This window comes from Helianthus annuus, chromosome 4 (assembly GCF_002127325.2).
Source record: "Helianthus annuus cultivar XRQ/B chromosome 4, HanXRQr2.0-SUNRISE, whole genome shotgun sequence".
NCBI classification, from domain to species: Eukaryota; Viridiplantae; Streptophyta; class Magnoliopsida; order Asterales; family Asteraceae; genus Helianthus; species Helianthus annuus.
Window position 1 is genome coordinate 181588229 of NC_035436.2, and position 72089 is coordinate 181660317.

At 36.3% G+C, this 72089-nt stretch overlaps 4 protein-coding genes across 8 annotated transcripts; 3 read left to right on the forward strand and 1 right to left on the reverse strand.

Moving 5' to 3' along the window:
- Positions 1-7628: 7628 nt before the first annotated feature.
- On the forward strand, positions 7629-8225 carry LOC110933946. Its single transcript, XM_022177146.1, has one exon. It carries the CDS (start codon positions 7629-7631, stop codon positions 8223-8225), a length of 597 nt encoding a protein of 198 aa, XP_022032838.1.
- A 3815-nt stretch (positions 8226-12040) lies between these two features.
- On the forward strand, positions 12041-19767 carry LOC110937374 (tobamovirus multiplication protein 1). Of its 2 annotated transcripts, none has more exons than XM_022179783.2 (13): positions 12041-12456; positions 13656-13706; positions 13927-13975; positions 14066-14152; positions 14250-14301; positions 16043-16208; positions 16980-17075; positions 18549-18609; positions 18690-18754; positions 18838-18912; positions 19031-19106; positions 19187-19353; positions 19507-19767. In XM_022179783.2, the coding sequence occupies exons 1-13, from the start codon at positions 12310-12312 to the stop codon at positions 19528-19530; spliced, it is 1116 nt and encodes a 371-aa protein (XP_022035475.1). In that variant the 5' UTR covers positions 12041-12309; the 3' UTR covers positions 19531-19767. The 2 variants fall into 2 exon arrangements, with proteins under 2 accessions (XP_022035475.1, XP_022035476.1); XM_022179784.2 differs by having other exon boundaries at positions 12042-12456; positions 13927-13960.
- A 25975-nt stretch (positions 19768-45742) lies between these two features.
- Positions 45743-50396, forward strand: LOC110937375 (transcription factor bHLH144). Of its 3 annotated transcripts, none has more exons than XM_022179787.2 (4): positions 45743-45995; positions 47824-47954; positions 48101-48246; positions 49252-50396. In XM_022179787.2, exon 4 carries the CDS (start codon positions 49578-49580, stop codon positions 50178-50180), a length of 603 nt encoding a protein of 200 aa, XP_022035479.1. In that variant the 5' UTR covers positions 45743-45995; positions 47824-47954; positions 48101-48246; positions 49252-49577; the 3' UTR covers positions 50181-50396. The 3 variants fall into 3 exon arrangements, with proteins under 3 accessions (XP_022035479.1, XP_022035477.1, XP_035844544.1); XM_022179785.2 differs by having other exon boundaries at positions 45743-45903; XM_035988651.1 differs by lacking the exon at positions 45743-45995 and adding an exon at positions 46073-46154.
- An 880-nt stretch (positions 50397-51276) lies between these two features.
- LOC110937377 (pentatricopeptide repeat-containing protein At4g04370) lies at positions 51277-55752 on the reverse strand. Of its 2 annotated transcripts, none has more exons than XM_035988652.1 (4): positions 55446-55752; positions 52555-54899; positions 52102-52162; positions 51277-51622 (listed from the first exon to the last, which is right to left on the reverse strand). In XM_035988652.1, exon 2 carries the CDS (start codon positions 54801-54803, stop codon positions 52563-52565), a length of 2241 nt encoding a protein of 746 aa, XP_035844545.1. In that variant the 5' UTR covers positions 54804-54899; positions 55446-55752; the 3' UTR covers positions 51277-51622; positions 52102-52162; positions 52555-52562. The 2 variants fall into 2 exon arrangements, with proteins under 2 accessions (XP_035844545.1, XP_022035480.1); XM_022179788.2 differs by having other exon boundaries at positions 52442-54899.
- Positions 55753-72089: the final 16337 nt, after the last annotated feature.

Sequence of the window (72089 nt, forward strand, 5' to 3'; positions counted from 1 at the left end):
GAAGTACAATAACTAAGTTATTAGGCATAGTTAAATGTCTAATAAATAAATAAAAGAATGAAGTTTGTGACAATTAAGATGATATGTTAAACTTGAGGGACTTAGGGTGCCAAAATGGAAACTCAAGTTATTAAAACAAAATATCACACAAACACAAGGTGTGTGTGCGTGGTGGGATCGTCCAGGAGAAAGAGCAGAGGGGTGTGAACCCTAGCTCTCAAGAACAACAACACGAATTCAACCCAATCAAAGCCAAAATCGAATGGAAAGCCTTGCATGGATGAAGATTTCTCATAATCTAACCCTAACAAACATATGGTAAGTTGTAATTTTGAGTTTGATGATTTTTGTATGAAGTGGCTTAGGATCAATCCACGAAATTTACTGAAATTAAGCATGAATATATGTTAGAAATCATTTGGAATGTGAATTATACAAGATTAGATGTTAATTGAGGTTTGAAGATGAAACCCACTTGGGTTAGTAGAAATGGCGACATAGGTATGTCACCCATGTCCAACCTTTGTTTTGATTCTTGATATAATATGTTGCATGTGACCAAATTGTTAGTTATATTGAACATGGTATGAAATTGAATTGTTATTGGTATTTTGGATGATTGAAAACAAGAACTAGGAAGAAAAGAATGAAGGTTACCTGTACATTATGTTTAGAAACTTGTACGCATGCCAAGTGTTCCATGAAATGACTAGGTGAATTTAGAAGGTGAAATAGTATGCAAGAAAGTGGTAATTAGATATGGAAGGTGATAAAGAGATGTTTGATAGTAAATTAACATGAAAATTGAGTTTAGATATAGTTCATTGCTAAGTACGGATTATGGTGCAAGTGTAGAATTATGGAGGTTTCTAGTATGGTGTATACATGTAAACAAGTGATCATGCGATTAAATGAGTATCTCACCATGAGTGTACCACATGCTGTTGAAATGATTAATGGAAGTCGAATGTGAATGGTAAATTAATATGGTTATTCTCCTGTATAATTTCATATGCTAACAAGAACGTGTGTGTAATGAAACGAAAGTATGTGTGAGTAAATATGTATGCGTGTATGATTATGTGATTATGTGGTTGTAAGTACATTTGCATCATAAGTATGAAATGTATATAGTGTCATATGTATAGCCTAATATGATGTAGCGAATATATGAGGTTAAGTCGGAAGTTTATACATTAAACCGTTGACTTTTGGAAGTCAACTGCACATAAGGGGCATAACTAGAATTTTGACACAATTATAAGATCTTGGAACGTCATATGGTATGTGTTAAATTAATATGCGTTTTATGCGTTAACATGATGGATTGTATGAGTTTGAAAAGATGTGATTTGGGCGTATGCCTTATGTTTATTAGACTTGACTATGGAAGCTAATTGCGAGTTATGCATTCGACATGATCATTTATATGTAAAATCATGTATACTAACAAGGATGTGATTGCGGTGACACGAAAGCATTAGGGATCATGTGGAAATGGACTCAAGCAAGAAAGACTAACGGGTCAAGAGGAGACAAGGAAGCGAATGCGAAAACGGATGCTCAAGGTAAGTGAATCCCAACCTTACCCTTTTGACTTAATATGTTTTGTTATTTGGTAATTTATTTAGAGTTATGTAAGAAAGTATGAAGTAAAGGTAGTGATAAGGTAAGTCTAATGGAAAATAGTCGAATGTGGTTAGGTAAGTTGGGAAGTGCATGATAAAGATCAAACGGGTCGAACATATATGCATGAATCGTGTAACGGTAATGTAATTTATAAAGTTTAAGGACCTCAAGGTATGAATTTTTAGTTAATTAGGTTGGGAAATGTTTCATGAACAATTAGAAACAAGTTTCAAGTGAAACGAATGCAAAACGAGCAAGTTATGCGAGTTTTGGTGTTAAAATGGAATGCTGATCTGGGCACCACCGCAGCTTACGGTGCCCACCGTAGCTTACAGTGGGTGCTGAAGCTTTTCTTCCACCGTAAGGCAGTGGATTATCACCGTATTGATTTTATGGCCACCGTAAGCTACGGTAGCCACCGTAGCTTACGGTGGAGGTCAGATGCAAAATATAAGGTTTATGCAATTATTCGTTTTTCTTCGAATTAGGACCCCCTGAACCCATTCCAAGCCCCGCTAAGCATCTATAATGTACCTCAACCCTACTAAATGGCTTGGTAAGCCACGGTTAAATATGGAACTCATTTTAAGATCCGAAATGTACTCGAAAGTCACTTAAAAAGTGTTTATGAAGTGTGAGTAAGAACGAGATGTATAAGCGAGTATACGGGGAAATGAATTAAGTATGTGGGCATGTATGTATAGATTTAATTTCATTCCAATAACTAAAACTTATAAGTAAAAGAAATGAATGGGAGTGGGTACGTATATACGCACCTGTCTGTTACATGGAGAACGGTTACTAGGACAAGTCAGTAAATCATATAGTTTACGGTTGTATGTAGGTATGTAAGTATGTAGGTGTGTATGTATGTAAGTAAGTAAGTATGTATGTATATATGTTTATATATATGGCTTAACATGTTTTGAATAGTCATGTATTAATGATGTGCCTTGAGAATGAAACAGGAATGCAGGTATGCAAGTATTGAGCTTTCAACGATTCGATGCTCGGTGTAGAAGATGAACCCAAAGGGATATCTTGTTGGGGTTTATATAAAATTATAGATTGCTAAGTGGTTATATATTTTATGTCTTTTTGCTAATGTTTAAGATGTCACCATTTACTAACATGTCAGTTGTGGATGATGACCGCAGGTTGCGTGGATGCCATTAATGTTACGTAAGATTATGCGGATAAAGAATCGAGATGAGTAGCTTGGATTGTATAAAGGGGTGATTATATAAATAGTATTCACATGTTATTCTTGTTACGTCATTATGTAAAAGTAATGTAACAATCCTTTTTGAATGATGTCTTAAAAGCCTTATAAGTATCATAAATTGATTTAATTAAAGAAATTTTAAGACTCGTATTTCCGCTGCGTTGTTTTCAAGATAAAACGTATATGGGTGTTACAGAAGTACATTATAGAAGACCTTCTGTTATGAGGCTTCCATTCCATCTACCTGGCCAACAACCTGTTGTTTTCGGCCCTGACGAGGATATTATCTATGTTCTAAACAAACCCTCTGTTAAATCTTCAATGTTTCTATCATGGATGGAACGTAATAAAGACCCAAATGACCCATTGGCCTTCAGTTCCCAATTTTTTATGTTTGGAAGCTTGACAAGCGAGTATGGGAACCCAGACAAGGGAAAAAAATCAATTGGCAGGATTCATTCCGTACCTCCGTTTCTAGGTGAAGCTTATTTTTTTGAGATTTCTTCTTAACAAGGTTAGAGGACCAACATCGTTTGACGACATTAAAACAGTTAATGGTAATGTTTACGATACATATAGAGATGCTTGCTACGCACTTAGTCTTTTAGATGACGACTCGGAGTATGTGGAGGCAATAAAAGAAGCAAATTTAACTGGAAGCGCTTCATATATTCGTAATTTATTTTCTACGATGCTATTATCCAGTAGTCTTTCTAGACCTGAGGTTGTTTGGGAAAGTTCGTGGAAATACATGGCAGACGATTTTGTTTATAGACTAGCCAAATACCATCGAGATACATGTACCTTTTCTTTACACTAAATTTTATTAGTTATATTTTCAAAAAAAATTATTTAATGTTTTCATTATTATTTAAATTAGGTTATCTTAATATGATGAAATGGTTTCCATATTCATAGCATGATGTTTTTTTCTTTCGTATTGCATAGCGGTATCACAAAGCACCAACTCAAGAACTATGCTTTGTGCGAAATTGAAAAGTTTTTATTGGGAAATAATTCATCTTTGCGAAGATTTGAAACAATGCCATACCCAGATATGTTGTCTTCAGGTATTTCAGATTGTCGTTTGATATACGAGGAGCAGGCCTATCGTAACACCCATACTCATTTAATATTAATATATATAATTAAAGTAAGCATTTTATAAGAAAATGCCACTTATAAAAAACTTTTACCCTACGAGTGTTTAAACATGTTTACAACATCCAAAACATAGTTAAAAGTGTTTACATAATCCACTTGTATGAAACATAACAAGATTAAATGCGGAAGCTTCATTAAGAGGTGTGTTTGGTTCTTGTTAATCGCTTGATCTTCATCCGGAATACCATCTACATCTTCTAATATCAAAACCATCAATAAAGTTAGTTTTGACAAGTTAAATACATGTTAAAACAGGTTTCATGAGTCAAAACAACAAAATTCAAACAAATTTCGTAAATTTAGGGCGTCGCCGTACGCAACGGGGCGTCGCGCGACGCCACGCCCCCATTTTGACAGAATGATCAATTGGCTGATGCTGCAGATGCCCAGCTCAAATTCTAACCATAATTTTAACTTTAAAACCTCATATCTTTCGATCTAGATGTCCGTTTTACGCGATTCTTTTTCCTACGCGTTCGTAATTTAATTCTCCATCTAATGGAGTTAAAACCCGATATTCAACTACTTTAAAAATTCAGATTTCAAGCTCTCGGCTTGAAATACCTTTTTAACACTTTTGACCCGTTTCATGATTCATTAAACCAACATGTTTATTATTCCAAAATTCTTATGAACATCATATTTCAATTGTTTCTTATGACACAAGATTTATATCACGGGTTATTACGCATCATTAACCCGTCTATAATTATGCACTTATTTTGACCCATTAAGGGTATTTAAGCGCTTTTACACACCAACCCCGCCCATTCATTTCTAGCGTTATATTTTCATACTACTTGTCAAACGAACTTCCATCACAACTACCCTTATGGTGGTTAATGAATATCAAATGATTATTCCGAATTTACCCCATTTCGGTTGTTATTTTACGACAAGAAGCTATTTTGAGGCATTTGATCCGAAAAGGATTTGTGCCTATGCTTCACACTAAACTAAGCTTTACTTTATCATAACACATGTTCCTAAACGACTCATAGGGGTCATTTGTCCGATTTACCCCTCAAGGGCGTTTTGGTCAGTTTTAGTCCCTCTTTTACGACGAAGGACCTTTACTACTTATTTGACCAAAATCGCATGTTTAACTAACAACTCATTTATGCGTACCTGGCTCGGGTCAACTTATTGACTCGTTTTAATACCTTGTCTTCATTTATTTGCTATTTCTTAGCATCGCTAAATTTAGAAGCCGTTTTAACCTGCGAGCATAAGACTCAACATACACTAATTAGTCGTTAATTGTCAAATGGTATCAATATTACCATTTGATCCATTTTACTCATTTTTTTTAGTTTAGGCTTACTTATAAAGTAGCCGTTCGAAAACTCATTTTATCTTAGTCTTTTCGTGACTAATTTACCGTTCCACCCCGTTTTACCATTACTATGGTTTTTAACACTTGTTTCACCGGTTCCGACCCGTATCATCTCACGGCGGTAACCATATTTCGAATATTATCTCTTATTGTATTTATAACTTATAGAATAGATATGTATTCTACAAAAAGGCATAAGTTTCACTTACCTCGCATCTAAGCCACACTTTTCTTTCCGTTCTTGCTCCGTTTAACCCGCTTCATCCACAAGCTCCCACCTAGCTTGTCAAGCGTCAAACTATCATCATAGTTCATGAGATGGTTAGTTTAGTCATTGTAGATCATGACTATTCCATCTTACGTATTTTCTATCAAAATTATCATTCGATTATATTAACGGTCGGTTTGACTTTTAAAAAGTCAAACGCCTATTAGTATATAAAATGCACATTCGAGTTTGTCACCCTCGAGTTTGTCAACTATTTTAGGCATTTCTCAATTATCCGGTAGGCGTTATCTCTTGGCCACCGTTTTAACCAAAGTTCTAACCAAATTTATTATATTCCAACACTTTAACTAATTTAGGCGATTATCATGACTAGTTTATTCATTTATTTTTTTCCAAGAACTAAGGGTTCCTCATATACGAGTGAAACCCATTTCGTCATGACACTAGCATTCATCCGAACACCTACTATTATCCAATTCTATCTATCAATTGGTAGTTAACATGATTTCAAACGTCCATATTCATGAAATAAATAACTAATTTCACTACAACATTCAAAACTCTTTTCGAATCATGTATAATTAACTACTCAAACTTGCAATTTGTTTAAGTAACTCGCTTCAACTATCAAATATGATGATTTCTAGCACAAACATATCATCATCCTCAATATTTAGCCCAAAAACCACTTAGCACATACAAGGAAATTCATCAAACTTCTAATTTTCAACACTAGTTCATCAAATTATTAACTAGGGTTGTTCCTAAACATAGATTTCATCACAACAACACTCATAGAATCATCATCCATCCCCGAATTTTGATTATGAGTGTTCATCATAATTTCAAAGTATCACGAAATAGCAAAATTCCACATACCTTGTGATCCCATGACTAGGTGATCATTTTTATGTGTTCATGCATCGATTTAGGGCTTGAATCAAGCTTCAATTTGTTGATTTTGCTGAAGTTAGGGTTTGAGCCCCATGAGAGCTCTCCTGGTCGATCTCACTCACGCACACACACACACACACACACTGTTTGTTGTGTTATATTATATTATATTTTTTTTGTTTATAAAACCATTTTCAAGTTACCTAGCTTTGGTCCCTTATGTTTGGTTGGTTATTAATTAGGTCACAACCTAATTATTTTTAACCATATTCCCACTTATTAACTAGGTTAAATATTCCTAGTTAACTTAGTGGGTTCGGGGAATTTATGACTAAGTTTATTTTAAGTCCCGTTAACCGGGGCCTTTTATAAACTTTACTTCCTTAGAAGCTTTTATTCACGTTTTATTTAATATTAGGTTTATTTATTTAAATCCTAATATTTACCGGGTTAATTGTTACCTGCTAACGGTACTTTACCCATCTTTTAGTATTAATGGGGTTTGATTACCAAACCCGTTTTCGGGGTGTTACACCTATGATACAACATACCTTGGAAATCTGTACGATAGTCAATTGACAATGTTAACTGACAAACAACGCTCTGTTTTTTAAGAAATTATGGCAGCAGTAAACAGTGATAACGGTCGGATATTTTTCCTTTATGGCTATAGTGGAACATGTAAAACATTTCTATGGAAGAAACTGTCTGCTGCAATTAGATCAAAAGGTCAAATCGTGTTAAATGTTGCTTCAAGTGGAATTGCATCGTTGTTGTTAGATGGAGGCAGGACTGCACATTCCAGGTTTAGCATACCTTTGAATCTTACTGAAGATTCAGTATGTAATATAAAACCAGAAAGTGATCTGTCTAAATTACTTCATGAGACGAAATTGATAATTTGGGATGAAGCACCTATGGTACAAAAACAGGCATTTGAAGTGCTACATAGAACATTGAATGACGTTTTCAACATTGACACATCTCTCAATTCAGATATCTGGTTTGGAGGTAAGGTTATTGTTTTTGGTGGCGATTTTAGATAAATATTACCTGTTGTTCCAAATGGTGGGAGACAAGAGATTGTTAATGCCTCCTTATGTTCGTCTTATCTGTGGAGTATATGTAAATTGCTAAGACTAACAAGAAACATGAGTTTAACGGTTGGAAGATCTACAGCTGATGTTGAAGAAATAAATAGTTATGCCAAATGGCTTTTGGATTTGGGTGAGGGTAACATTGGTGGTCCAAATGATGGAGAAGCAACTATTGAAATACCACTAGATCTTCTGATTACTGACGCATCTGATCCAATTGCAAGTTTAATTGATTTTGTTTATAAATCAATCTTGGAAAATGTAAACAACCATAATTATTTCAGTGAGCGGGCTATACTTGCACCTAAGAATGATGTTGTGCATGAGATTAATGACAGGTTGCTAGCAATGTTTCCTGGTGAAGAAAAAGAGTATCTTAGCTCTGACAGTCTTTGTCCGTCTGAAGATGTAAATTCTACACAACAAAGAATATACTCTCCGGATGTGCTCAATGGTCTTAAAATATCGGTCTTACCAAATCATAGGTTAATGCTTAAAGTTGGTGTTCCAGTAATGTTATTACGAAATATTTACCAACGGAATGGGTTGTGCAACGGTACAAGGCTACAAGTAAAAAAGTTGTACAACCGTGTAATAGAAGCCGAGATAATATCTGGTGCAAATATTGGTAGTTGCACATATATACCTTGAATAAACTTGATCCCTTCTGATAAAAAGGTTCCTTTTGCTTTTCAAAGGAGGCAATTTCCACTGGCCGTATGTTTTGCAATGACAATCAACAAAAGTCAAGGTCAGTCGCTTTCAAGAGTTGGTTTGTACCTCAAACAACCGGTCTTCTCTCATGGTCAATTGTATGTTGCCTTATCAAGGGTGAAAACAAGATATGGGGTCAAACTACTCATACTTGACAACAACGGAAAACCTACAGATAAAACAACTAATGTGCTGTATAAAGAGATTTTCAACGAATTGTGATTTGTGCATATTGATGGTTAATAACAGGTTTTGACCTGATCCGTTTCAACACGTGTATAAAGAGATTTTCAATGAATTGTGATTTGTGCATATTCATAACATTTTATGTAAACGATGATGATGATAAGATATTATCTTTAATCAACCCATGTAATACACGGGTTCTTAAGCTAGTTTATTAGATAAAAAGATTCTAGTCATGTTAATTTTTTGTTTCTTACTGTTTTCTAATGGAGTTAGGGTGTTAGGAGTGGTTAAACACTTGAGAGTGGCAAACTAAAAAATCGACCAATCAGAGTGCGCCACGTCAATCAGTGAAAAGTGTTTAAACTTTGGTGAAAAGTGTTGGCAATGGTTTAGACATTTGGTGAAGTGGTAAACTTTAAAAAAAAGGAAAAAGGTGTGATTGGTTGAGATTAGAATGGACCCCACCCCACACTACCCTCTCTCTCCTTCCTCCCTTCCCCGCGTCGGCATGCACTCACTGAATCAAACCCCATTTCGTCAAACCTTCATGCGGCAAAGGGCTCGGCATTGGTTGCCGATTGATGAAAGATCGGTGCCGGGTGGGTTTGTCGCCCCCACTCCGAACACCCTTAGTGAGTTTGCGTGTTCCTTATGCACTTAACATCGTTAGATCACATGGATGATACTAATAATGACGTGATCATTTTTTCTTGGAAATATAACTTTTTAAAGATTTATTCTTGAATGATTTTTTTAGTTTTATTAAACTATTTTTTAAAACATTTTTTTACGATGAACTTCATGTATAAGGTTACGACACTCTCCAAATAGGAGAGCCCTGAATTGCCCCACTCTGGTCAGACAATGTTGTTTTAACCGGGCTCACACTGGCTTCAAAGTTTGGCTTTTATGGGCGTTCCCCCGGGAAAGCATACCGCCGTTTGCCACTTGATAGTCGTTGTGCCACCACAAAAGCATAACTCTCTGATGTAACACACGATGGGATGAAAAACCGGTTAGGCTCGGGAATCAAACTGACAATCTCACACAAGACTTAGTTTAAATCATTCTTTACCGGTAATTTCACCGTTGTGCCTACGGGCATGTGGGTTACCAAGTTTTCCTTGGAATTGGTGATGGACTCGGGTTACTCTCGGAGCACTCCATTTAGTCCAGTGAGAGCCCTGAGAGTGTCCGGGATTGATTATGTTGGCCGTTAAAAAAAACATTGGTCATTTCATTTAATTAATCTTTTTGAAATACAACATTGAGTATTTTTCGAGGTATATTAACTCGTATATAATAACCAACATAATATAACCCAGTCGGTCAAAAGTTTTCCACACCACTAGAGTTAAAAAAAAAGGTTTCCTTTCCACTAATTGGTTTCCTTGTGAGAGGGTCTCAAGTTCAATCCCTATCAAGTGCAAATGTGGTAAATATAGGCAAATACCATTGGGAAGGATTCGAACTTGGAGAGAGGGTTTTAAGAGCTCGTCTCGCCCTAGCTGATCTGCGGTTACAAAAATATAATTGTTAAAAATATAGTTATTGATTAATGAATAATAATAATAACAATAACAATAACATCACTAGTATTATTGCTTATACTATTGTACGTAACAAAAATATAGAGTAAAGTGCAATTTTACACCCTGTGGTTAGGGGTGATTGGCACCCTTACCATCCCTAAGAAAATAATTGCAATTTTACCCCCACTGTTTGCTGTTATGTTGCAACCTTACCCCCCTCGGCCTCAAATTTATTGACTAATCTGTTGACTATAACTTGAAATGACTATCATGCCCTTTCATATTACCCCCTGTGTTTTTGAGCACTCTGTGATATTACCCCCTGCCACCACTGCCACCGCCATTCACCACCACAACCACCACTACCACCTCTAGCCACCACCACAACTTAATATCCCTTTCATAGATAACACCACCACTAATTCTGTCACCGGAAACATGCAACTCCGGTCATCTTCTCCAACGACTGCCACCTCCAGCCACCACCACAACCACCACTGCCACCTCCAGCCAAACCGAAACTGCTGCTGAGTCAGCTAAAATGGCCCTTAAAAATGAATCTTGTAATGGTTTTAAAAGAGTTTATGTTGATTGATTCAGATATAGTTTCAACTAATGAACTAATCATGAGTTGTTTTAACGGGTTAGCCGGAGACATCTATAGCGGATCTGCGTATGTGTCAGATGATAGTTGATATGAGTTAATTTGGATGGGAGGTCTGATTCTTAAACATATTAGATATAATAAATTTAAATACATATCTGTGCTCATGCCAATTGTGGTTTTGTACAAAGAATTTGAATGAATAGATGGTTCATATAGTAAAATTCTCACAAAATAAAGTTATTATGAGCCGTTCAATGAGCAAACAGCAACTAATGAAGTTATAAAGATGTTTGTTGACGATAGGATCTTGATCCTGTTACTTAACACACGTATGTTAAGTTTTGTGTTTTGAACTAATCGCTTGTGTGGGCCCCGTCAATTCCCTTGTGTTTCAAAGGGTCCTGATTGATTAAATCAACAACAGTGAGGGATTTCCCTCCTTATGTGAAATCTGGTATTTTTTCTACAGAAATTATTTTGTCTTTGTTTATGTGCTCCTAAATTGGTATCTTGGTTCTCTGCCAAAGGCTCCAAGACACTTTAAATGAATACCAAATACAAATACAAAGGGCAGATGCATATTGCTGGATGAGAACGACAACGTGGTTGGGCATGATACCAAATACAACGTGTTGGGTTTTAGGGGACCAAATGCATCAAGTGTGATGATGGGTTTGAGTTTATGAAGAAATTTGTGATTGAATTAAGGGTTTTTGGTGGTGGAATAAAACAGAGCATGTATGTGGGTTTAGCTGACTCAGCAACAGCTTCGGTTTGGCTGGAGGTGGCAGTGTGGTTGTGGTGGTGGCTGGAGGTGGCAGAGGTGGCAGTGGTGGCAGTCGTTGGAGAAGATGACCGGAGTTGCAGGTTTCCGGTGACGGAAGTAGTGGTGGTGTTATATATGAAAGGGATATTAAGTTGTGGTGGTGGTTGGAGGTGGCAGTGGTGGTTGTGGTGGTGAATGGCGGTGGCAGTGGTGGCAGGGGGTAATACCACAGAGTGCACAAAAACACAGGGGGTAATATGAAAGGGCATTATAGTCATTTCAAATTATAGTCAATAGATTAGTCAACAAATTTGAGGCCGGAGGGGGGGGGGTAAGGTTGCAACATAACAGCAAACAGTGGGGGGTAAAATTGCAATTATTTCTTTAGGGGGGGGGGGGTAAGGGTGCCAATCACCCCTAACCACAGGGTGTAAAATTGCAGTTTACTCAAAAATATATTAGTTATACAAATTTTTATGCACAATAAAAATTATATAATTTTTATTATACAATCGCATGTAATATACGTTAACATAGTCTAGTAATGTTATAAACTATTACATGAAAAGAACATTACTTTGATATCAACTTATGAAATTAGACAAGTATTACTCAAACAATGCAACTAAAAATGCTGAAATGGTTAACCACCACCAGACCCCCAAAAGTAGCAAAACCGATGAACCGGTTTGGGTATGAAAACCGGGTACGGACAGAGTCACATCCTGACACACGTGTAGAAATATAAGAAAGAGGCTACCTATAGAGACAGCTAAGTAATCGTATAAGGTCAAAATTATCTTGAACCAGATCCGCCATTGATACACACCTCCAAGCTTTCCCCTTTTCAAACCCTAAACACCCACACCCACATACCCATATCCATTTATCGATTAATTAACGGTGAAACATGTCCATTATGCGTGAATGAGATTCACACGTATGGGAGGCACGTGCTTGAGGAGTGAGATGATGGTGGTGGAGACTCCTGGTTGCTATTCAAAGGCCTTAGTGGGTGTCAATCTTGTTCTTGCTTTTATTGATGGTGGTATTGCTGTTCTTGCATTCTATCAGGTTCTCTTCTTCTGTTAACTAATTTATCTTTTTTTTTTTTTTTTTTTTTTTTTTTTTTTTTGAAATTGGTTTGATAATTGGATTAGTTTGTGGTTTGTATGATTGAGGTGTGAATTGGGTCTTGATTGGTTGTGCATTATATGTTTGAATTGAACCCTAGTTCTTGACACAAGATAAATGTGCATTTAACAATTTTAATAGATGTATCTTGTTTAAGAAGTTGTATACATGTCATGTGTCACACCCGAGTCTTTCGCTCGACTTGGTTGGATTTGCAGAGTCATTGCTTAGAATATATACTGTACTTGATACTGCAGAAGTCTGATAGGGGTGTGCGAAGTCGGTTAACCGAGGGTTCGGTTAATCGAAAAGTGTTAATGTAACCATAACTGATAGGCGGTTAACCGTGGTTCGGTTAATTGGAGTTATGGTTCGGTTATGGTTATTAAGGGATATATATTTTTTGTGTTTTTAGATAAGAATATGGTTGTATTCTTGTATATAGTTTATTAATGTTTTAAAAGATAAAACTATACAAGCTATTTTAGTTTACAGAGTATATATCGTATAACTTGGTTCGCAAGTAATTAAAAATCAATATAGGGACATAGATAATTAGTTGCTAATACAATAACTTAAAAAAAGGGACACGAATAAATAGAGACGAGAAATAAGAGGAAGATGAAAAACATCACTCTAATGCTTACTAAACATTTAACTTCAACTGTAAATATAAAAAAGAATCACAAATAAACATAAAAAACAAGGTTCTGTTCTGTTTGGTTATGTTCGGTTAAATTCGGGTAATAAAAATACCTTAACTATAACCGTAACCAAATGGTCAGTTAATCATATTCACCTAACCATAACCGTTCGGTTTGGACGGTTTCGGTCAGTTTCGTTAATTTTTTTCAGTTAACGGTTCGGTTTTCGGTTGTGGTTCGGTTTTTGCTCACCCCTAGCAGAAGAATATGCATTTCATTAAAAAGCAAATGATAAATCTTTTGCTACTATAAATCATGGAATATATGCTAAAATGGACCAGCTCGTAGAATATATCTAGGAATGCAGTTTCCCACACATGATAGTAGATTCTAGATTTTTGCTTGATATTCTTTGTGTTGGAATTGTAGACTCAAGTCCGACATGTTATTTTTGTTCAGTATTAATAACACTTGATATTTTGAACCTTGTGTCAGTTGATAAGAATTCATTCTAGGAATCCACAAAGGGGATGGACTCGCCAGAAAGTAAGTAGCATCGTCTTTGCTTTGTTAACGACAATCTTTGTTTCATGACTTAACATGAAAAGATACTGCTAAAGATGCCGAATATGTTGCACTTTACGGTTTTAGTTATTCAAATATCAACATATTAGGGGATAGTGAATATGGTGTTGTCAAACACCTAAGGGTATGTGTGTGTATATATGTTTAACTTCTACTAATTCATTCAAAATCCAAATTTCAGGTCTTCCATCTAATGATCGGTTCTTCCAGTACGGGTAGGATATTTGAAGGTTTTTTTTTTTTTTTTTTTTTTTTTTTTGAGACATTAAATTTTCTTTTGCTGTAAATGGAATTGGTTATATTCTTTTTCTCTTTGGCAGGTTATGGTATTTATTTTATATTAACTCTTGTCGCTGCTTGTAAGAACTGGATATGCTGGTCAAACTCTTGTGGTTTTGTTGTTATGGGTATACCTCTTTCTCTAGTCTCTTGGATGTTACATCAACCGAAAATCTTATAACATGGTCATGCACTTTGATAAATATAATTATTTTACTTTTGCAGCATTGCCCAAGATTCTGTTTCTTGCAGCATTTCTTCTTCTTCTATCTTTCTGGTACGTTTCATCTGGTTTCCGGAATTTCGTGAACATCTTAATGGATTTATGAGCCTTTTAATGTCTCGTTCTTTAATATTAATTTGAATTTCGGAATGCATGAAGAACAGATATTAGATGGTTATACATCATATACAACATGTTGCATATATGTTATACAGACGAAACTTATTACACTAATCTAAAAACAACCCTAGATAATAAGTAGAGTTAATTACTGTTTTCGTCCCTGAGGTTTGTCAAAAATAACGATTTCAGTCCATTAGTTTAAAAATTGCGATTTCAGTCCATTAGTTTCATTTTCGTAACCATTTCAGTCCACTAACTTAACTCCATCCATTTATGTTGTTAACTTTGAGTTAACTAACTAATTCAGGGACGGTTTGCGTCAGTTTTAGAAACACAGGGACTTAAGTGTAAACTCTAAAACATTAAAACAAAAAAAATAGTAAATTCCAAAAAATCAAAAAAATTCCAAAAAACCAAACAAATTCCAAAAAATTCTAAAAAATAATAAAAATTCTAAAAAATCATAAAAATTCTAAAAAATCCAAAAAATCCGTTTCGGCACAAACTGTTTCGAACCCGAACCGTTTCGAGCTGAACCGTCCGTACCGTTTCGACCCGAACCGTTTCGAGCCGAACCGTTTCGACCCGTACCGTTTCGAAGCCGAACCGTTTCGAGCTGAACCGTTTCAAACCGAACCGTTTCGACCCGTACCGTTTCGAAGCCGAACCGTTTCAAGCCGTACCGTTTCGAACCGAACCGTGCCGTTTCGAACCGAACCGTTTCGAGCTGAATCGTTTCGAACCGAACCGTGCCGTATCGAACCGAACCGTTTCGAGCTGAACCGTATCGAACCGTACCGTTTCGACCCGAACCGTTTCGAAGCCGAACCGTTTCGGTTCGATACGGCACGGTTCGATACGGCACGGTTCGCGTCGAAACGGTACAGCTTGAAACGGTTCGGTTCGAAACGGTTCGGTTTGATACGGCATGGTTCGGTTCGAAACGGTTCATCTCGAAACGGTTCGGTTCGAAATGGTACGGCTTGAAACGGTTCGGCTTCGAAACGGTACGGGTCGAAACGGTTCGGTTCGAAACGGTTCAGCTCGAAACGGTTCGGCTTCGAAACGGTACGGGTCGAAACGGTTCGCGTCGAAACGGTTCAGCTCGAAATGGTTCCGGTCGAAACGGTACGGACGGTTCAGCTCGAAACGGTTCGGGTCGAAACGGTACGTGTCGAAACGGTTCGCGTCGAAACGGTTCGGGTTCGAAACAGTTTGCGCCGAAACGGATTTTTTGGATTTTTTAGAATTTTTTAGAATTTTTTAGAATTTTTATGATTTTTTAGAATTTTTATTATTTTTTAGAATTTTTTGGAATTTGTTTGGTTTTTTGGAATTTTTTTGATTTTTTGGAATTTACTATTTTTTTTTTTAATGTTTTAGAGTTTACACTTAAGTCCCTGTCTTTCTAAAACTGACGCAAACCGTCCCTGAATTAGTTAGTTAACTCAAAGTTAACAAAATAAATGGATGGAGTTAAGTTAGTGGACTGAAATGGTTACGAAAATGAAACTAATGGACTGAAATCGCAATTTTTAAACTAATGGACTGAAATCGTTATTTTTGACAAACCTCAGGGACGAAAACAGTAATTAACTCTAATAAGTATTTCCTATGCAATAAATTTTAGTAGATGGTGCAAATTATAGGGTTGACCTTTACCATTTTATAGGGTTGACCTTTGCCATCAAGCAAATGATGAAGATGAGGATGATGGTAGTCCTCGCGCAGCTTTGATAGAGAAAGCAAATAAGCGTAATTTGAAAATTAACAGTCGAAGAAGATATTGCTCTTTTCGAGTGTTCCCTGTTGGCAGCCGTCAGCAAGCTGTGATATTGGTATGTTATTTTATTTATCTATATATTGGTATGTCCGTTTGTCTATATTTATCAGTGGTTTATTCATACACAATATTTAATTTGGTAGTACAAATGGCTTTGGAGTTGCAAAAAAATTACGGTTTATGAACGTTTTTCTGCAGCATTTCAATAGAATTTTTTATTAGATGTTTCGCAGTTCACACATTATAAATTCTAGTTGTTTACACACACATGTATATATTAATTATTTGGGTTATTGATATCAGAAAGAAAGAAAGGGTTTCAAGTTGGCAGTTTATGTCTATTATATATATATTTTTTAATAAATTTATATAGTTATAATAATAATTTTCGAAACTATGATAAAAATAACTAAATGACGTATGTAATGTTATAATTAAATAAATATCAAACAATAATAAATAATGTAAATTAGTTAATAAATAATAACGAAACGAGCCGAGCCGAGCCGAGCCCGAGATGAGCTCGAACTTGAAAAACTACCTACGTGCTCGAGCTTTAGAAACAGAGCTCGAGTTCATTTACATCCCTGATAATAGGCTTTTTTTGGCTCGCAAGCGGGCTCGAACTTGATAAGTGAAGCTAGGGCTCGGTTATTAAACAAGCTTTATTTTTAGGCTTGAGCTCGTTTAAGCTCGTCTCGATTTGAGCTCTTAACGAGCCGATATCGAGTAGCTCACGAGCGGCTTGGCTCGTTTACACCATAATGTTATGCATATGACCATATACCGATGATCTTGAAGTCTTCATTCATGATTCTTCTAACAGGTGACTCTGTTGATACTCGTGATAATGCTGGCATCAGCTGTGCTTATATGGATCGGCCTGGGAAAAAACCCTATTGATTCGGCAGTTGTGGCACGGGTACGAGTTATTGATATTCAGTATTATATTTTTCACTAATTTGTTTATTAGGTGGCTTGTTGGTTATATACTATGTTCACACCATGTTTAGCGGTCACTTCAACTCAATAAGGACTTTGGTTTTAAATATTAATAAAGTTTTACTAAACAATATAATATACTAGTTTACAATCCCTGTGTTTACACGGGGTGAATATCGAAAAAAATATAAATTATAAGTGTGTGTATAATCATCATCAGTCAAATGACGTATTACATAAAATGTGAAACAAAAAGAATTTACATTTTCAACTATCCAAATATATTTTCCAAAGTTTCCACCTCTTTTTCGAGTCGCTAAAATCTATCTTATCATATAAAGCTGTAAAACAATAACTCTAAAAAATAAAAATAATGATATTAAGATTGTAAGTGTTTTTAAAAATAGAATGTAAGTTATGCACTTGTGACAAATGAATTTTAATTAAATTCTACTATATATAATAATAATATAGTAAATACTTTGATATAGATAGTATTTTATAAATACGTTTAAAAATAATATACAATAAAATCGAACATTTTTTCTCTTTAATATAAGTGCCCTATTGATATACCTTTTATATATATTTTTTTTAAAAAGTATAATCACACTTTGCCAATAATTATGTTGTTATATATTTTAAAAAAAATCAGTATACCAATTTACCCCTCCATCCTTCTAGATCTTTACTAAATTTTAAGTATTTACTAATTGTTGTTTAATTAATTTTAGCCATTAAATTGGTGTAATTAAGAGTCAAAATCGTTTCCTACGTTTATTAGGTTAAGACATTTTTTTTTTCATTTTACATCTAAACCTGAAAACCGAATAACCCGAATCGAGCTAACACGGACCCGAGCAACCGGAACCTTAAATAAGTCGGTTATCGGTCACTTTTTTCATGTCAAAAACCCGAACAACCCGAACCAAAAAGACCTTAAAACCCGGGGGAAAATAGAAGAACACCCCTAATCGTTGTCCGAAACATACATCTATATTCAATTCAATTTATAACAAAAAAAAATGGAAAACTATTTCTGGTCTTTTTCAAACATACATCTACATTTAATATATGATTTGAAAAAATGAAAAAGTATTTCTAGTCTTTTCGCAAATATTTTACAATATATAGTGTGTTGATTTACCAATTGTTTGAGGAATTTTATTTCTCGGTATTTTCATATTTCGGACTGAAGAATTATTTAATGCAATATTTTAATTTTTATTTAAATTCCTAATATTTTTATTTTTTAAAATCCTTTATTATAATATATAAAAATAAGGATAAAGATAAAGATAAGTGATATCTATATATTAGTTATTAATATTAAATAAAAATATTAAATAAATTTTATAAGATTGAAGGAGAGAATGACATGTGGCATTATTTGAAGTCTTTTATTATAAGTTAGATGTGTGTATGCGTGTGTGTAACCTTGCATATCTTGCAGGTATATGTAGATACTTTTGCTGTTGCAATGCTTTTACTAGGGGGCGCGTTAGCATGCTATGGTACTTTATATTAAGTTTTTTTTTTTTTTTTTTTTTGGAATTATCAGCTTTGAAGTGATTTTCATTTATATTACAAACAGGATATGTATTGGTCTCAAAAATGAGTAAAGTGCGATCTGAGAGGACGTCTTCCGAAATGTGGAAGGTATTTTTTCAATCCTAGAATAATTCCCAATATATGACATCATAATTAATTTCATCTTTTCTTAATTTCTTTTTTTTTGGCAGGTTGCTGGACTTGCCATTGTTTCTGTTATTTGTTTTACCTCAAGTTCGGTTGTTGCTTTTTTCACAAATATACCAGTATGTACTTTTTTGCTTACCTTACTTGTTTTACCTCAAGTTCGGTTTTTTGCTTTGTCATTGGGTTCATGTTTCTCAAGGTTTCTCTTCCGGGCCGGGCCCATGTCAATTTTTGTAGGTGCTGTATCATTGTGATTGGCGGAGCATTAGAGGGATCTATGTCTCTCTTCTACTGATTGTATACTATTTTATAGGTAAACAATGACACATTTTTTTCTTAAAAAAAAACCTAAATTTAGTTGAAATATAGTGGAATAACAGCATGTTTATCCAGGTTCATCTGTACCTTCAGCTTTTGTATTATGGATAATGAGAGAACTGCCGCCTTCGGTTGCGATAAACGTACCCGAAGAATCAAGAACACTCGCTTTTGTCAGTGACTATTCACCTGCGACAGAACCCCAGCAGCATTGGACTACGATTGCCACTGCACAGAATCAGGTTCGTTCAAATGCTTCATTTGTCGGTTAACTTCTTTCGGGCCTCGGTCCAAACCGTTGAAAGTGACCAACTGAACCGCACTGGTCCTATATATGTATTCGTATTTATAGATTAATTTTTAATATTTTTGTAACATATATTTTGTAACCGCAGGTATCAAGGGCGAGTCCTATATGACTGCAGTTCAGCAAATACAATTAACCACGCTAAGCGATAAAGCTGCATCTTTTGGCATCAAGAATGCAGCCCATAATTGTTATGATTTTGCTAGTTTTAGGCTTCTGTATATAGCAGCAATCTCATGTTTTTTTTTTTTTTTTTTTTTAAATCTGTTTTTTTTTTCTATTTTTCTTTTAAGCTTAGTATTTGAATGTTTGACAGCTTCAGTATTGCGTATTGCCTCCATCATTTAGATCTTAGATTGTTGATTTAAATAAGAAAAAAGTTAGTTGTCTATTTGGACCGTTTTAGTATTACAGATTACCGAATTTAATCTGGACATGTTTTGATCTGTTTTCCAACCTGTCGTCCAACTCGCTCATATAACCTAAGTTATCTACTCGTGTGATACACGGGTTGAACAATTTAAGTTTATTAAACATAGGATAGGTGTCTGAAAACATAATGAACCGTTTCTTAAATGAGACGACATCATCATTGTCACTATTAATGAACAACTTGCATCATATGAGTTAGAAACAATCCGTTTCCCGAAAGAAAAAAATGACAATAATAAAGATCAAAACATCAAATGTAAAAAAAACTTCAAATCTAGTAAGATATATAAAAGTAAATTTATATTAAAATCACGTGCACTTCTTTCATTTTTTGATGGTTCGTATGTGTTCATCTCCTCTACATACTTGTACAAAGTGATACCCACCTCTTTATCCCTCCCTCTGATACAAAGCCGTCTTCGAAAACTCTCGAAAAAATTTAGGCATCAGGCGACAAAAAGATTGGTCCAAAACTATGGTTAATAGGAAATGAATTAAAAAAATAAAACCTTAGTGGGGGAGCTAAGAATTGAACTTGAGACCTTTATATTATCTTTGATATAGTTTTTTCCATTACACCATTAACCCTTTTTTTTTGCATAAATGCATAATAATGGATGAATATACTAAATATATAATTTGATAAACATATAAAAGCATATAAAGACTTTTTGGGCCTTTTAAAAATTTGGGTCTCGGGCGTCAACACGGGTTGGCCGGCCCAAGAGCCGGCCCTGCTGAGATATATCAAAGTTAGTAAAATATTTAAAAAGTTTAACTGAAATGTCAAACTTGATTAAAAAAAAACCCACTCTAAATCTTTTAGTTTTAGGTTCATTCTTTTGCCGTTCTCTATGTTGTAACTGGTCACAACATAACCAATCACATCTTACAAGTATACAAAAAAATTGTTGGTTTTAAAATCTTAACACCCTAAATATCGAAAGTTTTTAAAAGATTACCAAAGATCACGCGTAATGGTTAATGCTATATAAGAGACATTTTTCACCACATTAGCATAAATCAAATGTGAATATATGTCATCCTAGTTTGAAATAATCAACGCACCTCACTCCTCCAAAATCCAAATAAGTGAACACACTTTGACCCTAGAAATAATACAATTATGACCACATATCAAGGGGATACTTATATGACACCACAAATTAAGTCACCATTAATTGCAAATTATTCTTAGTCAACAAGATTTGTAACCATTGCATAATTTTCTCTCTAGAAGATTTGTAACCATTGCATAATTCTTTCCATAGAATCAAGCTCTTGTAATTATTGTATTCACTCTTGTAAATAATGAGAATAGCATCTTGATTCAATACAAACTTCTATTGTTTATATGGTATCAAGAGCCTAAAAGCTCCCTTGAGCCATCTCCGATCCAAAACTCGACAGACACCTTCTGTCCGCTTCCCTTTTCTTTCTTTCGATTCAGCATGGCCAAACCAATCATCCACAATCGTCAACCCACTACTTATGACAATCGCCCAACACGCAACCCAAATCCACCTACAACCCGAAACCAATGGCCATCTAGAACTACCAATACCAACACTCGCTCGACTCGCAACAACACCTATTGCTATTATTGTAACATTCCCGGACATGACACCAAAGATTGTCGCAAACTTAGTCGCTTTCTACGAGAACACAATATCTCGCCTCAAAATAACAACACCCCGGTGGTTAACTACACCACCCCTCACCCAACGACTACAACCCCATCTTGGATGTGGGACACCGGTGCGTCCAACAACACCGCGGACAACAACCAACAATTTCCCGTTCTTTCCGAATATGGAGGACCCGATAAGATCGTGCTAGGTGATGGTAAAACTCTCCCTATAACTCATATTGCTCAAACAACTATTCCAACAAAATCTCACCCACTTCTTTTAAATAACATTTTAATTGCTCCCAATCTTCGAAATAATCTTATTTCCGTTGCCTAAGTTTGTCGTACTAATTGTGTTTCTGTTGAATTTTTTCCCTATCATTTTTTTTGTCAAGGATCTACGCACGGGGGTGCGTCTCATGCGGGGAGTGAACATCAATGATGTGTACTATGGACCAATCTCCTTGTCTCCTCAAGTCAACAACACCCAAACAAACTCTCTTCTCATGTGGCACCACATACTTGGACATCCATCGCTTCAAGTGTTTAAGTCTTTAATTTCTAGATTGGGACTTCATAGTAATAAGGTGACCCATGAGTCTTTTCATTGTGTTTCATGTTCACTAAGTAAAAGCCACAAACTACCTTTTGGCAAAAATTCTTTTGTTGCTAATCAACCACTACAACTTCTCTACTCCGGTATGGGGTCCCGTAAAAACGTCAATAGATAACTTTGAATACTATGTCATTTTTGTTGACTATTTTTCCAAATACATTTGGTTATACCCAATCAAACGAAAATCCGATGTCAAAATTCTTTTTCCACAATTTAAATCTCTTGTTGAAAAATTTTTAAAAACCAACATTGTTGCGTTATTCACTGATAATGGGGGTGAATATGTGGGTCTCTCACCATATCTTGCCTCTCAAGGTATCTCCCATTACACGACACCACCTCACACACCGGAACAAAACAATATTGCCGAACGACGTCACCGACACGTTGTTGAAACCGGCCTCGCATTACTCCACTACTCCCACTTACCACAACATTTTTGGTCTCATGCTTTTCAAACCGCTACTCACATCATAAACCGTTTACCTATACCATTCTCCACAACAAATCACCCTATGATGTGTTGTTCAAAACCGACCCTACCTATTCCAAACTAAAACCTTTTGGTTGCCTTTGTTACCCGCGGCTAAAACCATATGCCACTTCAAAACTACAATCATGGTCCACGGCATGCATATTTCTTGGATACTCCTCCTCTAAGGCGGCATTCAAATGTTATGACCCTCTTAATAAAAAACTTTATCACTCTCGACATGTTCAATTCATTCCCCACATCTTTCCATCCCAAACCACCAACTCCAACCCTCTACATATGTCCTTCGACACCTTTTTAAACCCGACACCCTCGGTTCCCATTCCCTCCCCACCGCCTACATCTCCTGCCCAAAACTCTCCACCCACTGTTCACACTTCCCACTCTACCCAACCCACTCCATCACCCGAAGCCCAACAATACACACCAACCGAAGCCCAACCAACCACCCTATCTCACCAAACCTCCTACGGCCCAGTATCATCCCCCTTACAACTCCACGACCCATCTGTAACCTCCCCGACCCATACACCACCCTTCACTTCCACCGTCTCCCCTCTCGGCCCAATGCCCGAGCCCACTGACCAGCCCACTCCACCCACCGGTTCCACCACCTCTACACCAATCAACTCACCCAACTCACAATATTATCAACCCGACCCTCCAAACACCCAAACTCCACCGCCTCGTCGACAACCCAAACCCAACCCCAAATACTACAACTCTAACTTTGTCAACTCCACCACCATTCATCCATTACCCGTGTCCCTTGAACCGTCCACCTATACTCAAGCCTTAAATGATCCGGATTGGCGTCACGCCATGGATCTTGAATATAATGCCCTCATCTAAAGAAACACATGGGAACTTGTACCTCACACCACCCAAACTCCCATTGGTTGCAAATGGGTGTTCCGCATTAAGCGCAAACCCGATGGCACTATCGACAAATACAAAGCACGTCTAGTGGCGAAAGGGTTTCACCAACAATTTGGAAAAGACTACCATGAAACTTTTAGCCCGGTTACTAAACCCGTTACTGTAACAACTCTCATTAAAATTAATAATTAGAATGATAATTAGTCAAAAAGGAAACCCTAATCGAGACACCCAAGTAATTCCGTACTAACCCTAAAATTTCTGGAATAATCGGAATCAGGATCAGGGCCCCTAAAACTCAGGGGGGTTAAATCCTACTCAATAATTATCTTTAAAATCGAGTTGTATATACTGAATTCGATTTTTGAATGAATCATCAAACCTATGCCACTGACTAGCCTACTCTACCGTATAGACTGCACCCCTTACGGACCGTAAGGGTAAGTCCTTACGGACCGTAAGCAAACCGGTTCCTTTACGGACCGTAAGGGACCTAGCATACGGTCCGTAAGCGTGTCCAAAATTTCACTATAAATAGCCGACTTCGGGACTTGAAGTTTGGAATTAAAACGATGGCCAAAAGCCTTCTGTACGTCGAGCTAGATTAATTACAGTCCACAACACACACACTAATATCGAATCGCTGCCGCGGAACAGGGTAATTATTCGATCGCTATTACGATTCATTTTCCGAGATCAATATATCCAAAGAATGTTTAAGTGCTGCCCACATTAGGGTTATACTTTGTCGTTAATTCGATAAATGAGTTTAAGTATCGCACTTTGTCGTTCATTGTGAGAATTTGATCTCGTGAGTTATCGTAACTGCTGTATTGATCACTAACCCTGTTTTGTGTGCATTATTGTTGAAATTAGGTTAACAGGACTAAAATCATATTCTATCCATACTAAAACTGCAATGTGAGTCATTCCTCTTTTATAAACTCTTTTCTCACAGTTTGTGAGTCATTCTCTCTTTTTATCAACTGTTTTACAATACTCCAAATCATTTTCCAAAAGTTATAATTACATTGATTAAGTTTATGTAATCACCAAATTACAGCCGATATGTGGGGTATTGTGCACAGTATTATTATTATTGTTTCCTTCACATTAGGTGGGCGAGCCTAAGGTGACATACGTCACTCATTGGGATAGCCAATGGTGATATGACCACAGTCACAGAGCTGGTCTGTGACAAATACCTATTCTTGAAAGTTGGTTGATAATAAACATATGTAAAAACTCTTGATACTGTAAATTATAACAAATGTGTCGTTTTCAGTAAATAGAATGATTCACTCAGTATTTCCCCGCTGACAAAACCTTTTTCAAACATGTTTCAGGTGATCTACTGTAAATCAGGAAAAGTGCTGAGGAGCATTTCAAGCTTAAAATAGTGGCTCAGTATAAAATAAAGAAATATGTTTTGAAATAAGGATTTATCACTAAAACTTATATATTGTAAATTATCGGGGTTTATCCCGAATTGTGAAATAAAATAATCGGGAAAAGTTTTAGCTTTACAACGATCCTGATGTTAAAATTTCCGCTGCTAAAATCACATAAATAAATATCACGGGATTTCTGTCCCGCGGCTCCTGAAACGGGTCAAACCGGGTCGGGGGCCGTGACAGAAACAAGGTGGTATCAGAGCCACTGAGTTAAGCTAATTAAGTATTTAACAGATACAAGATATCTATCTTAAATTAGATAAGTCAGTTTACGAAGAGGGAAGTTCATCCAAAACTAAATTTTCAAAGCTCCCTACAATTCCTGAAGAAGGAATATTTGTGCGTAAAGCACAGTATGAAAACCCACTTTCTCCTAGAAAAAGGAGTATGATTATTAAGAAATGTAAGGAGCAAATCCGAGAAGAGAAGATTAAAAAGGAAACCCAGGAGATAATTAATAAATCACCGTGGGAGGATAAGTTAGATGAAAAATGGACCAATTTGTATATGCTAGCTACTGTAGCGGAAAATGCAAATCTTTAAAGTACTCTAAATCTAGTACTAGTACTTCTCAGTAAGTAAATAAATAAAGCTGAGTGTGTGTTCTTTCTTGTATTTTGTACAAATAGTGTGCAATAAAACTTTGATGTTTATTTGATAAACTTTGTTCCAAAGTTTTAACTTAGCATTTCTGTGCATTTTGCATATATGCTACACAGCATGAGCGAGATATCTGAAGCTTTTCAGAACCTCAATCTTTACCCGGTAAATATAGAAGTCTCCCAAGAGTTTACTGGATACTTTGCTGATGTGGACCAACCTGTAGAATTCCATGCTCCACCTTTGACAAAGCCAAAACGAAAGAAAAAGAAGAATTATGTATGGGGTAGTCGTATTCGTAGGAAAAAGCCAGTTCCGAAACTTCCTAAAATAAACAACCCTTTAGAAAAAGGAAAAGAAATTGTAATCAAGGAGAGTTCTAAACAGCAAGAGATGGAAACTGAAGTTAGGAAAGATTCTAGGCAAATGGAAATACAGTTTGAGGAATATTCTAAGGAAATAGAAATGGAAGTAGGACAAGGTTCTAAACCAACTCAGATAGAAATCGGAGAGAGCTCCAATCAAAACCAAAACCAGGGAATAACTTTTCAGGATAAAATAGATTTTCTATTGGCAAACTGTGAGACTATGCAGCCTGTCAACACAAATATTTTTACCTATCCTAGTGAAAATCCACTCCCTATGAATTTTGCACCAGCAATCCCAGACCCAATAGTCCACGCTCAACCTGTAGAAATGGAAGAATGGTGGACGAATGATTGGCAATTTCAAAATATTGTCAACGACCCTTATTCCTTCTTTCCGCAATTCGATCCAGAACCCCTACCTAATCCACCAATGAGCACTGAGAATATGGCTGAACTTCGCCATTTTGGTGAAGAATTGATGGATGCAGGGAATAGAATCAGGGAAATAGGGGGACAGATTGCTTGGAAGTATGACGAAAGGGAACTTCATTTTTAGGATGACAAGTGACGAGGGATAGGAGGATGGTAAAACTATAGTTATGTAATAGTAAAAGTAATTAGCAAAATCAGTCTGTAACATAACAAATAAAACATTCTAAAATATTGGTGTGTATTGATGCATACTATAACTAATATAAATCAATAGTTTTGACTTTACATGCATTATGAATTTTCTGATTGTTTGTGTATAAATTGCTATTTATCAAGATACTAATTAATATATATTATCAGATGGCTAATAATGGTAATGAACCGGTAAATGAAGTTAATCAGTCAGAGCAACATCTAGGGGATCAATATATGACTAGACAAGATATTGAAAATATTGTTGCTCAAGGGATAGCCAATGCTATTCCAGCATTTGTTGCTGCTGTAAAAAGTCCAATCGAACCGCAACATATCATTCCTAGTAAACGTACTACTGAAGATAACTTCAGTAATAGTATAAACGGTGGCCATAATCATGTTAATCATGATAACGAATCCCAACACACGCCGCTCCCTAAGAAACAGAAAGCTACAACACCTGGTTGCACTTTCAAAGAATTCCTTGCTTGTAAACCCACTGAATTTGCAGGCAATGAAGGGGCAACTGCATCGCTGCGTTGGTTAGAGAAAACCGAAGCAGTGATTGCAATAAGCAAGTGTGCCAAAGAAGATCAAGTCATGTACGCCTCAAATCTGTTTAAAGAAGGAGCACTGGAATGGTGGAACACTGTGTTACAAGCTAAAGGAAGAACTAGGGCGTATGCTATGACCTGGGAAGAATTCAAGAGTCTGGTAGAAAGAAAATTCTGTCCTGAGTATGAGAAGGAACAAATGGCAAATAAATTCCTAAATCATCGGATGTTAGGTGTAGATTGTCGTGGTTACACTTCGACATTCTTTGAAATGCTAGAGTGGTACCTAACCTGGCTTCGCCAGAACCGGTACTCATTTCTCGCTATATTTGGGGATTAATTAGCGAAATTCGAAATATCGTTAAGGCTGCAAGACCTCGCACTATTGACGATGCAGTCGAATCAGCTAACACCTTAACTGATGAACTAATACGCACACGAGATGAAGATAGGAAAAAGGAATTAGCTCAAAGAATTACCCAAGGATTTAGGATGGGTAATGGTATTAATTTCAAGAAAAGAGGAACAGGGCAATCTTCAACTGCGCCATTCTGCAAAATTTGCAAAAAGAAACATTTTGGAAAATGTAACAAACTTTGCAATTTTTGCAAAACAACAGGACATCGGGAAGAAAACTGCAGAAAGAAATCCATAATTTGTTACAATTGTGGGGAAGCCGAACATATCAAACCAGAATGTCCTAAGTTAGTTAACCCAGTAGACAACAAACCCAAGGCAGCTGAAGGAGCTACTAAGAAGAATGCCAGAGCATTCCAGCTAACTACTCAAGAAGCAGAACTCATCCCGGATGTGATAGCCGGTACGTTTGTAGTTCACAACGTTTATGCAAAAGTATTATTTGACTCTGGTGCAAACCAAAGTTTTATAAATACTTCATTCTGTCAAGCTCTTAAGTTACCCTTAACTACTGTTAGGCAGATCTTTACAGTTGAAACTGCGGATGGGAATTCGGTAAAAGTCAATCAGATTTTACAAAAAGTAGAAGTAGAACTCTCAGGTCATAAATTTGTTGCAAACTTATTTCCTATAAAATTAGCTGAGTTTGACGTTGTGTTAGGAATAGATTGGTTAATAGCCAACCATGCTCAAATCATTTGTGATAGAAACTCTATAGAAATTCAAGCACCTACTGGAGAGATAATTAAGATTTCAGGAGATAAACCTCGGAAGCCACTGAAGTTCATATCAGTAATGAAAGTTGCTAATTATGAACGGAAACAGGGAATAGTATATATGATTTCAATAATCATTTGTACTAAAGGAAAAGAACTTAAGGAAATCCCTGTAGTCTCAGAATACCCAGATGTATTTCCAGAAGATTTACCTGGGTTACCACCAGATAGGGAGGTAGAATTTAGGATTCATCTAATTCCAGGAACTACACCGATAGCCAAGGCACCCTATCGATTAGCTCCTACCGAAATGTTAGAATTGAAAAAGCAATTAGATGAATTACTAAGCAAAGGATTATACAACCTAGTTCATCCCCTTGGGGTGCACCAGTGTTGTTTGTGAAAAAGAAAGATGGATCGATGAGAATGTGTATCGATTATAGAGAATTGAATAAGGTTACAATTAAGAATCGATACCCATTACCTAGGATTGATGATCTTTTCGATCAATTACAAGGCGCTAAATATTTTTCTAAGATAGACTTGCGCTCCGGATATCATCAATTAAAGGTTCAAGAAGAAGACATACCTAAAACTGCATTTAGGACTAGGTATGGACATTATGAGTTTACAGTCATGCCCTTTGGATTAACTAATGCACCCGCAGCATTTATGGACATGATGAACAGGATCTGTAAACCATATTTGGATAAATTTGTAATTATTTTCATAGACGATATACTTATTTATTCAAAAAGTCAGGTCGAACATTGTCAGCACTTGCATGCACTCTTAACTTTGTTAAGAAAAGAAAAGTTGTACGCTAAATTCTCAAAGTGTGAATTTTGGCTACAAGAAGTACAATTCTTAGGACACATGGTGAATCACGAAGGTATTCACGTAGATCCTGCTAAGATAGAAGCCATTACCAATTGGAAGGTTCCGCAAACTGCAATGGAAATTAGAAGTTTTATAGGTTTGGCCGGTTATTATAGACGGTTTATTAAGGATTTTTCCAAAATAGCTGTACCATTAACTAAGCTAACCTGTAAAGCCACTAAGTTTGAGTGGGGACATAAACAAGAAGAAGCCTTCAGAATTCTAAAGCAGAAATTAACCAATGCTCCAATCTTAGCCTTACCAGAAGGAACAGAAGATTTTGAGGTATATTGTGATGCTTCAAAATTAAGATACGGATGTGTGTTGATGCAACGCAAAAAGGTAATTGCGTATGCTTCCAGACAATTAAAGAAGCACGAGGAAAACTATACGACTCATGATTTAGAATTAGGAGCTATAGTTTTTGCCCTTAAGATATGGAGACATTATCTGTATGGAAGTAAGTTTACTGTTTATACAGATCATAAGAGTTTAAGATATATATTTGGGCAAAAAGAGTTAAACATGAGGCAAAGAAGATGGATGGAAATCCTGAGTGATTACGATTGTGATATTCAATATCACGAAGGAAAGGCAAACGTAGTCGCAGACGCCTTAAGTCGTAAGTTCCATGAAAAGCAAAAGCGAGTCCGTGCTCTTAGAATAAATCTACAAGTAGATTTAATGGAACAACTGAAGGAAATTCAGGAAACGGCAATCAAGGACGATGCCGAAGGAATGAAAGGTTACCTAAAAGAATTGGAACAAGGAAATGATGGAATTTGGAAATTCCACAAAAGCAGAATTTGGGTACCTAAATAAGGAAATTTAAGATTTAAAGATTTTAGAGGAAGCTCATAAATCTAGGTATGCTATACACCCAGGAAACAATAAGATGTACCAAGATTTAAGAAAGAATTTTTGGTGGATAGGAATGAAAAAGGATATAGCCGAATACGTATCTAAGTGTTTAACTTGTTCACAAGTTAAAGCCGAACATCAAAAACCCTCAGGTCTACTACAACAGTTAGAAATACCGGTATGGAAATGGGAACTCATAACAATGGACTTTGTTACTAAGTTACCCAAGACCAGAAAAGGTAATGATGCCATTTGGGTAATCGTGGATCGATTAACCAAATCAGCTCATTTTCTACCAATAAAGGAAACCTTTAGTATGGAAAGGTTAGCCAAATTGTATGTAGATGAAATAGTATCCTTACATGGAGTTCCACTCTCCATTGTATCGAATAGAGATAGTCGTTTCACTTCCCGTTTCTGGACAAGTTTCCAAGAATCAATGGGAACCCGACTCAATCTAAGTACCGCATATCATCCACAAACGGACGGGCAAAGTGAAAGGACGATCCAAACTCTGGAAGACATGCTCCGTGCATGTGTAATTGATTTTGGAGGTAATTGGGGTAATCATTTATCATTAATTGAATTCTCCTATAACAATAGTTATCTCTCAAGTATCGAAGCCGCTCCATTCGAAGCACTGTATGGACGCAAGTGCAGAACACCCGTATGTTGGGCGGAAATAGGAGAAAGTCAATTATCAGGTCCGGAAATTGTGCAAGAAACCACAGACAAGCTAACTCAAATTAAGGAAAGATTGAAAACAGCCAGAGATCGCCAGAAAAGCTATGCAGACAATCGTCGCAAGCCACTCGAATTCCAGATAGGAGACAAAGTACTTTTGAAAGTATCTCCTTGGAAAGGAGTAGTAGGATTCGGTAAGAAAGGAAAACTGAGTCCAAGATATGTTGGACCATTCCCAGTGATTCAACGAATTGGACCAGTTGCTTATCGCTTACAACTACCAGAAGAACTAGCTGGAGTACATGATGTATTTCATCTATCCAATCTCAAGAAATGTCTATCAGACGAATCCCTGGTAGTACCTCTTCAAGACATAGAGGTAAATGAAAAACTGAAATTTATAGAAAAACCTTTACAAATAGAAGACCGAAAAGTCAAGTTTCTCAAACACAAGCGACTAGTACTGGTAAAAGTCAAATGGAATTCAAAGAGAGGACCAGAATACACTTGGGAACTGGAATCAGAAATGAAGCACAAGTATCCTCATCTATTCCAGTAAATCTCGAGGACGAGATTTTTCCTAAGGTGGGGAGGATGTAACAACTGTCATTAAAATTAATAATTAGAATGATAATTAGTCAAAAAGGAAACCCTAATCGAGACACCCAAGTAATTCCGTACTAACCCTAAAATTTCCGGAATAATCGGAATCAGGATCAGGGCCCCTAAAACTCAGGGGGGTTAAATCCTACTCAATAATTATCTTTAAAATCGAGTTGTATATACTGAATTCGATTTTTGAATGAATCATCAAACCTATGCCACTGTCTAGCGTACTCTACCGTATAGACTGCACCCCTTACGGACCGTAAGGGTAAGTCCTTACGGACCGTAAGCAAACCGGTTCCTTTACGGACCGTAAGGGACCTTGCATACGGTCCGTAAGCGTGTCCAAAATTTCACTATAAATAGCTGACTTCGGGACTTGAAGTTTGGAATTAAAACGATGGCCAAAAGCCTTCTGTACGTCGAGCTAGATTAATTACAGTCCACAACACACACACTAATATCGAATCGCTGCCGCGGAACAGGGTAATTACTCGATCGCTATTACGATTCATTTTCCGAGATCAATATATCCAAAGAATGTTTAAGTGCTGCCCACATTAGGGTTATACTTTGTCGTTTGTCGTTAATTCGATAAATGAGTTTAAGTATCGCACTTTGTCGTTCATTGTGAGAATTTGATCTCGTGAGTTATCGTAACTGCTGTATTGATCACTAACCCTGTTTTGTGTGCATTATTGTTGAAATTAGGTTAACAGGACTAAAATCATATTCTATCCATACTAAAACTGCAATGTGAGTCATTCCTCTTTTATAAACTCTTTTCTCACAGTTTGTGAGTCATTCTCTCTTTTTATCAACTGTTTTACAATACTCCAAATCATTTTCCAAAAGTTATAATTACAGTGATTAAGTTTATGTAATCACCAAATTCAGCCGGTATGTGGGGTATTGTGCACAGTATTATTATTATTGTTTCCTTCACATTAGGTGGGCGAGCCTAAGGTGACATACGTCACTCATTGGGACAGCCAATGGTGATATGACCACAGTCACAGAGCTGGTCTGTGACAAATACCTATTCTTGAAAGTTGGTTGATAATAAACATATGTAAAAACTCTTGATACTGTAAATTATAACAAATGTGTCGTTTTCAGTAAATAGAATGATTCACTCAGTATTTCCCCGCTGACAAAACCTTTTTCAAACATGTTTCAGATGATCTACTGTAAATCAGAAAAGTGCTGAGGAGCATTTCAAGCTTAAAATAGTGGCTCAGTATAAAATAAAGAAATATGTTTTGAAATAAGGATTTATCACTAAAACTTATATATTGTAAATTATCGGGGTTTATCCCGAATTGTGAAATAAAATAATCGGGAAAAGTTTTAGCTTTACAACGATCCTGATGTTAAAATTTCCGCTGCTAAAATCACATAAATAAATATCACGGGATTTCTGTCCCGCGGCTCCTGAAACGGGTCAAACCGGGTCGGGGGCCGTGACAGTTACCATTCGCACAGTCCTCTCCATTGCTCTTTCAAAAGGGTGGCCTTTACGCCAACTTGATGTTAACAATGCGTTTCTTCATGGGACCCTCCATGAAGATGTTTTTATGATACAACCTCCCGGGTTCACAAACACGGAATTCCCGCGTCACATTTGCATAAAAAAAATCCCTTTACAGTGTTTAACAAGCACCGTGTGCTTGGTACATAGAACTAACTAACTTTCTCGTTAGTTTTGGCTTTAAAAAATGTCTCTCTGATTCCTCTTGTCTACAACTCCAAGGATATCACTTACTACCTCCTTGTGTATGTTGATGACATTGTCCTTACAGGAAGTCACAATTCCTTCATGGATTCATTTGTTCAAGCCCTAAGCAAACAATTCTCCATCAAAGACTTAGGCCCTCTCCATCACTTCCTAGGAATCGAAGTCATTCCTACGCCTCATGGTTTATTTCTTTCTCAACATCGCCACATTCAAGATGTTCTCACCACCTTTAAAATGGATGGTGCAAAAGAGGTTCTCACTCCTTTAATCACGCCTGATCCGCTCTCTCCTAATGACTCCTCTCCTCCCGTTGACCCCACCCCTTACCGAAAACTAGTTGGTACTCTACAGTACTTTGCCTTCACCCGCCCAGACATCTCATTTGCCATCAATAAATTATCTCAATTCATGCACTCGCCCAAACAATCACACTGGCAAGCTCTCAAACGGGTACTCCGATACTTGAAAGGAACAGTACATCACGGGTTGTTCTTGAAACGCAACACCAACCTTAACTTGCAAGCCTTCTCGGACTTGGACTGGGGCGGCATTAATGATGGAGGTCGGTTAACCACAACATATCTTTTATACCTTGGGTCCAATATCATCTCTTGGAACTCTGCAAAACAAAAAAACTGTCTCTAGATCCTCAACCAAAGCTGAGTACAAAGCCCTTGCTAATGCCGCTGCTGAACTGTTATGGGTTAAAAATTTACTCCATGAACTGGGTTTACCACCTGTGAGCACTCCCTCATTATACTGTGACAACACCGGGGCCACCTATGTATGTGCCAATCCAGTTTACCACTCACACATGAAACATGTAGCCTTGGACTATCACTTTGTACGGGAACAAGTCAACTCAAGGCAACTTAAAGTCCTTCACGTCAGCTCAAAGGATCAACTTGCGGATGTCCTCACCAAACCGCTTCCACGGGCACCTTTCCTGTTTTTTCGGTCCAAGATTGGAGCCTCCAATGGATCCTCCATCTTGCGGGGGCGTATCAACACCACAAATTAAGTCACCATTAATTGCAAATTATTCTTAGTCAACAAGATTTGTAACCATTGCATAATTCTCTCCCTAGAAGATTTGTAACCATTGCATAATTCTCTCCCTAGAATCAAGCTCTTGTAATAATTGTATTCACTCTTGTACCACTATATATTGATTTGTAAATAATGAGAATAGTATATTGATTCAATACAAACTTCTATTGTTTATAACTTAGAAAGGAGAATACCAGGGGACGCGACGCTACGCTCCTTTATAGGCCACAAACTATAAACAAAATAAAGATGTTCGAAAGGAAATAATACTAATGATAGCAGTATATGGAAAAACAAATATAATACCTCTTCTATCTCAAAAGTTTCTATGAGATTAAAAAGTCAATAATGGTTTTAACAACAAAATCTACGATGAAACTTTGAAAGGCGGAGTAGCTTGCGTAGCCGGCAACCCCCACAGGTAACCACTAACAACTGTATGTGAGCCCATTTTTTGAGTTCGGTAACTAACTCCTTGTAAGATTTCCTGAAAGTCGATTAGAAAATTTATTTTTAAATGTTATACCCAAAAAGATAAAACACATATAATAAAGGAGTACATTGTGTGATTCATTTTTCGATAACCAAGTTCATCTCCAATCCCAAATAACATCTTCTTCCACATTTATGCACTTCATAAGCCATACTGTGTTAACCCAATAAACACAATAAGAAACATGAAACCACTTACTTAACTCTTAGGTGCTGTTTGTTTTTTCAAAAAAGCTCTGTGCAGGCTCTTTTGTCTGCGCGGTGCGGACCACGCGCAGACATTGCTACGAGTAGACTGTTTGTTTTTCTGAAGTCGTTTCTCCTTTAGAACTTCGCCGGAACCCTAGCTGTCTTCGGAGTTTGGTAGTTGTCTTTACGGCTCTGTTGTCGTCGCCGGATGGCGGTGATTCGCCTGAATGCTCTTCAACTCTCTTCTCCCACCCCCTCTCTCTATGAGTTTTGAAATTTGTTTTGCATATCTGGTTTGGGGGGACAATGAATTTGAATTTTGAATGAGATAACTTGTTTGAGGAAAGCTGGCAAGGCAGATTTGAACCAGATAAGCTGGTTTGAGGAGGTTTGATATCTATGCTTTAAACACTTGTACATTATGCCTTAGTGTATGGAAAAAGATAGAGATGCAGTATGTTTAATAAAACATGAAAATTGAAAAAGCTAACAAAATTACACCTAGGATCAATTTAAGGTGGGGGCTAGAATTTTAACACATAAGATTAACAAACATTGCTTTATTTTATAGAAAGATTCAGTTAAAACTTTGTTATCTTATTTATTTATCTATTTATTGTTATAAAACATGGAGATGAAGATAACAAAAAACAACTATAAAAGAGGGGTTAAGTTATAATACAAAGTGGTTCAAAAATAAAGTGTAAGAGACTACTATAAAATGATTAGTGTTCAAAAAGGAATAAAGTGGGAAGAGTAATTTTGTTAAAGAGAATAAAAAGGTTATGCACATGCAAGTCACATGTTATTTCCCCCTCATTTTTAAACGTCCGTAACTTTTTTATACGTTATTTGTTTTTAAAAATATACCATAAAATCGAGCGTATTTTTATTCTTAATATGGGTACCCTATTCTTATACTTAAAAAAATCAAAAACACAGTTGCGTATTACACAATGGACATAACGTAAAATCCAATGGAAAATAGACAAAAATCACAATTGATGACAACAGACAAAAGACACAATGGATAATAGACTAAACACAATGGACATAACGTAAAATACAATGGGTATCAAACTAAAAACGCAATGGACAATAGACAAAAAACACAATTGATGACAGCAGATAAAAGACACAATGAACAACAAACTAAAATACAATGAACTATAGACTAAAACATAATAAACAACATATTAAAAACATTGGACAACAAATTAAAACACAATGGATAACAGAATAAACATAACGACCAAAACTTATAATACAATGTATCGAAAACCCAAATATAACATCATCTTCATTGTGTCATACATTGTGTTATAGGTTCTGATAAAAGCGCAATTGGCAGAACCCAAATTAACATTGTGTTACAAGTTTTGATAATAACACAACGTATAGAAGAACCTTAGTAAAAATGTAAGGGCCAAAACACAGTTGAAAGACACAATGTCCAAAACCTTTAACATAATACAAAGAAAACTCAGTAAAAATGAAATTTTTTATATAACAATATCATACTCATATTAAAGATAAAAAATAGTCGTTATTATGGTGATTTAAAAAAAAACAAATGTTGTATGAAAAAGTTATGGATGTTTTAAATTGATGGGGGAATTGACATGTGTGTTGCATTAGAGAGAGAAAATCAATAAATGTAGAATTTCCTTATAACATTCCATTATTTTATTTTCACTAAAACTAATCTCAATCATCCAAATTTAAGATCAATGGACTGGAATCCTTCTTATTCATCTTATTTATGTTTTCCTTTGTATATGATCCTAATCCATAAAATAAAAACGAACATTGGAAGAACTAAGATATCCACATTACATGCTTTAAAACAACCTGAGAATGTACAAAAAAGTAATAGGGAGGTGACACCTTCGTGAACCCTCAAACTTATAAAGCGAGACATCTTTTCTTTACATCTTTATACTGCTAAGCTATAAACCCTTTGATACCACATGTACTTTGGATCATGTTGATTGTCTTCAAGATCGTATATAAGAAGTTGAATGGTTTAATAAATCTATATATGATAAAAAAGAAAGTGAATGAACAGTGCTTTATAATTTATTTTTTAAATTATTAAATTTAGAATGGAATACATCATTAAGAGATCATCAAATGGTATCGGGTATAGGTATCGGTCTCAAATTTATCAAATCGGTGTATTTTCGGTACCGGTTCTGCACAGTTATTCACCGGTTTTTACCCTCAAATACCGGTGCCGTACCAGTACCAACCGGTACCGAACCGTACCATACTAGGTATATTCGGTACCGGTACCCACTTTTGGGGATTTCGGTAACGGGAACAGTGCTTTATAATTTATTTTTTAAATTAAAATTAGAATGGAATACATCATTAAGAGATCAGCAAATGGTATCGGGTATACGTACCGGTCTCAAATTTACCAAATCGGTATATTTTCGGTACCGGTTCTGCACAGGTATTCACCGGTTTTTACCCTCAAATACCGGTACCGTACCAGTACCGACCGGTACCAAACCGTACCATACTAGGTATATTCGGTACCGGTACCCACTTTTGAGGATTTCGGTAACGGTATTTTCGGTACCGGTTGGTACCGAGCTCATCAAATCCTGTAGCAATGCAAGTAATTGCATCGTTTAGATTACTTTTCATACACATAGTAAGTAAACTGTATTTCATTTGAATGAGGTTTTATATACACAACAAATTATTTTGCTTTCTTTTTTGTCTTTTTCTGTAATGAATGAACTGTAACATGTAAAATTAACTTGGATATTTAGAATATTGATGAGCAAATCGTATCAAATCCTGTAAATGAATCGGTATCGTATCGGTACCAAATTTACTATACCAAATCATTTTCGGTACCAATTTGGTACCCACCTTTTGGCGTTTTCAGAATCGTTACTTTCGGTTCGACACCGGTCTAGCACCATACTTGTATTTATTGATTTTTACTTTCAAATACCATATCGTATTGTACCGAGCATTTTCGGTGCCGGTACCTAATTTCGATGATTTTCCGGATCGGTACTTTCGCTGCCGTTACCGGTACCGAGCTCATCCATATTTTAACGTGTTAGCACCGTAATAATTGAACTGAAAACAACCGAATTTCCAACGTGTAGGACGTGTGGGTCCTATTATTATATATTAGGTTATTTAAAATCGTTTTTTATGACGGAGTGATTATCCTTACCACGTCATTTTATTTATGTTTTGATATTCGATATCTTTTTGCCGTTGCTGACACGCCTTTTGTAGTCCTTGGGTCCCGCCGCAACGCGTGGGCGAAAAATAACTAGTTAATAATAATAGAAAAGGTTGAAAACTTGTGATTTAAAGAATTTATAAGTCAAAGTTAGATTAAATTAAATAGAAAAGGTTGAAAACTTGTGATTTAAAGAATTTATAAGTCAAAGTTAGATTAAATTAAAGTTTAATGAATTTACAAGTTTATGGAATTTTAAATAACTAACTAAAGGGACATTGTTCTAGCGGTACCTAGTAACTCTCTTTAGGGAGGTTTCCGGTTTCTTGTTTATGACAGAATGTTATGAGCGAGCCAGGGATTTTATCACAGTGGGCCTTGGGCGGTCGGTTTCATATGAAATTAGTGACGGGTCAGGTCACCAACATTGTCTGTGATCGCGGGCGTGAGTGACCTTTTGTCTATAAGTGTACACTAGTGGTCGTGTTTTGTTATACTACCTTTTAGGAGAACTAATATTAGATTAAACGAATTAAATTTTAATTTAAAATGAGCTGTTTGTTTTAAATTAAAAATAAATTGTTGTCTGTTACAGAAATAGGAAGAAGGAAACCGTCACATTAAATTAAATTAAATCTTTAATAAATGAATATATATTACATTACACAATTTCAAGATTAAAGCCATATACTAATAATATACTTTAGCATGAAATATGATTTTTTTTTACTTTATACCAGTTATTGTACTGGTATAATAACTGCAAGGTAGAAACGTGAAACGATATGGTTCTCTCTGAACGATGGTCTCTTTAGATTGCACCAAAATGTCAAATACTTAACCAAAAACATGCCAACATCTTGCTGGCCTGGTTCTTTGTTTGTACTCTCATAAAAGTTATAATTGAACTTTGTTTTGGCTTAAAAAACATAATATAAGGAAATGATTCTATAATTCATATTTGTTGTATTGAATACAATACACATTATTAATCACCTATGTTTATTTGGCTCCAACGTTATGCAGAGTTTAGAGCAAAGGCCTTCTCCTACACAGATGCAGGTCCAAGGTAAATTGTTGAAAGAGACCATTTTTTGTCCGAATGGGCTTGAACTTCTGCTCACATAAAAAGAACCTAACAGACAAAAGGAGTAGTGAATGTCGAAGATGAAATTATTGAAGACCATGATCCTTTCTACGCTGCAACCTTTGTAAGATTAATCATTCTTTTCAACTTTAGAAATACGTTTATTGCTTTTAAAGTTTGAAAGTGTAGAACTTGGTGCCCAACAACTCCCATGCCTTTCTTGGTCGGATCAAGCCAACTATTTCCGACAACCTCATGTCATGCGTGAAAATAGTAAGGAACTTAAATCTGCTTGGGATTCCCTTTTAAACTGCTTATTGGGTGTGTGTTGGGATTTATTTACTGTGTTTTGCAATATAAGTCATGCTTATTGGGTGTGTCTTGGTGTGTGTTGGGATTTATTTACTGTGTTTTGCAATATAAGTCATTATCAGTGGCAGATCCAGGGGTGTTTTGGAGGTTCCTAGGAATCCCCTCGGTTTAGAAAAAAAAATAAAAAAATAGTGGAAATTTTATATGATTTAAAAAAATAGTGAGAATTAGTCAAAATCTACCAAAAGGAACCCGGTGAAAAAAATTCCTGGATCCGCCACTGGTCATTATTGTGTGTGGTTGTGGTATGATATGTCGTTTCGCTTTAGTCACTACGGGTGGTATGTGTCATTTTTCTTGGGAGGTCTGGTTGGACGCCTGTATCATTTACAAGTGGAGGTGGTTGCATTCATAGTTGAAGGGCATGTAGATGGGCCCATCCTCAGTAAAGAGTATGGATGTGTTAAAATATGTTAATAATCGTAACACGGAAACCAATTGTGAGTATAGCAACATCTACATCTATATTTATGTGCAATTTATTAAATTAATAGATTTATAATAAGTATTTCCTTTATACAAACCGTGTAACACACGGGAACTTAAACTAGTATCTTTATATATTCATACAAAGATACATCTACTAATTATGGAATTAATACCCATCCACTTAATTCAGAATATCAACCAAAGAAGGAAAATATTAATATACTCTCCAAAAAAAACCTTGCCTTGAAGAAGCCCATAAAAAACATGGCCCTTTGGAACCTACATACATACATACAATGCTAACCAATCAATAAAAAGGTGTTAATCATACAAACCAACCCATAATCAAAATAGTAGAAGATAATTTGAAATGTAGATCAATCATACAACAAGCGTCTCCTCGGTGCCATCACTATTTCCGGGTCCACTAAATAGGTGACATTGTCACCTTCCACTCCCATAATTCTTTTTGTGACAAACTTTCTTGGATTTTCAGGCGATTGGAGTACAACCACTTCACTGGGACCGCGTTACCATGTCGAGTTGAGATTCTATCAAGCAAGACAATCTCATTAGTAAGGTTAAAGGTGGGGATCATACTAGGACCATGGACCTGCATGTACCTAACTGTTAGAACTTAATAGAGAGAAACTTTGACAAAAAAGGAAATATAAGATGTAAAGATTGGATATTGCCAAATCAGTGGAGCAAAGGTAGGTGTTGGTGACATGAAAAAATTGGCCACCAGAAAGCTTTTGTCTAGTGCTACTTTTACTATGCAGGCAGGCCCATTGCTGTAACAAACTCATCTTTCTTTAGTAACAAAACTTTTAGAGTGGAGGACAACTTCTACTATTTGTTTCCAACAAAACTGATAAATATAATCATTCTTAGACCATGTGTAATGGGGCTTTATAAGGGCATGAAAGATTTTGATAATGCCCTTACACCATTACTCATGGGCATTATAGGGGCATGAAGAGTGAGGGGCATTTCTAGAATAATGCCCAATAAGAAGGAACAATAAGGAAACTAATAAATAAAAGGGCATTATGAAGTTTTAACCATTACATGAAACATTATGATGGTGATGTGGCAAAAAATGCCCCTTAATGGGCATTAACCATTACCCATGGTCTTATACGCGTAATCACAATCACTTGTATTATTTGTGTTCCACTATACACAATTTGGAGGCAGCCAAACCTTAAAAAAAGAGGTTTACAAACAGAATACTGAGGTTTTGTTGTATCAAAGTATTAGATGCATTTAAATTGGTTTGCTCTTTTATGCATAAATAAACCTTAAGTTCCAAAAATAAAAAACAGTGACATACGTCACTTACAAAGATCAATATCATGATGCTTTTGTTGGGGACTGGAGTGCCCTTAATTGGCGCACCAACATGGTGTTTAGCGCCCCCATGCTGATTTGGCATGGGGGCGCCAATCAACAACAATCTGTCAGTAAGACAACATCCAAGGGTAACGGAAGTTTGAAAAACATGGCGGTGATCCAGTTTTGAAGGAAACGTGATTTGTGAAGAACATGGGTAGGAAAAGGTGGACACCGTCAAGACTAGGCATCGACTCATTAGATCTCCATTGCTTTCTGACTTAAGATCAACCGACGGGCATATGTCCACCATGTATTCCTCCATTAGTTGATTACGTCTTCTCACTGGTTTGTCGATATCAATAATTGAATCAATAGCTTTTCTTGTCGACAAAGGTGTAGAAATACCGGAAAGTTACTATGATAAAGCACACAAAGTACATATTGGTCCTTTTATTCTCTATATTTTGTCACAAAGTGTGATTCGAAGCATTAAAAATGTGAAAGTTGACGATTTCTTGATCTGAATGTGGATTTCGATAGGAAATGGCGTGAAGTTGTAATCCACTAATGGAGAAGTACCTAGTGGACATGTGCATGTCGTTGGTCATAAGTCAGGAAGCAATGGAGATCTGATGAGCCGCTACCTAGTACTAATGGTGTCATGTATGTGTCAACTTGTGTCAGTTGCAACACCTGTTTAGTCGATCCTCTTTTAGTCCAGACGTCATTCTCCAACGATCAAGATAGAGAAGCCAAACGAGCAAGAATAAGTTGATGAATAAAGAGAGAACTTTTTCCTGTTAAAAATATATATCTTGGATAAGTTTATAAAAATATAAGTTACATTTTAAGATTCGAATTTGAATGCTCGTGTAAATTAGTTCAAAACCATAAATACGAATACGATTTGGAAATCAAATTCGGAATTTGGTTTAGAAGCTGAATTCAGGTTCGATTTGGTTCAAATTTTTGTTTCTTTCTGTTTTGATTCAGATAGCAAACACCCCTATGTGCTTAGGCAAAGAGAGGCCATGCCAGTCCAAGTCGAGCAAAGGGTCCGAGTTAAAAATGGATCCACATCGAATCAAAAGAAATTCGGAATAAGGGAGGGGATACAGTTGTCAAATGTCAATATTCGACCCCGGATCTTGGATTTAGGTCTCTACATGTGTTACTAGTGTACTTCCGTTTGGTAACATTGTATTAAAGATCCTTAATAGTGGTTCGCTAGCTCACCAAGGATTAAGGGTGTGTCAAGGTTGGTCGAATGTGATGATGTGACAAAGCTGGCATGTAGCAGGGCTTCTTAGGTGCTCAAGCTTGCTCGTTGGTGATTTTAGTGTTTTCAGACTATTTTGGTTAGTTTGATTTACATAAAACCAAAGAGAAATAATAATAAACATTGATACGAGTTAGCAGGTATGAAGTGCATACTCGTTTAAGACTGTTCTTACCACTAGCACTCACAAATCCTGGGTGAAGCCCCCTAGAAAAGGGGGTTTAAAGGAACATTCCCCTTGTGTGGGGTCGTTGGAGCCCCTAGTAGAAGTCTCGCTACCTAATCAGCGAGTGGCACCCACAGCGACCGAAAATTCGTTACCATGTTAAAAAGCCTTTTGGAAATTGCTTATGATATGGTCCGGTTGCATGGTGCGTTAGTAGGACGTTTAGTTTATGACTACATTTTGTTTTTTTAACCGCAATGGACGTTTAGTCTATGCTCTTGTATTTTATAAAACATTCATGTCGAGTTTTAGGAGTTTGTCTCGTCTTTTTTTTCGCATGGGAAAAATATGGGTTGATTATTTTTTGGTCGATGGAGATCAATAGATGGCGATGGGTCAACGTAGGTTATGTTTTGTCTCAAACGGGTCAAATGGGATAAACAGTTCAAAGTCTTATAAAGCAAAATGTGTTACATAATGTACTACTTTTATACGACTTTCGATATTATCTCCCTCAACCCAAACATGGCCCTTCGGAACCTACAGGTATACAATGCTAACCAATCAGTAAAAAGGAGTTTAATCATACAAACCCATAATCAAAATAGTAAAAGATAATTTGAAATGTCGATCAATCAAACAGCAAGCGTCTCGGTGCTGCCGACACTATTTCTGGGGTCCATTAAATAGGTGAGAATGTCACCTTCCACTCCCATAATCCTTTCTATGACAAACTTTCTTGGATTTTCAGGCGATTGGAGTACAACCGCATCACCGGGACCCACATTACCGTGTCGTGTAGAGATTCTATCAAGCAAGACAATCTCATTACTAAGGTTAAAGGTAGGTGTTGGTGACATGAATAGCACAGAAAAATTTGGCCACCAGAAAGCTCTTGTCTAGTGCTTCTTTTACTATGCAGGCCCATTGCTGTAACAAATTCATCTTTTGTCTACAGCTTCTACTATTTGTTTCCAACAAACTGTTTACCTAAATTAACACATAAGTATAATCATTCTCATACGCGTAATCACAATCACTTGTACTATTTGTGTTTCAACTATCTTATGCATATTTCAGAATTAATAACAACCCAAAGCAACATCTCGGATAATGAAAAAGCAAGATCCAGCATTCTAAAGATATAGAACTACCGATGAACTTACCTTCAGTTATTTGTAGCATCATGTTTTTCGATTCTTTCTCGGGTTAGCATGATAACTTCATTTGTACATTAACTAAAAAGAAAGAAAGCACAAAACAATTATCATTACAGTTTCAAAGTTTCCACTGTACACAATATCTTCCCTTCTAAGAAAACATACCATTTTTCCATTGTTGTTAATAGACAAATAACAATAAGGTACCTATATGTTGCATAGCGAATAGTGATAAATAGCATGCGGCTATTTTACAAATAGCGATACACTAGAAAAAAATTAAAAATTTTTATATGTATATTATATCAAAACACCTTGGTATATATGCTATTTTACATGTATATTTAACAAAAACCTAAAATCCAGCTATTTTATAGCTATATTTAATTGCTATTGATATTAGAAAATAATAGTATATTGTCGCTATTATCGCTATCTATCGCTACAACCCTAATAGCGAGCCTAGACCTATACGATACGTAGCGCGCTATAGCGATCACTACGCTCGCTATTTACAACAATGCATTTTTCATCTCCAATATACCATATTCGAGAACCGACACAATTAACATATAACAGGAACAGATAGATTTTTGTAAAAATAATGATTAAATGATATTATGCAGAAAAAAAAAATATAAAAAAAAAATTAATGATTCAAAGAAACATACCTCAAACTTATAACAAAACCCTACAAAAGACAAGGAAAGCCTACACTAGATATCACATGTTTGTTAATCACAACAATTTTCTCTTAGGCATCGAACACTAAGCATCACACCTTTAAAAAAGATCAAATTCAAACTAAAACAATAAAAGAACTAAATTAATGAAGCTAAACTTTCAGTTGTCATGTCTAATTAATATTGTGTGATCATGCAGAATATGAAACTGATGGACATGTCTAAATGAGATCGTGTGAAATTGATAAAAATATGTAAATGGTATTGTGTAATCATGCAGAATAGCTACTTTATACACGATCGGAAGTGCTTGTCATCGTCTCTAGTGTGCGCATATAACGTATATACGTGTGAGCCCTGAGGGGGCAAAAGTAAAATTTCACTAATTTTAATGTTATTTTACTAATTTCGTGAAAATAACGTTAAAAACGACGGAAAGTGTAGCACAACTTCTACTTATTTCTACACGACACCTCTCTTACTAATGAAGTGGGAGTAAAACTCAAATGATTCTTTGCTAGTTTTTTAAATTTATTCACTCACATGTGACATGTGTAGCACAACTTCTACTTATTTCTTACTTTAAGGTTCCATTTCAACCACCACTTTGAGCACTACTATATCATCCATGTTGCTTTATCTCACATTTTACTCGTTGCAAAAAGAATTACTTATTAACCAAACAAAGATAAAATTGAGAAATGAGATGTACGCGTTTTAGCTACACTATAAGGATAATAACGTAAAATCTAGTGTGAATACTCTAAAGTCAGGCTTTCACATGCAACTTTATTCTCAGTCAAATCAGGTTAGGGTATTAGGTAGCGGTTTTTTTCTTTTTATCATATCTACTTTAATGTTTTATTCCATATATTAATAGAGATGGTACGAGGGTGACAAGATGGTAATCAACCAAATACTTTCATTATGGGTTGTCACAACAATTTCTTAAAAAAAAAGTTCATCTAGTAAATAATAATAAATAATAAATAAATATATGTTATATAATAGACTTGAAGTCAATCAAATGATGTTAGAACATGATTAAGAAAAGAAAACCCAAAAAATAATGATAATAAAAACTTAAAAAGAAAAAGGAAGTGGTTTACTTGGTGTAGTTAATTACTTAAAACCAAATTCCAAGAGATTAGATATGTGACAGGATCACACATTTTGTCAAACCTCCTCATCACGCTCACGCGTGCTCTCATTATCCAATCCAACGATCACAAATCATCCCATATTTTCATCCAACGGCCCACATTCTCCCTCTTTGACTCTCACCTGCACAAAAAGCAGAAAAAAAGCACACTGTCCCCAACACCCAACATCAAAAACCCACCCACTCCTCTCCATTTTACTTGTCCCTCACCACTCATTCATTTACTCTCTCAAACTTCACTACATCAACAATATCTTTCATAAAGTTTTAATCTTTCTCTTTCTTTCTTTCTTCAACAAGCTATATTTGGGTACGAATTTCTTGTAATTTTGTGGGAATTGTAGTGTAGGATGTTAATCTTTTGAGTAAAGCTTTGATCTTTTTTCAAGAAATCTGGTTTGGGTATGTGTTAATTGTTTTGTTTAATATCATTCTAATCTATATTTTGGGTATGAATTATCTGTTTTACTTTATGAATTTCTTGTAATTTTGTGGGAATTGTTGTGTAGGGTGTTAATCTTTTGAGTAAAGCTTTGATCTTTTTCAAGAAATTTGGGTTGGGTAGGTTTAAATTGTTTTGTTTAATATCATTCTAATCTATATTTGGGTATGAATTATCTGTTTTAGTTTATGATTTTCTTGTAATTTTGTGGGAATTGTTGTGTAGGATGTTAATCTTGAGTTTTTCTTTCAAAAAGTTTTAATCTTTCTTCAAGAAACTAAATTTGGGTATGAATTATCTGTTTTTGTTCTTGATTTTCTTGTAATTTTGTGGGAATTGTTGTGTAGGATGTTAATCTTTTGAGTTTTTCTGTTAAAGCTTTGATCTTTTTTAAGAAATCTGGTATGGGTATGTTCTAATTGTTTTGTTTAATATCATTCTTCAAGAAGCTATATTTGGGTATGAATTATATGTTTTAGTTCATCATTTTCTTGTAATTTTGTGGGAATTGTTGTGTAGGATGTTAATCTTATGAGTTTTTTTTGTTAAAGCTTTGATCTTTTTCAAGAAATCTGGTTTGGGTTGTTTTAATTGTTTTGTTTAATATCATTCTTCAAGAAGCCATATTTGGGTATGAATTATATGTTTTAGTTCATCATTTTCTTGTAATTTGTGGGAATTGTTGTGTAGGATGTTAAACTTTTGAGTTTTTCTGTTAAAGCTTTGATCTTTTTCAAGAAATCTGATTTGGGTATGTTCTAATGTTTTTGTTTAATGATTTTGTTGATTAAATTCAAGGGCTTTATGTTTGATGTTTCCGGGAGTATAATTGCACAAGAGATCAATTAGATCTTTGGAGTTTTGTTTTAAGAAGGTTTTTTTTTTTTTTTTTTTTTTTTTTTTTTTTTTTTTTTTTTGTATATTGTCTCAAGAATCTGATTCTTGGTATGTTTTAATTGTTTTGTTTAGTGATTTTGTTGATTGAACTGCAGGTGTTTGTAGTTAATTTTTAGGAGTTTTTTGTTTGATAATAAAGATCAAGAATTCAATCCTATTAGTTTTTGTTTATAGCTCAAGTTCTATGGTTAATTGTTTTAATTTTGATGGGATCTTTTGTTAAAGAAATATTTTAGTTTACTTTATATCATTAAAAGTTTAATTCTTTAGATCTGTTATTTCACTAGTTTGTTCATAAATTTCTGTGCAATTATTTATTATATATCCTCATAGAACTCATCAAGAAAACTTAATCAGAATAGAACTCACTTTAACAAGTGATTATGATTTTGTGATCAAGTAGGTTATACATAGGGGCTGTTTGTTTACCTCTTAATGAGGCTCTTAATGGTTCAGACCTCTTACTGGTTCAGTACTTAATGGTTCAGACTGTTTGTTTCATGAGCAGATGTCTGAATGGTTCAGACATTTGCCTCTGAATGATTAAGATTTATACAGAGTCTGAATGGTTAAGACCTTTAATCTGAATTGGTCAGACATTTACCATTAACTCTTACTGATTCAGACCTCTTACTGGTTTAGCACTTAACCATTCAGATGTTGCCAACCAGCCCCATAGTTGTATTAGTACTTTTGTAGGTAAAGAAAGAAACTCAATATTGAAACAAATGTGAAATTAATGATTTTGTCAATCACAAATGTGTTTGTAACATCTACTATAGACTCTTTTATTTAGTATTTATATACTTGATATGCTAGGTACATAAGTAATTTAAGAAGAGATTTTATGTTTATGGTTTGACTTTTGATTATGTTATTTCTTTGGTGTAGGGATCATCATACAATTGAATTTGAATAAGTGGATCAAAATGCCGTGGACATCTTTGGGAGTGATGTATTGCGGAAAGTGTTCTCGCTTGTCGGTTTTTTTCCGTTTTATACTGTAATTTGATTTTACTAAGGTGAGATGCATCTCATTTTGTTTGTTGTTGTTGTTATTTGTCACATGTTTAACTTCCTTTATACATGTAGTATCAATTATTATGTGCTCAAAAGTCAAATGTTGACTTTCTATTTGGAATATTTTTTTTTTTTTTTTTTTTTGCAGGCTTGTTTTTGTTAGTTCCGTTGGTATTTTTTAATCATTGCATATTGGTTGGAGGACTGAGAATGTTCATTGGTGTTTCACAAAGGAGAAGTCATAAAATGAGTGTTGGGGTTATTGCTTATTACAATTTGATGCAAGTTTGTCAGGTATATGTTTTATGCTATCTTTTATCGCACCCTTTGACTTTTTGGTCGACCAAGTGATTTTATTAGGGCTGCAAATGAACCGAACGAACATGAACAAGACCTTGTTCATGTTCGTTTGTTAAGAAATATATGTGTTCACGAATTGTTCGTGTTTGTTTGTTAAGGAAATGAACGTGTTCGTGTTCGTGTTCGTTTGTTAATTTTAGGCATGAATGAAAACGAACGTTGATGAACACAAATGAACACAAACTAATGTTCATAAACAGTGGCGAAGCTTGAAAATTTCTATCGGGGGGTCGGAAGTCACCGGACCTAAAAGTATATACCTAAAAAAATTATTTTTTTATAAAACCGGGGGGGGGGGGGTGTCGAAAACGTATATACCTAAAAAATTCTATATGAAACGTACATACATAACACTACTGACCGAAAAGTTCGGGGGGTCGGGCGCCCCCTCCGGACCCTTCATAGCTGCGCCACTGTTCATAAACAAATGGAAACAAACGAACACAAACTAATGTTAATAAACAAATGGAAACAAACTATCATAAACAAATGGAAACAAACGAACACAAACAAGCGTTCATGAACAGGTTATATAATACACCGACACTTGTTAAATATTTTATTTGTTGTAATATTAAAGTATTTAAATAAAAATAATAACTAAAAACACTAATGAACTATCGAATACAATCGACCATAAACAAACACGTTACCGAACGTTCACGAACATTAATGAACGAACACCGCCTCTATTCATGTTCGTTCATTTAACTAAACAAACAAAATTTCTTGTTTGTGTTCGTTTGTTTAATAAATGAACGAACACAAACGAACTTCCTGCCGAACGGTTCACAAACTGTTCAGTGAACGTTTGGTTCGTTTGCAGCCCTAGATTTCTGTTATAAGCGATACATATTAATTTCTGTTAGACCTCAAAAGTCAGCCTTTACCTTCATTTGGAGCCGAATGACCAATAACCGTTCGCTTGTTTTGTTACAGGCTGAATATTTCCGTCAGTTGCTTAAGCCTGTTACGTAGACTTTCCATAGCCAAAGCTTGTAGACGTTGGCAAGGTTTGCTCTTTTGGTTATTTTTTCACATTAGAAGACGTTAAGGATATTGATCGGTTAGTTGTTGGTGGTTATTACTAAGTTGGAACATAAAATCTCTCGGTACAAAAAAATGGAAATAACTTAAAAGCGCATCGTTTGCTTTACTCATCGCCCTTTAAGACTCTCCTTTTCTTTTAAGATCACACTAAGCCCACGAACTGAAACGACAAACAACAAAGGCACAAATTCGGACACATTTGGTTAAAAGAATTAATGCAGGGTAATCAAGATCAAATGGGTAATGGGTACGTACCCGATCACCATATTTCATCGTTCTTTGGTCAAAACGTTGACTTTCATCCATCACGGGATTGCCCAAGAAATTTCATTATCTTCGACAGGACAGATAATCGTAGTCAGATTATGTACAACCCTGGTCTAAACATGGGCCGGCCTTATTTCCCTGATACTGAACTGATGCAAAAAGACGTAAACACCCCTCGGATTATGGAAGAAGATTCAGCTGATATTGATGCATTGTTGAGCTTCGATGACGAGAATGAAGATGAAGAATATGAAGAAGACGACGACGAGGTTAGCACGGCACGGACCGACAGAAATGACACATATGATACGTCTGATTCTTGCTCTTCACATCCAAGAAACCAGTGGGTCGGGTCAACATCGTCTCACGGGTCAAGGGGTAATTTAGGAAAACATGAAAAAATGAGGAAGATGGTGAAATCCCTTAGAGGAATTGTGCCTGGTGGTAACCCGCAAATGAATACAGTTGATGTTCTCGATGAAGCTGTAAAATACCTCAAGTCTCTAAAAGTCGAAGCACGTAAAATGGGCTTCGGAAATTTGTCGGGTTGAAATCTGCAACCAGGTTGGTGGAGTGACGATTGTGCTCCTGCTGTCGGAATGTTGTTGCCTTTGTTTCGGGAGGTGCCTAGCTCTGTAGAAGGGTAATTTTACTTGCTTTCTTATGTGCGAATGATGAACCTGTGAATTTAGTGTGGTTATTGCTGCTTGTGACGATTAGTTCGTTATCGATTTATTGTATCATTATTACGTTTGTGCTTTTCTTGATGTTGGTTTTTGCCTTGATGAACTTTGGTCCAAAATTTACCAAATGGTAAAAGGACTAGCAGCCGCGATAAATAAACATAACCTAACTATTCTTGCAAAATGGTAAAATGACTAGCTATTTATATGATCATGGGCACCATAGTGGTTGCAGGCTTGCGTCGGTGTCGATGTTAATTACAATTTTCTAGTTTCTGTGACCATATCTGTTATCCTTTAAATTCAGATTTCAATTAGAGTAAATTGTCATTTTCGTCCATGAGGTTTGTCCCAAAAAAGGTAGTGTATAAAGCGACTAAAATACCCCTGGTTTAACAGAGTTTTTTTGAATGAGTTAGGGGGTTGGACGAAAGTGGCAAAAAATTGCAAACGCCAGGGATCCAGGAAGGGATTCGGGAGAAAAAAACTATTTGGATTAAAGTGACATTTTACGTCATAACATGAGGACAAAAATGGCAATTTACTCTTTCAATTAGGATGAATTATGCAAACTAAACTAGACAAGAAATATAATTCAGATTCCCATTCTACTTGAACCAAACAGTCTGATAATCCTAAACTTTTGGTAAATAACTGATCTTAGATGGCATAAGCATTCAAACTTTGAGAGGCATACATAATACACAAGGTGAAACACATAAATGCATATACATCACTAATATGCGTATACTTGTTTGCACCTTATTACTCAAGGATCCTGACATTCTAAAATATCTGTCTTGGTTTAAAAATGCGGGAAGCGCACAAAAGCGATGAGGTCTAAAACCGATTTACTCTTTCGAAGCGAAGCACAAAAGCGGTGAGCTTTTCGTACGCAAAGCGCAAAGTGATTATAAAATTTATTTTATATATCCCGTAAGTGTTTAGCATCCAATACCTATGATTTAGCTATAATTAAGCTTTATATACGTTTTAAAATGGAAAAAAACATAAATGTACAACATAAAAAGCCTGTTGTACAACACTCAGAAGCATAAAAACACCCCATGTACAAAAAGCGTGCGCCTCAGCTGCGCCTTAGGTCGATTTTCACTCCTGCAAGCATCTAGAAGAATCCCTAAAACATCAACACCGATTCCATAAACGTTTTCTTGTAGAATTCCTATGCATCTGTAATCCTTCTGGCTCGAAAAAGAAGATCAACAATGTTTGAGTTTCGGCTCGATTTTTATAAAGATTCTTCATAGTCTTGAAAAGGGTAAGGCCTTCCATCAACTAGCCCATTGCGACTGCAAGAATATAGAATAGGTAAGAAGATAACATGATTTGGTTCAAGCCTAGATTGCAAGAACTCCATGAACACGTCTAAAAGTGCTCAATGTCACCGCATCATGCTTTGACATTCGGTCAAAGCACTTTTTTAGCACTATTTATGTTTCCACATTTCGATTGTGAGCATAACTTTTTATCGAAAGTGGACAAAAATAAACAAGTCGGAACGGTATATTTGAAATTTTTAAACGTGTTATATTAATTAATATTCAGAATGTCGAAAAGGTAACGGTATTCCAAATTTATATAGGTCCAGCAAAAAATTATACAATCACCTTGAACTAAACCTTGAACTGTGATTTCTTGTATCTGTTTATAAGATAAATGAACTTTTTTATAAAATCCTAACTAATAAATATGAATTTTCGGTGAGTCAATTAACGCTAAAAATCAAACTTTGAGATCAGGGTCATCTAAGCAAGAAACCGAAACGGACCTCTCTGTATTAGCCAATGAGCCACCAAATGGAGTGTGTGGTGTAACTGCAATTCCATAATCTGATAAAAGCAGAAAATACTTGAGCTCTAAAGTAAAAAAAATGACCAAAAAGTCAAAATGTACAACGTGACTTTAAAGTCAAATGAGCTAATCCTGTAGTTTTCAATTGACATGAACTATTAATCTTATCATTCAAGCCCTAATTATCAATTTAAAAAAAATGCAAAACTTAACACCCCCTGAAATTGAAATAAAATTACCAATATCAGTTTTTAAGTAAAAAGTTTGACTCAAAAAGTCAAACTGCTTGTTATGGATGGTAAAAAGAATGCAATAACCTGACGAAATTGTGGTGTCAATGTCCAAAACACCATCTTCATTGAATGCAGATCCCTCTCCAATCTATATTATATAATAGTATAGATATAGATGTATGTGTATTTGTTTGCACCTTATTACTCAAGGATCTTGACATTCTAAAGAATCCGCAACCGATTTTCCAGGTTTCAAATGCATAATCATCGATTTTAAACACATTACTATGTCATCATATTCAGGATGTGAACTATGGTCCTTAAAAAATGTCGTAATATTCCCATTTATTTCAATAAAACTCCACGCCGGAATCTTTTTCAACCCAAGCGACCTCATTTGCACCCACGCCTCACCGACACCATCCCATTCAGCACTTGACGCATAATTATGAACCAACTGCACCAAATTTCCAGCATCTTCGGGTTTTAAACTGTGTATTTCACTTGCAATAACGTCTCCAAGTTCCTTATAACCTTTACTCCTGCAAGCATCTAGAAGAATCCCTAAAACATCAACAACCGGTTCTGAAAATGTCTTCTTATAGAAATCATACGCGTCTTTTATCCTTCCAGCTCGACAAAGAAGATCGACAACGCATGCACAATGCTCGAGTTTTGGCTCGATTTTGTAACGCTTCTTCATTGTATCGAAAAGGGTAAGACCTTCGTCAACAAGCCCGCTGTGACTGCAAGAATATAAAACCGATAAGAAGATAACATGATTCGGTTCTAGCCCCGATTGCAAGAACTCGATGAACATGTTTAATGCATCCTCCCCTTTACCGTGACTACCGTATCCACCGATCATCGTGCCCCACGTCACCACGTCATGCTTTGACATTCGGTCAAAGCACTTTCTAGCACTGTCTATGTTTCCACATTTGAAATACATATCGATTAAAGCTGTATCGATTAATAGGGATGATTCGAGAGAATTTCTAATGATGAAATTGTGTATCCACTTTCCTTGATGATGAGCTCCGATGGACGCACAAGCTTGAAGAAGAGATACTACCGTTACCGCGTCTGGTTTCTCAAACGATTTTCTCATCTCGTTGAATACATATAACGCATTAGGTAATTGACCGTTTTGCGCGTGCCCGGAAACCATCGCGTTCCACGTCACAACATCTTTACAATTCATTGATTCAAAAACAACACAGCTTTTATCAAGCTGGCCACATTTTGCATACATCGTAATGAGAGAGTTTTGAGTGGGAATATCTACTGGGATTTGCTGTCTTAATATGTAACCATGAATTGACGTTCCGGCAAGAAACGAACCCAAATGGGCACACGCTGCAAGTGCACAAGCTACGGTTGTCGTAGATGGGATCACGTTGGAAATTATCATTTTATGAAATAATGATAAAGATTTATCTGGACCTTCGTTCTGCAAAAGGCCAGAGATCATTGCGGTCCATAAGATCATGTCTTTATCTGGAGTTGATTCAAATAGTCGATAAGCGGTTGTAAGATCTTTAAACTTGAGATACATGGTTATAAGTAGTGTTTTAACTTGTAGATCCACTTCGAATCCATTACTTACTACTTTCCCGTGCACCAGCTTTGCAATGCGTGGGCCCACTTGTCGTGTAACAGCGGAGATCAAGGACCCGAACGTCTGTTGATCAGGCTCCAATTCACTTAAATACATCCTGGATATAAGTTGTGAGATCTCTCTAACGTTATCAATGTTAGCATAAGCAGAAACCAATGAATTCCAAGAGACAATATCTCGTTTATCCATTGATTCAAACAAGTTACTAGCATCCGAGACTCTCCGACATTTTCCGTATGAATTTAGAATACTGTTTGCTAAAGCCAAATCACAAACGAAACCATATTGGATCGAAGAAGCATGAAAAGATTGAACATGGGTATATTCCGAAACTCCAGAAACCATGGTTAATACAGTGACCGAACTCGGTTTAATTCCTTCATACTGCATCTGTTTATACATACGAAACGCGGTATTCACATCCCCTGACCGAGTGTAACACCCGATAATCGTAGTCCAGGGGACAACATTTCTCTCAGGCATTATATCGAACACCTTGCATGCAACATCTGCATACCCGAATTTCGCATAGAAGTTGATTAACGAAGCAGCGATGTAGGCATCGGATGAGTACCCGTTAACGACGACATGTTGGTGGAAAGAAAGGCCGTGTGAGATGAGGTTTAGAGCAGTGCAAGCTTTGAGCATACTTGGGTATGTGTAAGGGTCAGGGGGGATGTGGGTTTTGAGCATGGTGAAGTAGAGGAGGAGGACATCGCGGTGAGCACCGGCAGTTGAGTGGCGGTTGATTAGAGCGTTGTGCGACTTGGTGGCAAGTGACAGTGGCTTGGGGTGGTTGGGTAGTTGAAGCTTGATCTTTTTCATGGGTCATACTAGCGGAGTAACCACGTCGTTGGCTACTTTGGTGGTTGTTTGACAGTTCTATTTGTCTGCAAACTAATTACTTGAGCCCGCGAATATCTACATTGTGAAATAATATGAAAAGTATAATTATCATAATGCCAGAAGAATATCTAGATTGAACTTTCATTTGATCTTCAACACAGTAACGGGTGAAACGATAAAAAAAGTAGCACCATAAACCATCGGTTTACCACATCTATAACAAACAAAGAAATTAAACTCATTGAGACAAAACGTCGAACAGTTGGTGATCAATAACAACAGAACATAGCACGAAAACATATAATTCTTTAAACAAAACCCCGAATGGGGTAAATCTTGCAGCTTTGCTTAACCATATCCATATGTAAATGCATCAAACAACACAACAGCAGATGAACTTAAAGAAAGAAAGGTGAAGATTCAATTTTTAAGAAAAAAAAGCAAGAAATCTCCCCAGCAAACACAATAAAACCGTGAAGATGAAAAACATCGAAGAAGGTAATCCTTTTTTTTCATGATTTCAACTAGTGCATTCAATCAGGACTTTCATCGAACACCAAACGTGCACAACCCAACCGCTCTCTCTCCCCATAAAAGAAATCAAGAAATTACAACTGTTACCTGCTCAAGGCCTCAAAATCTTTACCGGCGAAACTGAAATTAGAGAACTCATCAGACGAAACCTTCTATTGGAGCCCTAATCAGGCCTGTAATTGGAGTAGCAAATGTTGGGTTGCTGTTACCTGCTTGGTTAGAGATTTTTCTTTTCCGAGTTCGAATCCTCGGCGGTTTTTTGTTTTCTTACCAGGTAACGTCTATGCAAAAGTGCACTAATTCTAACGTTATTTTACCAATTTCGTGAAAATAACGTTAAAAGAGGGGATGGTTAATCATGCATCATGTGGTGACGCTGATAGCCGAAAGACAAAGGGTACATGCACTAATCGGCAGTTGTCTGAGTGTTATGTGTCTTATGTCCAAGGCTTGATGCAAAACTACTATCAAGCCGGGGGTCTCACTGGAAGCAGTCTCTCTATTCCTACGGGGTAGAGCCGTAGAGGTAAGGTTGTCTACATCTTACCCCATTCAGACCCTACCTTAGCTTTGCTATTAGTAGTATTTACTGAGGATGATGATGATTTTATTGAGCAGGTTCCTCTCTTGTGTTTTTTTTTTCTTTTATTTTTTAACGGTGAATTCCTTTAATCCTTTTGTCTATAAGACTTGAATCTAAGGGTGTAAGGGGTGTATGCCTAATTAGATGAAGTAAAATTTCTATCACCCAATCATATTGTGTCATGTCATTTCGCTTCTCATTCTCCCCTCTTGCCCAAAAACACAAAGGGTGGCTTCCTTTGCCGAGACCACCCCGGACACCCTAAGACCCTCTTAGGTGTGTCTAAATTAAATCCTTACGTCTTGATTTTTTTTTCAAATTCAGCGAGCAAATAATCGAGTGGATTTTGTGTAACATTTTAACTGATTAGATGTTGGTAACATTTTAACATAGTAGAATACTTTGTTTTTTAGGCTTTCCTTTTTAGTTGTTATACCAAGTGTAGATACCGTAGTGGTATCGTCACGAAACAAATCGACAACAATTGAATTCAGCTGCGTAGTGCAAGGAATTTTTCTAGGGAGTAAATTACTTTTTAGTCCATGTGTTTTAGTGGTTTTAACCACTTGAATCCAAAATAAAAAGTTTAACGCCCTGAGTCTCTAACCGTTCATTTTATAACGTTTTGAGTCCTTGTGTTTTAGTGATTTTAACCACTTGAGTTTAAAATCAAAAGTACAAGTGTTAAAAAAAGTTGGACTCAAAATGTTATTAAATGAGTGGTTAGGAACTTAAGACTTTAAACCTTTTGATTTTGAACTCAAATGATTAAAACTACTAAAACACATAAACTCAAATGATTAAAACTACTAAAACACATAAACTCAAAATGTAATTTACTCTTTTCTAGGTTTTAAAGAAAGGATAATGTCGGTTATATGGATGGTATGGTAGCCAAGAGACCATGCTTTGTTAATTATAATAACACTCATGCATGCAAATTCTTGTTAGAGTAAATTACTTTTTGAGTCCCTATATTTTAGTGGTTTTAACCATTTGAGGCCAAAATCAATAAGTTTAACGCCCTGATTCTATAACCGTTCATTTTATAACGTTTTAAGTCTCCGTATTTTATAGGTTTTAATCACTTGAGTCCAAAATCAAAGTATAAGTGTTACAAAGTTGGACTCACCATGTCATAAAATGAGTGGTTAGGGATTCAGGGCGTTAAACCTTTTGATTTTATTTTGGACTCAAGTAGTTAAAACCATTAAAATATAGTAACTCAAAAAGTAATTTACTCTTCTTATTAGTTATAATGTCTGAATTGCTAATAAAGAGAATCTGATATAATAGAAAATATAAAATATATAGTTTAGTACATATATTCAATGAGTTGACGTCAACACGTGCGTTGCGGCAGGATGTAGATTATGAATGTCATGAGATGAGAGAATTCTTAAGTTTATGCAAATCATTAATTTCATTTTGTTTTCTGAAATGAACCGATGTTATGGTTTTGTGGTAACGGCTAATGGACCAACTAACAAATCCTTTCATAGAAACGTATGACAATGAATTCTTTTGAACCATCTAATTTGACCAAGCCTTTATCCAAACAACCATGTTTTTTAGATTAAAAGTAAATAGTCATTTCAAATATATTTTTATTGTTATACATAAATTTTTCAAACCTTGGTCAGTTGGTCTTATGGTGGATTCTTCAATCGCAAAACGAAAAATTGAATGACAGTGATTCCATAACCTATAAATTTGGTCTAAAGGATATGACAATGGGGCTCCAAGATGTATATAATAGGGCAAAAACATTAATTAATTGAATAACAATTTAAGGCTATCACATTTTTACCTACCTTATGTTTTGATGTAACTTCGCAAATTTGTTATATTTGGCTAATAAAATATGTGTATGTAAAAAAAAATTAAAAATACTTAAGCAGAAAAGAAAAAGAAAAAAAGTAAGAATTTAAAAACATATAAACTGAATAACATTTACAAAACACATAAGTAGAAATTGTTACTAAATTCAAGAAGACATAAACCAAAATTGTATATCAATTTTATGAACACATAAACCAAAATTGAATATCAATTTTACAACACATAAACAGAAATTTGTTATTATATTTAAAAGCAAACGAACGAAAGTTGAATAACGTACAATTTGTAAACGTAAACTGAAACTGTTATTAGACATTTAAATGTAAGAACACATGAATAAAATTGAATGACTATTGAAGAATACATAAGCAGAATTTGTATTAAGAACACATAAACACAAAATTTGAATAACAATTAAAGAACAAATAAAAAGAAATTGTTATTAAATCTAAGAACACATTAACAAAAACAGTTATCATGTTTTAAATAAACACAGTATACTACATACACTGTGCTTGCAAAGATGACGATAAACTAAGTAAAATAATTCCGTCAAAATCTCTTACTGTTATTCTCGGTAACTCTCATACGCACTTGCAACCGAGACGGCGAGAACGAAAACGAATCAAACGATCCATCAAATTATCACATGTCTGACATAACCAACTCTTTATCTAAACTCTGGTTGTTGTTCGGTTCTGACGGTGAATTATTCGAATCGCTTGTTGTTCAAGGATAAACATAGAAAGCGAGGAACAAAAGTGGAGGGAGGAAAGATGGATTTCCATGGTTTTTTGTTTGATTCACGCAAAGGAGAAACTGTTTTTTTTGTTTGATTCGTGCATGAAGAAGAAAACGGTTATAGAAACAAAGTGGAAACGATGCAGTGTGTTGATCAGTTCTGTTTTAGGCATAATGGGAAAACATGAAAACATACCTTTGATTGCAGCAGACAGGCTAGCAGAGAATCCAGATGGAGACGCAGTAATTATGTTTGACATGATTGTCAGAGTGATCTAGTTCCTCCTTAGGTGCAATCTAATGATGGTGATGAGAAAACCGATAAAGGGGAATCGGCTATGGAGAGAGGGGGCGATTTCAAGATGATGTTATTGTGATTAGTGTCAACCCTTTAATCCTCTAATCATCTCCTTATATATGTACCCAAGAGGAAACCCTAATTAGTTAATAAGGGTAATATTGTCCATCAACAATTACCAACTAATTATTTAATAGGTTGTTATATATATTTTGATCTATATAATGTAAATGATTATAATGGCTATTAGATTAAATATTACACCATAATATATTTAATCTTACATTCTCCCACTTAGCCGAGTAATCATTTACTATGAGTATTAGATAAGCCTGATTAGGAGTTAACACTCATTTTAGCTTTAAACCAAGAACTGTAGCAGAGAAATACAACTGTTGAATCATTATGCGACTCAGGACCCCCATTAGTCATACTACAACATCAATTTAAAACCTAATCGTTATGATCAAAATACGCATAAGCCCTTTGTTTGATTTGTAACTTTATTTGTCTATATGCCATTATACCGGTTGAGCATAATCTTAGAGACATACAAAATCAAACTAATGAGGAAAATTAACTAATAGTTAGTCATTCATAGTACGATATGCAGTTGCACACGGCTATCAATTAAAACCTGTTTCTTTTATGGGCTCTCTTAGTAAGACTTATGGGTAATAGTCCTTCAGTTATAGGATCCTTAAGCATATAATGAATATATTCGATACAAAGATTTAGTTTCCTCAATTCGTTCTTAGACGAATAATTAATTGTGTATCGAAATTTAATGCAGCACCTTTCGAACTGTTACTGTTCAATGATACATGGTAGCTGACTTTATCACAATAAGTCTTCAATATATTAATTATATGGAGTTAACAAACTTATGAGTCCACTGATAAATTTCCAACAACATTTAGTGACTATATTATGTCGTTATTACTTAGGTTGTTGATATCAGTCCATTATAACTCCTCCATGAGATAGGTTTTTGTTTGCTAACATAAGGATATACCCAAAATTACATTTTGTCATCTTTGAACATTACAAAGTTAAAGTAATCAACCGGTTTGAGTTCTCACCTCTTCTTTAAATTATAGTCTCTCATTCCATTTAAAGATATTGTAATACTCCATTAGATGCTTCACATTAATCTAGATAAATCTAGTGTGTTGCAATGTGAGTAATATCTAAACGGGTATAGACTTGAACTTACATAAGGCTTCTAATTAATGAAGCGTAAGGAAATAATCTCATTTACCATATTAACCTCTAAAGGAGAGCATTGTTGTTTGTTACATATGTAAGGACCCATTTAATGTTAAACTTATGAAACGAAACTAATGTACCATTGGGTCTATCTCGGTATGTTATGATATCTATTACGTAAGAGATATCTCTGAGATCTATTATATCAAAGTTTGTGTTAACAATGCTTTGACTTATGTAACATATACTTGTCAAAAGAATATCATCTATATAGACAAGTTTATCTTAGTTACTCCCACTCATTTTGAGGTAGGTACATTAATCCACCTTGATTATTGATGAAAATAATTACTTTAAGTTTTCATCGCATTATGATGTTTGCATTAACACATACATGGATTTTATTGGCTTACAAATAAAGTGTTCTTTTAACCTTCAGTTTGGAAATATGTCAGCCAATTGTTAGGAAAAATTGTTTTAATGTTCATCTAATGTAGTTTAAAACTATTATAAGCTACTAGAACAATGATGATCCTCAAAGAAATCTTCTATAAGATAGGTAAGAAAGACTCTTTGATAATTTATCTCTTCCTAAGTATAACCTTTGACAATCAATCATGGTTCTTTGTGTCTTAACGTTTATATCAGGATTTGGTTTAGTTATGAACACTCTTAGGTAATTCAATTGTTGGTGCACTTGTGTCTGTACTTTGTCTGTATTTTGTAATGTATAAAACGATGTCTTTTTTCTGTTGTGTTTACGTCTTTTGTTGTATTTGTTTAAGTGTTTGACTGTATGTTTGACCAAGTCAACCATCCTCCTGGTTTGACTTGGCCAAACAGTCAACATTATGTGTGTAAGATTGCTATGCTTCGAAGGATGTCATCGAAGGATGTTTTGTATCCTTCGATGACCTCGAAAGACATCTTTCGTTGGATACTTATAGACCTCGAAGGATATATCATCCTTCGAGGTGTATATGGATCTTTCGGAGTCTTTCGATGGACATTCTGGTCGATAGATGATCTTTCGACCAGAACTCCTTATCCTTCGTGCATGTCAACTGTTATGGGTATATATATCCCATGTAGGTTTCACTTCAAAGGAAGTCATTACAAGTCATTCGGAGATATTGTGAGAGCATTGTGAGTGAACCAAGGTCTTGTAAGAGAGCATTTCAGTTTGGTCAAGGGCTGTAACCGTGTCCACTGAAATACAAGAGAAAACTTTGATATATTGCTTGTCTACTCTTTCTCTTGTTACTTTGCTTTCATCTAAACTACGGTTTGCACTCTAGCTTGGATTCCGCACTTGCTAGTGTGTTAAACATAACAAGGAATAGGTTTATCCTCAACCTCCGAGGGACCTACAAGTGGTATCAGAGCCGTGGCTCTTTTCCTTGTTAAAAACCGGGTTTGTGCAAGACTTTGGAAGTGTTTGGACAAAAACTCACTTGGTTTAGCACCCGTTTTTAGTGTGTTTCCTGTCTTTCTAACCTTAAAAACGTGTTCTAAACTAACCGGGTGTGTTACGGGAAGGTTTGGGTAACTTAAAATCTTGTTTGAAAAAGGTTTGCTAAATTCCGGCCAAACTTCCGGCTAAACTCCGGTGCTTGGCTGTGGATAAGAAGCTTTCTTTTTTGGGCAACTTTTCAAAGTCAAATCTGAAGTTGGTGAAAAGTTGGTGCAGAACATCCCTTCTGCCGAAAGTTGGTTCACCAACCACATCACCTTTTCACAAATCTGTCAACCTTTTGTCAGTGTGTCAGACTCGTCGAAAGATACCTTTCGAACTCGAAAGATCATCTTTCGATCAAGGAGGTTCGACAGATAACCATCCTTCGAACATCTTTCGAACATCTTTCGAAGTCAGTGAGTTGTCTTTCGAGCCAAGGAATCTTTTCGAAAGATAAATCGTTCGAGTTACTGTTTCCCTTCGAAAGATAAGGATCCTTCGTGTAGGAGAATCTTTCGAAGTTATTGTTTGAAACTCAACAGTGATCCTTCGAACACTGTTGATCCTTCGAACAAGTGTCATCTTTCGAGTATCTTTCGAGTCTTATTTGTTTAAGATTAACAGTTTGTGATTTTCAGGTCTTTCGATCCTTGATCCTTCGGCTGTTTGTTATCCTTCAATTTTTAACATAGTTTGTGAAAATCAATTTTTCTAAATCAATTTTCACTTAATATATTAATTTTTATAAAATGGGAACAAACGGTCAGTGGGATCCATCTGCGTGGACTACAACAACTTTGACTCCACAGTCATCATCTACGCAATCATCAGCTACACAATCTGCGCCAGAGTTCAACAAAACTGCATGGATGCAGGCTATTGCCCCACCTCAAGCTGCAATGATAACTGCAAATCAATGGGCTTTGGTCACAAATCAAAGCAGCAGCATTCAAGCAATGATGCAGAACGATAGTGAAACTGGTACAAGCACAAAACCGCCAAAACTAAATCACATCAATGATTGGGGATGGTGGAAAGAAAGGCTGAGAACTTATGTTCAGGGGCAAGGTCAAGATCTATGGATGTGTTTCTTTACTCCATTTGAAAACGAGTTGGAAGTTGCAGGATCGAATCCAGAAACTTACAGCACAATGTCTGATGATGATAAGAAGAAATTTGAGTTGGAAAAGAAAGCATTCATGATTCTCACGCAAGCTCTTCACAGAGACATATACCACCAGTTCGTTTACTGTACAACTACTAAAAGCTTGTGGGATATGCTCACATTACGGTGTGAAGGAAACGCTCAATCAAGGAAGATCAAGCAAGAGCTGCTGAAGAAAGAGTTTGAAGGTTTCACGTGTATGGAGAACGAGGGTTTGGCAGAATTATCTACAAGATTCCATCATCTGTTGAGTGAAATGTTTGCCTTCAGAGTCACTGCCACTCCACAAGAAATGGTGAAGAGATTTGCTGATGGCTTACCAACAAAATGGAGCGGTTATCTTGAGATTCTCAAAGAAAACGGTGTTCTGGACACAATCACCGTTTATGAGCTAATTCAGAAATTGGAGAACAAAGATGTAGAAGAAAAGCTAAAGGCAAAAAGAACAATAACTCCTCAGAATCCAGAGATGTATTTTGGGATTGCAGGTGGCATTAGTGGAGAAAAGCCAGCCTCTCAGCATGCTAAGCTTCAAACAGCTTTCATCTCTAACACCGGACCTTCCACAACGAATCAGTTTGATCCTTCAGCATACACGATGATGTATTCAAGACCAGATTCTTCTTCTCAACAACAACAACAACAGATAGCTCAACAATTCACACCACCGCCTTTCTTGGATCCAAACAGAGCTCAACAGCAACAACCACAACAACAAGGATTTTATGGAAGTTCTTCAAGCTTTCAAGCTACTTCCAATCCGAACACTGTCATATTGGACACTTCAAACTTTTCAAAAGTCAGTGTCGAGATAGCCAAGGAGCATATGGAGATGTTGAACACCTTGGTTAGTGCTTACTGTGGGTTGGTTGCAGGTCAGATTGGAAATATCAATCTAACCAACGAAGATTACCAGCAAGTTGATAAAGAAGAGTTTGAGATGATGGATATAAAATGGGCTCTTGCTAGTGCTATTCGAAGAGCAAAAGAGTTCATGGAAAGGACGGGGAGGACCAACTTGGAAAGCAACAACAACACCAAGTATGGTTTTGATAAGAATGCTGTCACCTGCTTCAACTGTGGTGAAAAGGGTCACTTCAAGCGGGAATGTCAGAAGCCACCTAAGCAAGGCAATCAGAATCCTTTCAGGAATCAGAGACAGCCTCAGCAGCAACAGAACAATTCTGACAGACAAATAGTTCCCGTGGGAGGAAATACATCTGGATCCACAAACTCTAATCCCCACAGAGGATTAGTTGTTCAAGCTGATGAGATTTGCAACTGGAATCTTCAGCTTGGTGAAGGAGGAAATGGTGGAACATCATGTTATGCTAAAGTGGTTGAGAAAGTTGTAGAACCCGTGTCTGCTGGTGAATCTTCAGAAGATGAAGATAGCTCGGGTTACAGTGGGAGCATGGACGGGGAATCACTTGATGCTGGTGATTTATCAAGTGATGCTTTAGATTTGGAGGTTGATGAGCTCTTGGCTGACGCTGAAGCATTATGCAAGAGGAGATCTATTCTTTGCCAGAAATCTGCTGGAACTTCCGAGAAGCTTTCTCAATTTTTCTCTGAAGACGGATCTTTTTCTTTTCATACAGCCTTTATGGCTCATGTAGAAGGTCAAACCTCTCAGGTATGTGATTCTAACTCTGACTCTATTTCTGCGTCTGTTGAATGTGCTAAATGTTTAGAATATGCAAAAAAGGAAAGTCTGTTTGAAATCACACACAAACACAATCAAGAATTGATTGTTGATCTTTCTAAAGCAACTGAAGCTAACTTGTTTTTAACCAGAAATGAAAAGGAGTTTAAAGCAACAATTGCGTCATTAAAACATGATGTTTCTGAACTACAAAAGGCTGTTTTGAGAAAACAACATGCAAACAATAATCTAATTGACACAATTGAAAAGCAAATGGTAGAGTTAGCTACAGCTCGATGCGAATGTGAAACAATCAAGCAGAAATTGGAAAGCTATTCCAATTCCCGCTATGTTTTGGATCACATTATTGATGTTCAAAGGAAAAAGGGGGATGCAAAATGTATTGGTTACAAATCATGCCCTCCCCCAATGAATCACAATTATTCCAAGTTGCCTAATGACGAGGATATGCCCCGTTTTGAACCTACTGTGCCACTCGGTCTAGATGACTTTGCAGCAGGCCTCGGGTTCACAACTGGTACATCATCCTCGGGTCAATCAGAATCTGAGAATGTGACAGATTCATCATGTGTTAAGGAACAGAGTCCTCCCATTATTGAGGATGCTGATTCTTCGGATGATGAATCTGAAGAAATTGTGAAACAACAGTCTAACTCGGTTAGGTTAGATCAGATATTCCTATCGAGAATCACATTCTGTGTGATCCACCAGTGAAACCGAGTAAGACTGAAATGTCAAAAACAATGGAATCCCTTGTGGTTAGCTCTGAAGGGAATAACTTGTTGTATACGCTCAAAGGAGATAGCAAAATCTACTCTGACAAAGATTTTCCAATTAAAAATGTAAATCAAGATTTAATTGAGCAAATTTTTGAAGGATGTACTGATAAGTTTTTGGGGAACAAAGGTGGAAAAGTAACAGTCACTCAATGTGATCCAATTCCGTGTGAACAAATTAGAAAACAATACGGAAACCAAAAACTACCAATTGAGCGAAAACAACAAGTCAACTCCGGTAAGGGTCAGGTACAGGGAAAGAAAGCTCAGAACAAGAATGTTCAAGCACCAAAAGTTCAGCAGCCTAAGACTGAACAACCAAAGGTTCAACAACCTAAAGTTGAGCAGTCTAAGGCTACTCAACTTAAGGCTGCACAACCTAAAATTCAACAATCTAAAGTTGAGCAACCTAAGGTTCAAAGGGTGCAAAACAAAAGAGCTCCAGCTAAGAAAAGAGAACAGAAAGTGAACTTTGTTGGATCAAAGGGTACGGACAAACTTGAAACATTTCAAAATAAATCTAACATTGATTTTGTAAAACAAGTTAGAATTTTAAAACGAAATGATCAGAACAATTATACCCAACACACCAATGGATGTGACTTAGGTCCAAGCACATCTAGATCACAAAGTTCAGTGTCTGGTTCTCCGTCTGGTCATCAACATGTTTCTCCGAGGTTTGTAGAGCGGAGAATGTGTTTTGAATGTGGCACAGTTGGGCACATTGTAAGATACTGCCCATACCTGCAAAAGTTGAAAGGAAAAACGAGTGCTCCCCAAGAAACCAATTACCAAAAACAACCGGTTTCCCCGAAACAAGACCCACGTGTCTTGAAAGAAAGGGAAAAGAAGTTAAAACAAAAGAACCAAAAGGTAATTGAGAAGGCCTTAAAATCAGAGGTCAAAGAAGAAAAACCTGTACAAGCTAAATCCACAACTGTAAAACCAGTAAATGCAAAAACAATTAATTCAAATACTGGTAAGGGACAACAAGCTTGGAAACAAAAACAGGTAATTCAGTCAGGGGGAGCACCTGAGGTTCTATTTCCTAATCATCAAGTGATTGAAATCACTTACCTTGATGATCAAGGACGACCCAAGTCCACAAAGGCTTGGGTCCCCCTCTCAAACTGATGTTTTAGTTGCATGTGCAGGCGGCTCCAGGAGGAACTATTAATAGTCTTTGGATTGTTGATAGTGGGGCTTCCAGGCACATGACGGGCGACTATCGTCTTCTTTTCGATGTGCGAAGTATAAGAGGAGGATATGTTGCGTTTGCTGGAGACAAAGGAGGGTATATCACCGGCGAGGGAATGATCTCAAATGGAATTGTGAGCTTCGACAAAATCAATTATGTGCAACAGTTGGATCACAATCTCCTGAGTGTTTCTCAGATCTGCGACAAGAAGTTCACCGTGCATTTTGATGATGCCGGTTGTTATGTGCTGAAGCCAGGATTCAAGATTCCCGCAGAATGGATTCTCTTATCAGCACCAAGAGTTAATGATTTGTATGTCCTTGATATGAGCCAAGCAATAACTCAGTCAAAACAAGTTACTTGCTTTATTTCAAAAGCCACTGAAAAGGAGACGATCTCTTGGCACAGACGGATGGGTCATATTCACCTCAAAAAAATGAATCACCTTGTCAAAAACAATTTGGTGAGAGGTGTCAATGTGAAGAACTTTCAACTTCAAGATGTCTGTGTGCCGTGTCAGAAAGGAAAGCAGATCAAGAAATCACATCCATTGAAGAAGGTTAACACTGTCAACATGCCACTCGAGCGTTTGCATATGGACCTTTTCGGCCCAGTCAAACACAAGAGTGTGCACGGAGAAGTTTTCTGCTTGGTAGTTACTGATGACTATTCAAGATTCTCATGGGTTGACTTCATGGTCCACAAGAGCGAGACTCCAGAAATTCTGAAGAATTTGATCACCTTGTTGGAAAATCTGTATAATCTAAAGGTGAGGCGAATTCGAAGCGACAACGGTACCGAGTTCAAAAACAGGGTTATGGATGAGTTTTGCACTGCAAAAGGAATCCTTCATGAATACAGCTCTCGGTACACGCCACAACAAAATGGAGTCGCTGAAAGAAAGAACAGAACCTTAATTGAGACTGCAAGAACCATGTTGGTTGAGTCTCAGCTTCCAGTTCGATTCTGGACTGAAGCTGTTGCCTCGGCCTGCTACACGTTAAACAGGGTTCTCACAGTGAAAAGACATGGCAAAACGTGCTTTGAACTCCTACACAAGAAGACTCCTGACTTGGAATATCTAGAACCTTTTGGTGCACCATGTACCATGATTGAACCTGACGGGAAGTTTGGTGCCAAAGCTATCGAAGGTTACTTCCTTGGGTATGCTACTCCTAATCTGCGAGTATGGAACCTGACTACCAAAAGGATTGAAGAATGGGGTGAAGTAAGAGTTCAAAGATATTCTAATCCTCCGAAGCCTTCTGGAGACCCATGGATGTTCGATTATGATGGTCTTTTCGACTCATTTAATCTGCCGACATTTGATGATGACAATGCAATTGCTCAAATGTTGTCTGAAAGCGAGAATGCGACTGGCTCTCAGTTAGCTCGTCCAATCATTGTTGACTCACAAGCATCTTCTTCTGTCAACAATCTCGTTTCAAATGAGGTGTTTAATGATGCTGTCGATTACAATTTGTCATCGGAAGATGAGGAGTATGTTGATGCAAATGATGGTGAAGCACTGCGTCCGGTTCAAGGTACTTCAGAAGCAACGGATCCAGTGTCTGCGCCAATTATCCAAGAAGAAAATGCATCATCTTCTACAACTCACCAGCTTCAGAATGATATCGGGAATTTAAATATCAATAACTTGAGGTCAAATGTTGAAGTTCCTCCAGTTTCTGAAACCCGAATTCATAACATTCATCCTCAGCAGAATATTATAGGTGATGTTCTCAGTGGTGTAAGGACAAGGAATCAAATCAGAAATAACGAAAATGCTGGCTTGTATGCTGAGATACGAGAATCGGGACAACAAAATGATTGGTCTTTCGCCTGCTATGTTAGCCAAGAAGAGCCTAGATCTTGGAAGGAGGCATTGACAGATGATTCCTGGGTGGAAGCCATGCAAGAAGAACTTCAGCAGTTCGAGAAGTTGGGTGTATGGAAATTGGTTGATAGGCCCGACAACTACAAAAAGATCGGAACTCGCTGGGTGTTTAAGTGCAAAAAGGACGACCGTGGGATTGTTGTCCGAAACAAAGCAAGGTTAGTGGTTCAAGGCTTCAGTCAGATTGAAGGTATTGACTACAATGAAGTGTATGCACCTGTTGCTCGTCTGGAGGCTATTAGAATCTTTCTAGCCTACGCATCCTTCAAGAAATTCAAGGTGTACCAGATGGATGTTAAAAGTGCTTTTCTACACGGAGTAGTCGAAGAGGAAGTATATGTCGAGCAACCACCGGGGTTTGAAGATCCATTACATCCTGACAGGGTTTTACTACTTAACAAGGCGTTATATGGTCTTCATCAAGCACCTCGGGCTTGGTATGAAACGTTGTCTACCTATCTGCTGAGCAATGGGTTTAGACGGGGTTTGATCGACTGTACCCTCTTCATCAAAGAAAAAGGTGAAGATCTTCTGTTGGTACAAGTGTATGTCGATGATATTATCTTTGGTTCTACCGATGATAAGTTATGCAAGGAATTTGAAAAGGTGATGCAAGATCGATTCGAGATGAGTGCGATGGGTGAAATGACGTTTTTCTTGGGTTTGCAAGTTAATCAGTCCGAATCTGGAATTTTTATCCATCAAACCAAGTACGTCGGAGACATCTTGAGCCGGTTCCAGATGTTCGATTCGAAGCCAATTTCTACTCCTCTTCCGCAGAATCACGGGATTACTCCGGATGAAGAAGGGGATGTTGTGGATTCTTCACTTTATCGTGCTATGATTGGATCCTTAATGTATCTCACCGTATCAAGACCCGACATTATGTATCCAACTTGTCTTCTCGCTAGGTATCAAGCGAATCCGAAGGTCTCTCACTATGCTGCTGTCAAAAGGATTTTTCGTTATCTGAAGAGTTACCCTGACACCGGGTTATGGTACCCTAAGGATGATAACTTCGATCTCAAAGCTTTCAGTGATTCTGATTTCGGCGGCTGCAAGAAAGATGGAAAATCAACTACAGCAGGATGTCAGTTCTTAGGCAATCGCCTAGTCACTTGGCAGTGCAAGAAGCAGACATGTGTGGCTACATCTACATGTGAAGCGGAATACATTGCTGCATCTAGTTGTTGTTCCCAGGTTCTATGGATCCAACAACAGATGCGGGACTACGGTTTTGAATTCCTAACTACTCCAATTTATGTTGATAATGAAGCTGCTTTACAGATCACCAGAAATCCTGTACAGCACTCAAAAACGAAGCACATCGATATTAAATATCACTTCATACGTGATTGCTTTGAAAAGAGACTTATCGATGTGGTTCACATTCATACCGATCACCAACGTGCCGACCTTTTTACCAAAGCATTTGATAAATCAAGATTTGATTATTTACTTTTGGTAAACGGCATTAAGGTGAAGCAAGAGTAACCGACATCAGGAAATCGTTTTTGTAAATATTTTTCTAAAAACCAAAAATCCAAAAATATGTTTATTTTACTTTATTTTTGAATTTTAGGGGGAGAAAGTTTCAAGAAAAATACAAAAACATTGAAAAACCACAAAAACAAAAAAATATGTCTTTAATTTATTTACTTTCTGCATTTAAGGGGGAGAAAATTCAGAAAAACACAAAAACAATAGAAAAACAAAAATGAGTTTGTTGGTAATATAAGGGAAAGTGATATTACATCAGAGGTCGGTTGAAACATGTTTCTAAAAATCAAAAGAAAAAGAAAATGATAAGTAGCTCTACTAATGATGTACCGGTAGACTCACGATCATTTTAAAATATGCAGGAGATATAAACATAACAGACTGAAAACCGCGTGGGAACTGCTCATTGGCATATGGTCTTGGTACCGAAATTTCGTTTGATAGATTGCCGAGGTTCTGAGATATTCGGGGTTTATGCTGTTTATCATCTGGGTATCATGGTTGTTTCTATAAAAGACAAAGTCTAAGTTCTTCCATGATACCATACATACGTGTACATATTTCATACTGCATTCGACCTCAATAAGTGATAAACAATCACATGTCCATACAAAATAAGTGATAATATATCACATTTATCCGGGAGTCAAGTTCGACTCTCTGCTGTACGGAAGTACTGACCTGTTCACGGACTTGCTCCTGTGCCCTCATGCATCGAAAATCAAGTTCCTCATCAATTAGTGATTCTATCACATAGGGCTTGTTTTCAAACTCAAATAAGTGACTTGTTCACATTGTATATATATACGTTAAAAACGGATGATAAATGGTATACTCCCCAGTATGATGAACTCTCGTGCATACCTTGATATGGGAATGTGTCGTGAGTGGATGAACACCGGTCGGTAAGTATAAATCATACCTTAAACGTATCTCATTGTATGATGATTACACTTGATTGTTGAGTTTAAGTGGATAACAATATCGGTAATTGTGGTAGAATACTTATCCGCTTCTGTAAAAGAATTTAAAAGGAAATGTGTTTTGACAAAAGACCGCAAGCTGATATGATTCTCTTCGCCAGAAACTCGCAAAAATATTGTTGTGTTGTACATATTTATTTACTGCTTTATTTTAAACAGTTTTTGTCGTTTGGTGCATATCAGCACGACATTAGCGGTGATGTCGTTTGATAACATTCAAAGGATATCAAAATTGTTGCCTTTTATTTTATCAAACCACAAAATCCAAAAAGATTTTTCATTTAATATTATTTTTGATTATCTGATGTTGGTGCTCGATCCGATACCTGACAAGCCGATATACTTCATAAAACTAACCTTTGCAGAACTTCATAACGGACAACTTTTCAAAATGGTCATTTCTGAAAACCTCCAAAATTTGAAGGGTTTAAATTGGAAATTCCCAAAAATCCAAAGTGTTGGTGGAAATCTGATCCTTCGAGGAAGCAATGGCCCTCGAAAGATCAGATGGTCAAGAAAGTCAACGAAAGTCAATCATCTCAGTCGAAAGATGATTTGGTCAACGAAGGATTTGACCAAATTTATCCTTCGAGCTGATCAGATCTTTTGAAAGATGGTTTAGATCGAAAGATATCTTTCGAAGGATTCCAAAAATATCTGGTATCCTTCGATCCAGATCTTTCAAATATCTGGATCCTTCGAGCCAAATAGGGATCTTTCGACCCAAAGGTCATCCTTCGAGACACCTTTACATCTTTCGAATGGTCTGGAGTCTTTCGAGACGGTTGGACTTTCGAGGTCAGGGTATAAAAAGGGTTTCTTCTTCATTTGCACACAACAGTTTCAAAAATCATCTCTCAAAACCCTCTCATCTTCTCGAACCTCTGCCAAATTTTTCAAAACTTGTTGATATCAGGATTTCTTTACCAAACAACGGTAGGGTGATCATGTGTTTTCTATCAAACATTAACTCAAACAACAACACTGTGAAATCCTACTTGATCATGTGTTCTTAATTCTTTTTCTTTGTTTTTGAACTCTTGAAAAACTGAATGACATATGATGAGTGTGATGTTAAAATGTTATAAGATGTTAATGTTAAGTTTGTTTGATGAATATGATATGCATAACGAGTCTTGATTGATTTTTGGTATCAAGGTATTTGGGTTGGGTTAAACAGGGTAATGGTTGTGGTTTATGGTTCAAATCAGTGCATGTGTGTTTGTTCGAGTCCGGTTTGGGTCTAAATATTGATGGTTTGAAATGGTGTTGATGTTGTTCTTGTTTGGTATAAAACATACTTGAAAAACCACTCAAAACTATCACCGGAAATAACTTAACCACCCCATCGGAAAACTCGCCGTTGAACAGTTGCCGGTAATCAAAACGAAAGATGATGACTCATCACCTCGATAGA

Excerpts from the sequence above, each read along its gene's own strand:
- LOC110937377 (XM_035988652.1), bottom strand. The coding sequence starts at position 54,803 with ATGAAAAAGATCAAGCTTCAACTACCCAACCACCCCAAGCCACTGTCA.
- LOC110933946 (XM_022177146.1), top strand. The coding sequence starts at position 7,629 with ATGAGTTTAACGGTTGGAAGATCTACAGCTGATGTTGAAGAAATAAAT.
- LOC110937374 (XM_022179783.2), top strand. The coding sequence starts at position 12,310 with ATGAGATTCACACGTATGGGAGGCACGTGCTTGAGGAGTGAGATGATG. Across the intron at positions 17,076-18,548 it reads ATTCGGCAGTTGTGGCACGG|GTATATGTAGATACTTTTGC; the intron begins GTACGAGTTATT and ends CATATCTTGCAG. Across the intron at positions 19,354-19,506 it reads TTGCCACTGCACAGAATCAG|GTATCAAGGGCGAGTCCTAT; the intron begins GTTCGTTCAAAT and ends TTGTAACCGCAG.
- LOC110937375 (XM_022179787.2), top strand. The coding sequence starts at position 49,578 with ATGCAGGGTAATCAAGATCAAATGGGTAATGGGTACGTACCCGATCAC.